This window comes from Arachis hypogaea, chromosome 2 (genome assembly GCF_003086295.3).
Source record: "Arachis hypogaea cultivar Tifrunner chromosome 2, arahy.Tifrunner.gnm2.J5K5, whole genome shotgun sequence".
NCBI lineage: Eukaryota > Viridiplantae > Streptophyta > Magnoliopsida > Fabales > Fabaceae > Arachis > Arachis hypogaea.
The window spans coordinates 9924292-9996380 of NC_092037.1; the positions used below are offsets into that span (position 1 = coordinate 9924292).

At 34.5% G+C, this 72089-nt stretch overlaps 3 protein-coding genes, 5 non-coding genes and 1 pseudogene across 11 annotated transcripts; 3 read left to right on the forward strand and 6 right to left on the reverse strand.

The window, feature by feature from the left end:
• Positions 1 to 455: 455 nt before the first annotated feature.
• On the reverse strand, positions 456 to 614 carry LOC112763154 (U1 spliceosomal RNA). Its single transcript, XR_003182830.2, has one exon. It is a non-coding gene; the product is annotated as a U1 spliceosomal RNA (small nuclear RNA).
• A 1157-nt stretch (positions 615 to 1771) lies between these two features.
• Positions 1772 to 1931, reverse strand: LOC112763423 (U1 spliceosomal RNA). The gene has a single exon (XR_003182874.1). It is a non-coding gene; the product is annotated as a U1 spliceosomal RNA (small nuclear RNA).
• A 9922-nt stretch (positions 1932 to 11853) lies between these two features.
• LOC112721517 (inactive RHOMBOID-like protein 8) lies at positions 11854 to 13583 on the reverse strand (annotated as a pseudogene).
• A 115-nt stretch (positions 13584 to 13698) lies between these two features.
• On the forward strand, positions 13699 to 13770 carry TRNAW-CCA (transfer RNA tryptophan (anticodon CCA)). Its single transcript has one exon. It is a non-coding gene; the product is annotated as a tRNA-Trp (tRNA).
• Positions 13771 to 27144: 13374 nt separating this feature from the next.
• LOC112736967 (phosphopantothenate--cysteine ligase 2) lies at positions 27145 to 30751 on the forward strand. Of its 3 annotated transcripts, none has more exons than XM_072214787.1 (10): positions 27145 to 27337; positions 27975 to 28122; positions 28290 to 28413; positions 28534 to 28578; positions 28656 to 28741; positions 29216 to 29268; positions 29381 to 29440; positions 29691 to 29792; positions 30182 to 30301; positions 30384 to 30751. In XM_072214787.1, the coding sequence occupies exons 2-10, from the start codon at positions 27975 to 27977 to the stop codon at positions 30627 to 30629; spliced, it is 984 nt and encodes a 327-aa protein (XP_072070888.1). In that variant the 5' UTR covers positions 27145 to 27337; the 3' UTR covers positions 30630 to 30751. The 3 variants fall into 3 exon arrangements, with proteins under 3 accessions (XP_072070888.1, XP_025642463.1, XP_025642471.1); XM_025786678.3 differs by lacking the exon at positions 27145 to 27337 and adding an exon at positions 27636 to 27841; XM_025786686.3 differs by lacking the exon at positions 27145 to 27337 and adding an exon at positions 27653 to 27784.
• Positions 30752 to 35115: 4364 nt separating this feature from the next.
• LOC140176551 (uncharacterized) lies at positions 35116 to 35466 on the forward strand. The gene has a single exon (XM_072208075.1). It carries the CDS (start codon positions 35116 to 35118, stop codon positions 35464 to 35466), a length of 351 nt encoding a protein of 116 aa, XP_072064176.1.
• Positions 35467 to 35931: 465 nt separating this feature from the next.
• LOC112763216 (U1 spliceosomal RNA) lies at positions 35932 to 36092 on the reverse strand. The gene has a single exon (XR_003182841.1). It is a non-coding gene; the product is annotated as a U1 spliceosomal RNA (small nuclear RNA).
• A 2455-nt stretch (positions 36093 to 38547) lies between these two features.
• LOC112763362 (U1 spliceosomal RNA) lies at positions 38548 to 38705 on the reverse strand. Its single transcript, XR_003182863.1, has one exon. It is a non-coding gene; the product is annotated as a U1 spliceosomal RNA (small nuclear RNA).
• A 26217-nt stretch (positions 38706 to 64922) lies between these two features.
• On the reverse strand, positions 64923 to 69419 carry LOC112737003 (uncharacterized). 2 transcript variants are annotated; one of them, XM_025786707.2, is made up of 9 exons: positions 69119 to 69407; positions 68267 to 68437; positions 67976 to 68069; positions 67710 to 67836; positions 67281 to 67394; positions 66144 to 66342; positions 66009 to 66054; positions 65721 to 65796; positions 64923 to 65437 (listed from the first exon to the last, which is right to left on the reverse strand). In XM_025786707.2, exons 3-9 carry the CDS (start codon positions 68030 to 68032, stop codon positions 65232 to 65234), a joined length of 825 nt encoding a protein of 274 aa, XP_025642492.1. In that variant the 5' UTR covers positions 68033 to 68069; positions 68267 to 68437; positions 69119 to 69407; the 3' UTR covers positions 64923 to 65231. The 2 variants fall into 2 exon arrangements, with proteins under 2 accessions (XP_025642492.1, XP_025642483.1); XM_025786698.2 differs by lacking the exon at positions 68267 to 68437 and having other exon boundaries at positions 69119 to 69419.
• Between the last annotated feature and the right edge of the window lie 2670 nt (positions 69420 to 72089).

Consider the following 72089-nt stretch of genomic DNA (forward strand, 5'->3'; position numbering starts at 1 on the left):
CAACTCTCTAATTTCAGGTATTAAAAAATTAGAGGTTCAATAATTTTTTAAATTAGAATGCATAACCTCTAAAGAAATAAACAAATATTAAGTTTATTATCATTAAGTTTGTACTTGCCAATTGCCATTGTTGATAGTGATAATTTCTTGAGAGAGATAAAATAAATAGTGTTATGAATCTATAAAGTTGTTTTATTATCCAATAAACAGTTTCATTGTATGCGAAATGTTAGATGAGTCAATTGAAAAAATAAATTAAAATCACTTCGGGTAATAATAAACATATGAATCTATTTTACATAAACCTATTAACTCCTACATGAAAAGAAAAGAAAAAATGTTATATTCTGTTTCATTGAATGCAGAACATTGAAATAAACCGAATGCACCCTTAAAGTTGGAAACAGTTTTATCATTCACCATACTAAATATTAAATAATTAGACTCCGTTTAGATAGGGACTGCGCGAACGCAGGTCCCACTACCACAAATTATGACGTAGGCTCTACCACTTGGGTAGACCTTAGGCAAGCACCCTTCCAAAGTGCAATGGAAGTCACCAGCCTAGGCCATGGGTTTTCTTGATCGCCCATTGACCCCGTCCAGGTAAGTATCGTTAAATTGTTGTAGTGCCTCGTCTTTTATAGCATATTGAAGACTTCTCACACTCCTCTTCCATCTATGTGAGACTTCAAATGTCAGACATATTGCTTCTTGCCTCATATTTTCGATGTAGGATTTGAATATTTCGTTCAATGAACTCAATGAATAGCTAGTTATTAGTCTCTAGTTAAAATGATTTTCAGTAATAGAATATGAAAAAAGAAACTTCACATTTCAAAAATGAAAACATATTTAGAAGACTAAAGATAAGAGAAACAAATTTACAAGAAGAAACTAACTGAAGAATGAAGAAAATTATTTTTAGCAAAAGTTATCAATAATACCATATTTAGTATTTTAGATGTTCATATTTGTACTAGGAGAAAAGGAGAAAAAAAGAATTAGAATATGTTGAGTCTTGCATTGATCAAATCAAATGCTTAAAAAGCATATGTTAGGTTACAAACTTTTTTTTTTCATTAGGATACATTAATTTATATATTTAGCTATTCTTATCTTAGGTCGTATCTTCATAGTTCCACAAAATTCATTAACAGACATATTTATATACTTTAGCGACAACCCAATTCAAGCACATATCGTTCTTTCTGATTAACAAATACCTTCAAAATTATATTAGGTTAATTTTATAATGATGATTAAATTGTATCATTATTGACCTATAAATTGATCATTTTTATTGTACAATCACATAATTACATCTGATTATCAAATTTATTTTTAGATTATTATCATAAACTCTAAACTCGCAATTGATATACAATAATTATTATTGACATAAACACCTATATCAAATATTATTTAAACTATGTATAACCAAAAGTGTCTTATAAAAGATTGGTTAAAATAAAATATAAATTATAATGGAGAGTTTTTTTTTAAGATAATAATCATAAGGACAAAATAGTTATTTAGTAATTAAAGAATATATAATTAAATAGACTTGTTGCAAACAAAGATATTATCATCCTTGATCTAACACAAATAACTCATAAAGTCTTTTGGGGTTATACTTATGCTAATACTAAAAAATCAAAATCAACTAGTAGAGGATGATATTATACTATGGTTATAATATTATATTTAGGGTTATACTTATACTTATCTAATACTTATACTTATGCTAATATTTAAATTAACTAGTTTAGTAAAGACTGCGCGAATGCAGATTTCCGCGATCATAAATTATGATGTAGGCTCCACTACTTAAGTAGACCTTAAGACAGCAACCCTCCTAAGTGTAATGAAAGTTGATAGCCTAGACCATGGGGTTTTTTTTATCACTCATCAATCCCGTAGGTAAGTATGTTGCAATTGTCATTGTGCCTTTCATTTTATATTGCATCGCAACATTCTCAGAGACATATTTTTTCGATGTGGTACATTAGTATAGCGCGTCTTCTTTCCATCCATAAATAACAGAGGAGGAGAAATTTTAAAGAAAAAGGATTAGCCATACATGTAAGAAAGAGGAAAAAAAAGTAACGAAAGAAAAAAAACCAACAAAAAAAGAATGAGAGAAAATCTAATAAGACTGAAGAGCAAAATGAGTTATGGGTATGAGAATAAAAGTAACAATGAATGAGGAGATATAGAAGGAGAAACAATCAAGATTTGGAGAATTGGATCTCAACTAATAATGTATTGCAGTAATAAGAAAGCAACTTTGGAACAACTTTAGAGGACAACCATAAATGAAAGAAAAGCTCCAGAGGAAGATAGCATAAAAATAAGGTCTAGAGAAAGGAAGATATTGTTTCTAATCAAGTTAGTGATGCTAAACCCGTCACAGTGATATTTTTTTTTGTATTTTTGAAAGTAGAGGAGAATGGGTTGTATAAGTGAATGAGTGTGAGAATTCATAACCATTGGTGGCTAAGAAAATGAGTCTTGTCTTCTAGTGCAGAAAATTCGAGTCATAGTGATAGAAGAGCATGGTGTATTTTTTGGATGTTATTTGATATGGTATCAATATTGTGCATTTTGATCTATGGTTATCTTCTTAGCTAAAGCTATTTAAATAGCATTGTTTTAAAGAACTTTTATCTAAATCTTAGTTTTAGTATAGGGAGTATTTTGTTTTGCTTGTGATTCTGGTTGGAGAATTGGTATTTATGATTGTAAGCACTTTTTGCTTGTTTTCTCCCCAATAGATTCGGAAGTTTTGAACCAATTAAGAAAAAATGTCAGTCGACAATTAATTCAGAATTTCCCAAGCAATCAAATCTCCAGAATTAGCATAATTTACTGTAATTCCAAAAATGTAAAATCATAAACTCTATATGCAAATTTCAAACCTTTTTATGATTAAAATATCAACATTTGTATTGTTCTGTATACAAAAATAGTTCATGTACTCTTTAAAAAATCTAACACGAAAGAAATTCGATTTTATCATAGTTTTTTGACTCTCTAGTTTTAGATATTAATAAATTAGAAGTCCAGTCATTTTTTAAATTAGAATATATAATTCCCAAAATTTTGAGTATAAAGAAATAAACAAATATTAATAAGTTAATTATCGTTGAGATTGCACTTGCCAAATGTCATTGCTAATGGTAACAATTTTTTGAGATAAAATAAATCACTACGGGTAATAATAAACATATAAATTTATTTTACATAAACCTATTAACTCCTACAAAAAAATGACAAACTTAATGTTGGAAACAGTTTTATCACCGTACTAAATAATTAAACTCCATTTAGATAGGAACTGCACGAACGCAAGTCCCATTACCACAAATTATGACGTAGGCTCCACCACTTAGGTCTATTGGGCTAACGTGGAGAGCTCTCGACCACCGGGAAGATTTTCAGGGAGGAATCAAGTGAGATAACATAAGATGAGAAGACACCATATCCAACTTAAAATCTTAAGGTGTTAAGTTAATGGGTCTCTTATCTTATAAACTCCTCACTCTTCCTTGCTTTCTTTGATGTGAGACTAACTTCAACACTCCTCACACTTGCAACATTAACACGAGCATCCTTCAAAAGTGCAATGGAAGTCACTAGCCTAGGCCATGGATTTTTTTGATCGTCCATTAACCCCGTCCAGTTAAGTATCCTTAAATATTGTAGTATCTCGCCTTTTATAATGTATTAAAGACTTCTCACACTCCTTTTCAATCGATGCGAGATTTCAAATGCCAAACTTATTGCCTTTTACTCTCGATGTGGGACTTGAATATTTCGTTTAATAATTCCAATGAATAGCTGGTTATTAATCTCCAGTTGAAGTAATTTTTAGTAATAGAACATGGAAAAGAAAATTTCACATTCTAAGAATGAAAATATATTTAGAAGTTGGAAGACAAGAGAAACTAAATTACAAAAAGGAAGTAGTTGAAGAATGAAGAGAACTATTTTTATCAAAACGTATCAAATGATACTATACTTATTATTTTAGATGTTCATATTTATACCAGAAGTAAAAAAGAACTAGAAAATGTTGAGTTTTACATCGATCAAATTAAATGCTTAAAAAGCATATGTTAGGTTACGAGAATGAACCTTCTCAATTTTTTTGATAATTAAGAGAATAAAGTATGATCTCTTATCATTAATTTTATAAGTGAGACAAAAAAATATAAAAAAATATTAAAAGGTTAAAAATTACACTTTACTCTCTCAATTGTTAAAAAAATAGAAAAGATTCATTTCCTTAGGTTACAAACTGTTTTTTTTTTTTTCATTAAGATACATTAGTTTATGTATTTATCTATTCCTATGTTAGGTCATATCTTTATAGTTCAACAAGGTTCGTTATCATACATATTTATATACTCTAATGGCAATCCAATTCAAGCACATCCTGCTCTTCCTAATTAACAAATACCTTCAAAGTTATATTAAGTTAATTTCATAATGATGATTAAATTGCATCCTTATCCTATAAATGGATACTTTTCATTGTATATTCACATAATAACATTTGACTATCAAATTTATTTTTAGTTTATTATCATAAATTTTAAACTCGTAATTGATATACACTAAATAATCACTTCTCAATAAAAATGATTAGAGAGAGAGCGGGGGTGGGAAACACAGGGAGGGGTAGACCTAAGGAACATGATAAGGATCTTAGGATTTGGAATCGAGAAGAGTGTCGACGGTTGGAGAACGAGTTCTTTTTCATTTTGGTGAGCAATCATCCTGATGACATTTTGAAGAGAGAAGTATTCCAACTGTTCAACTAGACGGGGTGCATCAATGATATATATCTATCCCAGAAACAAAGAAATGAAAAAATATACATATTTGCATTTGTTCGGTACACAACGAAAGGAGGGGCATTGAAGGCTATAGCAGAAATGAACTGACTAAGGCTAAGAGGCAAGGTAGTCGGTGTGGAGGAGGTTAAGTACAGAAGAATACCAGGAACAACGAACATAACCAGTAGATATACATAGGATGACAGGCGACACCTCTACACGAGGCAGTCGCGTGGAGAAGTAGCACAGCATGATTCTGAGTCACCTGGACATGAATTACGACAGAAGGAAGTTGACAAAGACTCGCATGAAAATGGGTGAACAAAGATGGTGGAAGTAGCAGTGGCAAAAGAAAATTTGGAATGGTTGCAGAGGAGTCTCGTAGGGGGCACGACTAAGGCAATTAACTTTAGTTCTTTAAAGGAAAGGATCGCGAAGAACTTGCCTAACGTTGTCCAGGTTCGGGAAATGGGAGCCTACAAAGCTCTTCTGACTTTTGATAGTGTTTCGCATGCTGAAGAAGCATACACATTCCACATGAATAGCCTACTCCAGATGTTCCATAGTGTGTGGAGGTGGGAAGAGTCGAAACATAGTGAAACTTGAAGGGTATGACTGGAGTGTTTTGGGGTGTCACTACATGCTTGGTCAGTTAACACGTTCAAAATGCTAGGAGGTCAATGGGGTGAAGTGGTTGGATGTGATAGAGAAACAGAATTGTGTAGCTCGTTTACTCTAAGTCGTGTGCAAATCGATACCTGTGTGATAGACGTAATCTAAGAGTGGATACATATCACAATTGATACGGGAGGCTTTGATATTCTGGTGAAGGAGGTTGGACATGAGATTGCAGTGCATCGAGAAATTTGAGGGTGAAGAAACAGGTGTACAATGGAACCCCGGTAACATAAGCAAGACTTCAGGTACATATATAAGGCAGCGACAGAAAACAGATTCATTGCACGAAGGAACCCAGGAGAAAGACTTGCTGATGATGGTAACATGGGGAGAGGAAGATGACGAAGGCAGATTAGTAATTCCAGACATAATTTTGAATGAATGGAGTAATAATAGTGCATATCTTCAGCGCGAGGATTTAGTAACGTATCAAGCAATCATTGGAGAAAATATCGGAGTACTTGATTTGGGGGGAGGGTACATTATGAGTATGGAGGAAGGGTCTGAGAGAACGGTAACATGTGAAATCATTAGGCTGGGAAGGGGGTCGATTAATGAAAAGAAAAAAAAGGCCTGCTTGTGCAAGACTTGGGCCAGCGACTATAAGAAGTATGAGGAAGGAGGACCGGACATGTTGGGCCCAACTAAGTCAGATCTTGCGGATGGGGTACTTGGGCCTGAGGTGGAGGATTTGGGTCGGGTCTTTGGTAGGGGAGTTGGGCGCTGGTATCTCAAGCGTGTGGAAGTGGGCGAAAGGGAAAGACGCAGCGCTTATACAGGGGTATCCCTCGCGGGGGATGGCGGCGCATTTGATGGGGTTGGCCACAGAGGGGATGGGTTCATCTCGGGTCTGGGGAACCGGTCGATCCTCGATGGAGGTTTCCACCTCCAAACCGGTGAGGGTGATGCTGTCGACAACCAGAAAAGTGATGTGAATGGAGGGACAGTGCTCCCATCAGCCATGGTCAATGTTGAGGATTGTGGCGATGCGGAATAGCAGGAGGGGGCAGTTGGTCGAAGTGGCAAGCCTTGTGAGTGTGTCAAGGATAGAGGAGTGAAACCGACCAGTGGGTGCACCAAAGGGGACTTGGACATACAAGGTCCAGTGAGAAAAATGATGTCCTGCTAGAACGAGGGTCTGCTGGGGGTCAATGTAATCTGCAAAGTGGTACGAGGATGGTCCACAGACTCGATGAGGATGGCATTGAGGGGGATGATCCTGGGCATGAGGAAATTAGAAATGACGCAGAAGACAGTGACAGTCAGTACTCAAAAGTGGAGGAGTAATTGATAGAAAACAGAAGAGCCTGGGAGTTGGCAAAAGAGTTAGGAGCACTGTTATACAATGAAGAAGATGACATCATGGCAATCCTCCAAGCGTAGAATGAAGAGATAGCTCGCAAAAGGAAAGTGGGTACGCAGAAGGCAAAAATGAGACGATGCAGGCCCAAACATACAAAACAGGTGTGTAAAAAAATTTTAAATGATTTTTAGTTCTTGGAATGTTAGGGGGTTACGTGGTGATGGGAAGTTAAGAATGGTGAAACACCTAAAGAATAAACATAGGTTAAATATGATAGGCTTGATTGAGACTAAAAGACAGGCAGTAACGAGATTTGATGTTGCAAGAATATGGGGGCAAGATGGTCCAGGCTTGGAATATGTAGGCTCTGATGGCGCATCGGGTGGACTGTTGGTTATATGAGATGAATTGGTGTTTAAAATGAATAACTGCTATAAGGGAGAGAAGTGGTTGTGTGTTGAAGGAGTAAGTTTAAAGAGTAATTTCAATTGTGCGTTTATATTGGTCTATGGTGCTCATCATAGAGATGAGAAGGCCCGTGTTTGGGAGGAATTGAGCTATATAGTTGGGTTATGCCAGGTCCCTTGCTGCTTTATGGGAGACTTTAATAAAATATTACATGAGGAGGAACGCAAAGGATCTGTTGGGTTATCTAGGTTTGCGGAAGAATTTAAGAGTTGGTTACATGACATGAACTTAGTGGATTTGCCGCTCACTAACCGTAAGTTTACATGGTTTCAAGGACAATCTTGTAGTCACATAGATAGAGTTCTGGTTAGCTTGGAATGGCTAGAAGAGTTTCCAGATGCGCGCCTACGAGGTGGACCAAGGGGTTTGTCAGTTCATTGCCTTATAATAGTGCAGGACAGAAAGCTGAGGGGAGGCCCGAGGCCGTTCCGAAGCCTTGATTCTTGGTTTACACACGATGGATTCCTCAGAATGGTCAAGGAGGAATGGAGAGGCTGGGGGGAGTTATAGTTCACAGATAAATTGAAGGCTCTGACAGGTCCGTTAGGGAGATAGCATAAGGCCAATTTTAGTGAGATGGACAAGAAGATTACAAAGTTTGAGGAAGAAATAAAAAGGATTGATGATATGGTAAGCAATGGTGTGTATGATAAAACGATGGAGGCTAGAAGAAAGGCGTTGGTTACTTGTTGTGAGAGATGGTATGTGAGGAAAGAAGTACACTGGAAACAAATGTCTCGGTCTGGGCACGCGAAGGATATGGACAAAAATACAAGGTGCTTCCACAATATTGCTTCAGTTAGAAGGCGGAACAATAGGATTGATACACTGGTAATCAATGGCAGACTGGTCAGGAATCAAGCTAGAATAAAGATTGCTATCAGAGAGTTCTACAAAGATTTATATCATCAGGAAGTCTCGCCTGTGGTGGATTTCAGGGATGGTCTGGTGGTTAAGATAGGTGAAGAGGATGCTGTGGCTCTTGAAGTGTTGCCATCAGCTGAGGAGATCAGAGAGGTTGTGTGGGACTATGAGTCGTCTAAGGCGCCAGGTTGCGATGGGTACAATATGAATTTCATCAAGAAATGCTGGGATGAGATTGGATCTGAATTCACGACAGCAGTGATGGGTTTTTTTCAAACAACCAGGTTACCGACGGACTCCAATATCACATGGGTGGCGCTAACCCTAAGTTTACAGGTGCGAAGGAGATCAAAGACTTACGTCCTATTAGTATGGTGGGCTGTGTATATAAGGTTATCTCGAATGTGCTAGTTAGGAGGATGAGATCAGTGATGCCAATGCTGGTAGGTGAGACGTAAAGTGCATTTGTGAAGGGAAGAAAAATACATGATGGAACACTTATCGCGTGTGAAACAGTTAACTGGCTTAAACTGGGGAAAAAGGAGGCCGCAATAATCAAGCTAGATTTCCAAAAAGCATACGATGGAGTCAAGTGGAGTTTTGTGGACATAGTGCTGCAAAAGATGGGGTTTGGACATAAATGGATAGCGTAGGTTATGGAGTGTGTTGCAACTGCATCTATGTCGGTGTTGATAAACGGTTCGTTATCTAAGCCGTTCAAAATGGAAAGAGGCCTTCGACAAGGTGATCCGCTCTCTCCGTTCTGCGATGCTTTGAGTTGATGTCAGGGTTGAGTATCAATTTTGATAAGTCCAACTTGATTCCAATTAACTGTGATGAACAGTGGGTCCGGAATATGTGTAACTTGTTGGGTTGTAAGGGGGACAAGCTTCCAGTTAAATACCTGGGGATCTCCTTGGGAGCAAATTTGAGGTTGGCGAAGACCTGGAAGCCTATAATAGAAAAGGTGGAGGAGAAACTCAGTATGTGGAAAGCTAAGGTGCTAAATAAAGCGGAAAAGCTGGTACTTATCAAATCAGTGTTAAATAGTTTGCCAATGTATTATTTGAGCTTGTTCAAGATGCCGAAAGCTATTGTTGAGAAATTGATCTCTTTGTTGAGAAGATTCCTATGGAGTAAGGAAGATGTTAGAAATGCTATGGCATTAGTAAGGTGGGAAGTGGTGCAGGTTTCAAAGAAACTAGGCGGGTTTGGAGTTGGTGATGCGATGATTCGGAACACAACCCTGTTGTTTAAGTGGTGGTGGCTGTATGCAAAGGAAGAGTGTCTGTTGTGGAAGAAGGTGGTATGTTCTTGCAATAATCTAAGTCCCAATGAGCTATTGTCAACTCAAGTATTACCTACTAGAGGGGGCCTATGGAAGGATATATGCCAGTTACAAACCCCAAATCAGCATATAAGGAATAAGATGATTACAGGCTTGTCCATGGAGGTTGGTGATGGGCGTCGGACTCGGTTTTAGGAGGATGTATGGATACACTGTGACTCTCTGAAGGATCGGTTCCCAAGACTTTTCTGTGTTTCAAACCAGTGTGGATCTATTATAGGGGATTCGGGTTTTGAGATGGGTTAGAGTGGATTTGGAACTTCCAATGGAGGCGGGAGCTTTTTCAATGGGAATTGGAACTTCTGAGTCAACTACATGAGACTTTGAGACCTGTGAGATTAGTAAATAGCAGAGAGGATCGAGTGGTGTGAAAATATGATAGGCGAGGAATTTTTTCAACTAACTATTTTGTGCAGGTGTTGTAGGAGGAAATGATTCAAGAGGAAGTAACCAGTTACAGCTTCACTCGGTCTGTTTGGAAAGGTTTAGTTTCACCAAGGGTGGAGTTGTTTGTTTGGTTTGTCCTGATAGGCAGGGTGAATACAAAGGAAAGACTGAGTCGGTTTGGAATTATCAGTCAGAGAGATATTATATGTGTTTTTTGTAATAAAGAGGTGGAACATGTACACCACTTGTTTCTAGACTGTGCATTTGCTTGGCATGTGTGGAGTGCTTGGATTTCAAGTTTTGACTGACAATGGGCATGTCGGGGTACGGTGAAGGAGCACTTTATAAGTTGGACAGAGGAACCAAGGAACAAGGAAGATCGTAAGCAACAGTTGAGATGCTTCTGTGTGATCGTTTGGAATATTTGGATGGAAAGGAATAGGAGGATTTTTCAAAACACAGGTAAAGGTGTTGAAGAGATTGTCAACTTGACTTCGACCAGTGTGTGCGAGTGGAAAGAGGTGGATCCCTTTTGTTGTTGATAGTTATGCCAGAGATGACATGGGTAAGTGTTCGTGTTGTTTAGGTTCTTCTTATTTTTGGTTTTACTTGTGTCTGATTACCCCACTTTTATTGTGTTGAGCTTTTTACTTTTAAAAAAAATTGATATACACTAATGACTAATTATAATTTACATGAAAACCTATATAAAATATTATTGATATACACTACTTATTATTGACAAAAAAAAACATGTATCAAATTTTCAGTAATTACTTAAATTAGTTTCCGAAGATTTTAAAAGCGGATATTTTAGTTTCCAAAAAAAATAAATATACAAAAACATCTCCAAAATTTTATTTCGACAGACAAATCAGTTTCCAGTTTATGTTTTGGCAGAATAATTACCGAAATCAGTTCCAAGGTTTTTAAAAACAGATATTTTAGTCCTAAAAAAAATTAATACACAGATCAATCATTGGGAACTAAAATGTCTGACAGAAAAAAATCGTTGAAAATTGATAGGACTAAAATGTCCGCTTTAAAATCTTTGGGACTGATTTCGGTAATTATTCTGTCGAAAAATAGACTATGAATTGATTTGTCTGTCGGAGTAAAACCTTGGAAACTAATCTGTATATTAATTTTTTTTAAAGACTAAAATGTCCGTTTTTAAAATTCTTAGAACTGATATGGATAATTACTCTTTTTTTACCTTTCTTTTTATTTGAATGGCAACTATTATTTATATGTTTACTTCATATAATATTGTTGCACTTTAATTGATTCTTATATATTTTAAAAACAAAAATGTTTAACAACTGAAAACAAATATTCAAAAATTAAATGATCCCATAAAATGAAAACATTAAAAATGATTTCTTAAACGCTTTTATCAAATAAGTTTAGGTAGAGATTAAAAATAACTTATATGATTAAAGACAACTTTTTTTAATTATTAATTTGAATGTCTCCATAAACTCTTTATAGAACCTACCAAAATTTGGTACTCTCTTCAATTTAAAGGATCCAATTTTTCATTTTAGATTAAATTATCCAATTCAAAGAGAACTGGTCAATTTTTCGTTTTCAAGAGGAAGGAAACTTGTCTATAACCAAGAATGGTGTATTAATAAATATAAGGTTAAATTACTGTAATTTTTTTAAATTTATAAATTGTAATTGAGTCTTTATATTTTAAAAACTATAGGAACTAATATAGTAATTTAACCAAGATATAAAATTGCCCAATAAAACAACATTTTAGTGTACAAAAGTAAGTGAAATATTTCAACTAGCCATTGGGTTGCTATTTTACTTTGGGATAGCATAGTTTGGTATTTTTAATTGTGATTTTTGTTGTCTACATCGTACGATATGATGAACTCATAGCTCGACAATCACATCCTTCCACTATTGGATGAGATGTGGAATTCGCATAAGATAAGTCTCAAACTTAATGGTAGATGAATATGTATCGACTCAATGCATAAATAGAGTGACTATAAATAATAAGTTTTGTTCACTTCAGGTAAGGTTAACAAGGATGCTTGATTCCTTACAAGAGGTTTCTCTATTTTGGCAGTGCCAGCTTATATAAGGGATACAACCAACATATGGGCACCATGTGCAATAACTATTGATGTTGATCCCATGAAGAACTGCCACAAGACAACCGGCCAAATCTGCAAACACAAGAAACTTCTAGTCTTAATATTTTGACTCATGCCAGAAAGCAGTAATAATACAAGACAGCTAGGCATGCAAATTGAATTCAAGGATAAAGAAACAAGTAACATACATCGGGCTAAAGAGGATAAGAGAAACAATCCTGAGAACCGGTCTGTCCATGGTTTGCTTCAACTTTAACTTGATGTAACTCTTGACAGTTGACACCATAATCAAAGAGAGTTCCTTTAATTTGATTGGAACCTTTGGCAGTTCAAGCTTTCTGCTGAGTAGAAGTACAGATCCAAGAAGGAACCCTGATACGAAACCTCCAACGCTCGCAAAGTTGAGGACATAAGGCAGAAAGCAAGGATGAAATTGCAAACAAATACAAAGACAAAAGGCTGAAACCTGCATTCAAACATAGAAAATTAATCAATATGCTGGCACCAAGAAACAAGAAAAAAAAATGCCAACGAAGAAATCCAAATCCTACCCTTTTGATTTGTAATTCCCAGTTCCAAATGAGCTCAGAGAGTAAAGTTCCGAGTAATCCATACAAAGCCCCAGAAGAGGCAACAGCTGGGGTGTGCTGAAGAAAAAGAGAAGCCATCAAGGCTCCCAAAAATGCAGACATTGCATAGATTACACCAATCCTTACTGCAAGTAATAAAGTATTCATCATTCATCAGCAATTTTATCTCCAATCAACAGAATAAACAATTGACAGTAGAATCCGAACCCTAAAAGGCTAAAAGAAAAGTATTGTAAAAGGAAAAATATAATTACACGGTTCATGCTCGCGCTCTAGGTGAATTCAATGATACTGCAGAGATTGAGGAGGAGGTGGAAGAGCCCAGCATGAAGAAATGGAGAGGTGAAAAGACGCCAAGTTTGGTGATACTCTGTCACGAAATTCCTCCGAAGCGCTCCCATTTCCTCTAATCTGCACCAACCAAAAATTGAAACGAGAAGTTCCGATTAGTTGATATTAGAATTACCTCGATCCACAATAACCTAATAAGTAATATTTAATACAATTCACAATGAGAACCAGGAAAAGATTTCAGATTCAGAGAATCTTTGGAAGAAATAAAAGAACTCACTTGGACTGAGAAGGGCCTAAGAGAGGATTCTCAGAGAGAGGTTGGAAGGAGAACCTTCCGAGGGTTTTTAGGGCGCAGTAGCCGTTGCGATGAAGACACCCACGTGGATGATCACGAACACTGACACCACCCACGTGTCACCGCCAGAGCGGCGGCGTTTCAAGGAGGGAGCCACCTTGAGGTCCTGGGGGAATGCCGCCGGGAACTTTGTCGGAGGAGAGAGCTTAACGATGTCGATGAATTGATCGGAACCTCCTTCCGCTGCCATTTCCGAATCTTCTTCTCACTGTAACCTTTCACCGCCGCGAGAAATGGAGAATGAGCTACGAGTTGGTTTGTTGGTGGGAATTTTTAGAGAGAGAGAAAACGGTTGATAAGTTTCTTGAGCTTGGCGGGATTTTATTTTTATTTTTATTTTTTTGCGTTTCGGTTTCTGTTTCTGATTTCGTTTGGGGACTGATCAGCAAACGAAAGGGGTGGTAGTCAAATGATGCATAATTTAAAAATTAATTTGCGAATGAAGCAGCAAGCGGATCCGTGGCGCAATGGTAGCGCGTCTGACTCCAGATCAGAAGGTTGCGTGTTCGATTCACGTCGGGTTCAATATCCCGATCCGTAAAGCTATCGCCGGATCACAATTTTTGGTGTATTTCAGTGGGCCTAGGCCCGTAATAACATGTTTTTATTACAATGTTTTGGCTCAAGAGCCAAAAATAAAAAGGCAGTATAATTTCATAATTTGGACTGGATTCTCCTTCCTCTCCTCACTATATTCTTGACAAAAAAAAAAAAACAGTCACTATATAATATTTTCAATCAAACTTTTAAATATTTTAAACAAATTAATTGTTTATATCATATTTGCTGCAAAATTCTGTCCGCACAATTATATATATATTGGTACGAATTGTGTATATTAGTATACAAAACTTGAATGAACAAGTGAATTGTGATACCCCACCAAAAAGAAAAGAAGGAGACAAATTGTAAGTTTGCAACATCTAATAGACATGAAATTCAAACTTTTAACATATATAAAACAAAAATTGAAAGGCATTATAATTTGACCCAAAGAAAGGCAGTATAATTTGGACTAGATTCTCTTTCCTTTCCTCATTATATTCTTGACAAAAAAAAAGTTACTATATATTATTTTCTATCAATAAAAAAATACATAATAACTAACTTAGATTGATTTAGTGGTTAACTCATATCTCATCTTGTGCATACAAACTTCTAAATATTTTAAACAAATTAATTATTTATATCATATTTACTGCAAAATTCTATGCACACAATTGTATATATATATATATATATATATATATATATATATATATATATATATATATTTTGGTATAAATTATGTATATTAGTATTCAAAACTTGAATGAATAAGTGAATTTTGACATATCCCACCAAAAAAAAAGAAGACAAATTGTAAGTTTGCAACATCTAATAGACATGAAATTCAAACTTTTCAACGTATATAAAACAAAAATTGAAAGGCAGTGTAATTTGAGCCAAAGAAAGGCAGTATAATTTGGACTGGATTCTCCTTCCTCTCCTCACTATATTCTTGACAAAAAAAAAAGTCACTATATAATATTTTTAATCAATAAAAAAATACTCAATAATCAAATTAGGTTGATTTAGTAATTATCTCATATCTCACCTCATGCAAACCTTTAAATATTTTAAACAAATTAATTGTTTATATCATATTTGCTGCAAAATTCTGTATGCACAATTATATATATATTATTTTTATTGGGTATAAATTGTGTATATTAATATACAAAATTTGAATGAATAAGTGAATTGTGACATATCCCACCAAAAAAAAGAGGCAAATTGTAAGTTTGCAACAACTAATATACAAAAAATTCAAACTTTCAACATATATAAAACAAAAATTGAAAACAACAAAAAATTAGTTATGTGACCTTTTCCAACTAAATAACTGCATTTTTGTAATTGTTCATACCATGGCCCAATATTAAAGGCCCAGGTCCAAAAGAAAGACTTAGTCCAGAGGATTGAGCCTTACTACGCACCGACCTAGTATCAAGAAGTCGGTGTTGACTACGATTTGTCCTAAAAAAGTCGGGCACGATATTAGCTGGCAGATAAACACTCATTCAAATGAGTAACCGCCCCTAAAATCTCTCTAACCGCTTCATCAAGCCATATCTTAACCTCCCTAAGATAATGGGACGGTTAACACCCTAAAGATATGGCACTACTCCAACGGTGGTTATTGGCTCACCACTATAAATACACTGACACCCCTCAGGTATCTCTAAGTCCAATACTCTCTAGACCTGCTCACACTCTTGCTAACTTAAGCATCGGAGTGTCTTTGCAGGTACCACCCCCCTCTCCTCATACAAACAAGTCGGACGGAGCCTCCCGAGTTGCAGACCATTCGGAGCCCTCCTCCTTCATACATTTGGACCAGCCAACGCCATCCATTCTATTAATCTCCGGTTACCCACCGTAACATTGGCGCCGTTGCCGGGGACCCGAGAGATCATTCACCAATGGCGGACAGATCCCACGAAGAAGGCCATGTGGAGACAGACTCTGAGCAAGAGAATCTGGACACAGGCAATAACGATGTGGACATCACCCTCCACCAGGAAATTGACAATCAGCACAGAGAAGGCACCTCCGGAGTAAAAAAACCCGAAGGTAAACTCCTCAGAAGGGCGCGAGTCAGAAAAAGAAGGACCATCCCATATAACTGAACTCATGGGATTAGTCCACAGCCGCCTGGAACAGTTAGAACAAGAGCGGGAGCGGCAAAAGGAAACTGAAAAGAGCCTAAAAGAGGAGATGGAACGACGAAAAGAGTTAGAAAGAAAACTCTTAAAGTTGGAATCCTCCCTCAAAAGTCACAATTCCCGTGACGAACAAGAAGAGCCGCCCTTGGGTGGGGAAGATCCTTTCAGTCAGGACATAATGAGGGCAAAAGTTCCAAGGAACTTCAAAAGCCCTGATATGGACCTCTACGATGGAACCACGGATCCAAAGCATCATCTGAGCAACTTTAAAAGTCGGATGTACCTAGCCGATGCTTCCGACGCTACGCGATGCAAAGCCTTCCCGACCACTCTATCAAAAGCAGCGATGAAGTGGTTCGATAGCCTCCCCCCGAGGTCGGTTACTAGTTTTGAAGACCTCTCGAGGAAGTTTTTAATGAGGTTCTCAATCCAGAAAGACAAAGTGAAACATGCACCGAGCCTCCTGGGAATAAAACAGGAGGTCGGAGAATCTTTACGAGCCTATATGGAAAGGTTCAACAAGGCATGTTTGGAGATTCAAGACCTGCCCACAGAGGCAGTCATAATGGGATTAGTCAATGGACTCAGAGAAGGTCCCTTCTCGCAGTCCATATCTAAAAGACATCCCGTTTCTCTAAGTGATGTACAGGAAAGAGCTGAAAAATAGATCAATATGGAGGAAAACGCCAAATTAAGAGACCTGAGTTGGCGACCTGGGCCCCCTCCCTCAAAAGAGAGGGAAAGGGAAACCAAGAAAAAAGAAGAACTCGGTCTCGAAAGGCCAAGAAAATATCACTCTTATACTCCTCTGTAAGTTTCTATAGTGGACGTATACAGAGAGATTTGTAACACTGAGAGATTGCCACCCCTAGACCCATTAAAAATAAAAAAGGAGGGAGCCGCAGCGATTACTGCGAGTACCATAAAATATATGGTCACTCCACAAACGACTGTTACGATCTTAAAAATGTGATAGAAAAGCTGGCCAGAGAAGGTCGGCTTGATAGATATCTCATGGAAAGGTCGGACGGTCATGGAAAGAGAAAGCGAGACGATATGGATAGAAGAGACCCACCACCGCAAACACCAGAGAGACATATCCATATGATCTCAGGAGGGTTCGCGGGAGGGGGACTCACCAAATCCTCTCGCAAAAGACATCTCAAAAGAGTCTACCAGGTCGGGGAAGAGTCACCCGACCTCCATACCATTTCATTCACAAAAGAAGATGGGCAAGGAATAATCCCTGGACACGATGATCCAGTAGTAATAACTATGATTCTAGCAAATGCCCATCTCCACATAACCCTAGTGGACCAAGGAAGCTCGGCGGACATTCTTTTTAAGCCCGCTTTTGACAAGCTAGGGTTAGATGAGAAAGAATTAAGAGCCTACCCCGACACCTTATATGGATTAGGGGACACGCCAATAAAACCACTAGGATTTTTGCCCCTTCACACCACTTTTGGAAAAGGGGAAAAATCAAAGACTCTGAGTATAGACTTCATAGTCATTGATGTGGGGTCAGCATATACTGCTTTAATCGGTAGAGCTACCCTTAATCGACTCGGAACAGTGGTATCCACTCCCCACCTCTGCATGAAATTCCCGACCTCAGCAGGAATAGCAACGGTAAGGGGAGACCAAAAATTGGCGAGGAAATGCTACAATGAAAGCCTAAATCTGAGAGGAAGGGGCAGAGAAGTTCATACAATAGAGCTCGGTGGCGCAAGAGCCAGAGAAGAGCTGCGACCACAACCAGGCGGAAACACCGAGGAGATACAGGTCGGTAAAGAGGAAGGGAAAAATACTCATATAGGAGCCAACCTGGGGGAAACCCTAAAGCAAAAATTGACCAAGCTCCTAAGAGATAATTCCGACATCTTCGCCTGGAAGGCCTTTGACATGCTAGGGATTGACCCAGAACTCATGTCCCACAAGCTCTCGGTTTATCCAGGATCCCGACCTGTACAACAAAGAAGACGCAAGCTCGGTCCAGAACGAGCCCTAATAGTAGAAGAGCAAGTACAGGCGCTCCTGGAAGCCGGCTTCATCAGAGAAGTCAAGTACCCAACATGGCTAGCCAATGTAGTGCTAGTCAAAAAACAGAATGGCAAATGGAGAATGTGTGTCGACTATACCGACTTAAATAAGGCATGTCCCAAGGACCCTTATCCCCTACCAAGTATTGATACCCTAGTGGATTCCAGCTAGGGGTACCAATACTTATCATTCATGGACGCCTACTCGGGATATAATCAAATCCCGATGTATGAGTCAGACCAGGAGAAAACATCATTCATCACACCCAGAGCTAATTTCTGCTACGTGGTCATGCCATTCGGATTGAAGAATGCAGGAGCCACATATCAAAGGTTGATGAATAAAGTGTTTTCCCTTCACCTAGGGACCCTAATGGAAGTATACGTCGACGACATGCTGGTAAAGACCAAGAAGGAAGTCGACCTCTTGTCAGACCTCTCGCAAGTCTTTGACACCATAAGGCTGCACGGGATGAGACTAAATCCCGCAAAGTGTGCCTTCGCAGTAGAGGCAGGAAAGTTTCTAGGGTTTATGCTAACACAAAGAGGGATTGAAGCTAATCCCGATAAGTGTAGAGCCATCCTAGAAATGAAAAGTCCGACTTGTGTGAGAGAAGTCCAGCAGCTCAATGGCCGACTTGCAGCCCTCTCCAGATTTTTGGCAGGATCGGCACTAAAGTCCCTTCCTCTGTTCTCCTTATTGAGAAAGGGATGCCAGTTTAAATGGACTCCGGAATGCGAGGAGGCGTTCCAAGAGTTCATTAAGTTTTTAAGCCAACCTCCTATTCTGACCCGACCAGTATCTGGAAAAGACCTCGTCCTATACTTATCCGTAGCGGACAAAGCTGTTTCATCAGCACTAATAAAAGAAGACGAGGTCGGACAACATCCAGTTTATTTCATCAGTAAAGTCCTACAGGGCCCTGAGCTAAGGTACCACAAACTAGAGAAGTTTGCATACTCTTTAGTAATAGCCTCATGAAGGCTACGACCTTACTTTCAGGCTCACACAATAAGAGTCCGTACGAACCAACCCATGAAGCAAATCCTCCAAAAGACGGATGTTGCAGGGAGAATGGTTCAATGGGCAATAGAGCTCTCCGAGTTCGACTTAAGATATGAAACTCGGACAGCAATTAAAGCCCAGTGCCTCGCCGACTTCGTTGCAGAATATGCAGGGGATCAGGAGGAAAAACCGACTACATGGGAACTCTATGTAGACGGATCCTCCAATAAAATAGGAAGCGGCACAGGCATAATATTGGTAGATGAAAGAGGAACCCAGATAGAGGTTTCCCTAAAATTTGAATTCCCAGCTTCAAATAATCAGGCAGAATATGAAGCCTTAATTGCCGGATTGAAATTGGCAGAAGAAGTCGGTGCTACAAAGGTGATGATATACAGCGACTCACAGGTGGTGACCTCCCAAATAAGTCGAGAGTATCAGGCAAAGGACCCAAACATGAAGAGGTACTTGGACAAAACTCTGGAACACCTTGGGCATTTTGAAGAAACCGAGGTTAAACACATAACTCGGGATTTAAACAGTAGAGCAGACGCCCTGTCCAAGTTAGCAAGTACCAAACCAGGAGGGAACAACAGAAGCCTGATTCAAGAAACCCTCCAAGAACCCTCAGTAGCAAAAATAGAAGACAAACAAGAAGTACTTGAGGTAGCCGGTCTAAACCTCGGATGGATGAACCCCTTAGTCGAATACATGAAATTCGACATCCTCCCTAAAGAGGAGAAAGAAGCTAAAAAGATCCGAAGGGAAGCACAACACTACACCTTGGTGAGAAATGTCCTCTACAGAAGGGGGATATCGACACCATTGTTAAAGTGTGTACCAACCTCAAGAACCCCCGAGGTATTGGAGGAAGTACACAGTGGGATCTGCGGAAACCATCTCGGAGCAAGGTCACTAGCCAGAAAAATAATCCGAGCTGGATTCTACTGGCCGACCTTGCAGAAAGATGCCACAGAATTTGTGAAAAAGTGTCAACCATGCCAGATGCATGCAAATTTCCACGTGGCTCCACCAGAAGAGCTCATCAGTATCACTTCTCCATGGCCTTTTGCAAAATGGGGAATGGATTTGTTAGGCCCTTTTCCCCAAGCGCCAGGACAAGTCAAATACCTGATCGTGGGAATAGATTACTTCACAAAGTGGATAGAAGCAGAACCATTGGCCACCATCACCACTCAAAGAAGTCGAAGGTTCCTCTACAAAAATATCATCACAAGATATGGGATACCTTACTCCATTACTACAGATAATGGAACCCAATTCACCGACGCTACCTTCAGAAGCTTAGTAGCCAGTATGAAAATCAAACATCAGTTCACCTCGGTGGAGCACCCACAAGCCAATGGGCAAGCCGAGGCAGCCAACAAAGTCATACTGGCAGGGCTAAAGAAGAGATTGCAGGAAGCAAAAGGAGCTTGGGCTGAAGAGCTCCCTCAAGTGCTATGGGCTTACAGGACAACCCCCCAATCCGCCACGGGAGAAACACCTTTCCGACTAGTTTATGGCGTAGAAGCCATGATACCAATAGAAATCAATGAGCAAAGCCCAAGGGTAATTCTCCATGACGAGGTCGGAAATATACGGGGACACAAAGAGGAGCTCGACTTGCTCCCCGAAGTCCGAGAAGATGCCCAGATAAGAGAAGCAGCATTGAAACAAAGGATGACTACAAGGTACAACAAAAAAGTCATTCGAAGAACATTTGCCAGAAACGACATTGGAGTCAACAAATCAGGAGAAGGAAAGCTCGCCGCAAATTGGAAGGGACCATACAAAGTCAATGAAGTTTTAGGAAAAGGTTATTATAAAGTAACCGACCTGAACGACACTGAGTTACCAAGGTCGTGGCATGCTTGTAATATGAAAAGGTACTACAGTTAAAAGCGAACTCTACTCCCTGATGTACTCTTTTCCCAACTTCATGATTTTTTCCCAAAATTAAAGGGTTTTTTCTGGAGAAGGGTTTTTAACGAGGCATCATAGTAGAGGCTAAGGGAAAATAGGCTATTAAAACCCTTAGTAGCAAGAAGGTACCTCCCCAATTAATAAAGATCTTTTTTATCTATAATATCTCTTACAAACTCCTTTCTATTTTTCTAAGTCTTTCTACGAAACGCGCCGACTTAAGCTCGACAAAACGTGAAAATCCCATGAACCGACCTAGATGGTCGTCAGGATAAAACGACGAGGTACAAGTCGGTGTAAAGAGGTTATATAAGTCGATCGTAAACAACTCGAAAACAACTCGACTCGCAAGTCGAAACAAATCTCCGAGTAGAAAAGCTCGAAAACACTTCAACTCAAAAGTCGGAGTGAAGAGCCGAGCAGAAGAAAAACGCATCGCAAAAATAACCTAAGTCATAAAAACTCAATAAAAATGGTTGGGTGTAAGGAATAACAAAAAAGAGATTGAAAAACCTAGGAAAAAGTTTAAAGGCTGTCTAAAAGTCCTTAAACAGAAAGGCTCGGAAAAACAGACGAGCCAATAGGAAAGGTTTTTGGAAAAGATCAAGGGGGCTTTAAAAAGTCAAAATCAGAAAAGCATACACGCATAAGGTAACTTAAACCCTTATCCAAAAAAGGGTATTTATTTTGTTAATTTAAAAACCCTTATTCAAAAAGGGCACTTGCTGAAATATTTTATTTACGGCCTTAAAAGGCCAAACGAAATTGTTCAAACGTCACCAAACAAACATATAAAGAATTTAAAAAAGGGGGGACTCACAGGCCGAGTCCCCATATAGCCATAAAAAATTATTTCTGCAGAGGAGTAGACGGATCACCACTACCAGAATCAGGAGGAGCGCCACCAGGACAGGGAAGAGAGGCATCCACAGGAGATGAAGAGGAAGTCGGAGGAACAACTGAAGAACTCGGAGCGTCCTTAGAGCAAGGAGGGGACTCAATGATCCTCTGCCCCCGAGTCTTCAATTCTGACTCGGAAACGATTACGGGGACAGGAGGATCCACGATAGCACCATCAATAACAACTTTATCAGGATGTAAAGGAGAAAGATCCAAGTCGGGAGCGATAACTCTGACTTGCTCCAGGAAAATCCTCCAAGACTCCTCGGCCCCATCAGCGATAGAGTCCTCCAACTCGGCGTACGCATTCCGAGAATTCAGCAAATCCTTCTTCATAGACACAAGATCTTGAAATAAACTCTGATAGCTCTCCTGTGCTGTCTTCCTCAAACTTGCCTCCATGTTGCATTGGGCCCGCAACTTGCTCTCCTTCTCCCGAAGGTTATTTCTCTCCGCCCTCAGCTTGGCGACCTCCACCTTCAACTCCCTCTCATGCTCCTGGTAAGAAAGAAGCCTCCCCTCCAGCTCCTCAACCTTCGAGGTTACCCCCAAAGAGCTGAGAGGAGTCTTCTCAAAAATATCCAAAAGCTTGCCACAAACACCCGCCGCCCTAAAACTCTCCTCAGCCAGAATGGTGAGGTGGTTTCGAACAGAAGCATCATCCATACTTATATGAGGTTAGATGTTCTTTCGGACGAATGCAAGAGCATCCGCCTTAACCCCACCATCAAAAGAAGAGCCAGACTCTAAAGTCTTGCGCTTCTTCTTCTCTGGCTCAGGAAGAAGTCGGGCGGAGGGGAGTGGCCGAGATAAGGTTGAAGAAGAAATCACAATGGGCTGAGAGGGAGTCCCCACGTTCTGAGGAGGAGGAGGAGGAGGAGGAGAGATGATCTCCCTGGCACCACCAGCCTTGGCCCGGGACTTCGCTTTAGCCTCCTGAACTCTCTGGTAAGATTCCTGAGCATTCTTCCTTGCCATGTCTGCAAAAGAAACAATTAGCAAAAATTGTAAGTCGGCAAACTTTAAAGTCGGCAGATACAAGTCGGAAATAAGAAATGCATATACTACCTAGTTGCGACCGAACAAAGGTCGGTGATCCCTGGAGGAATTTCCTAGTGTCCAAGTATGGGGCCCTCCCCCACACTTCTCGGAAAAACCCCACAATGGCTGCCTCCACCTCGTCCAGGTCATCCAGACCATACTTCTCACAAGGGGAGGCCTCCAACCAATAGAGGGGGAAGCGAGGGGAAGAACTCTCATCCAGAAAAAATGGGTGGTGACCCTCTACAGCTTGCACTTTGAAAAAATAATTTTTGAAGTCGTGGAATGATTCGTCAAAAAGGGTGAAAATTCTCCGACCTTGAATGGCTCGGAAAGACACCCATTGCTGCTTGTTATTTAGCCCACTAAAGGGCTTAGTCATATGAAAAAGAAAGAAGAAAATCCTCAAAGAGGTCGGAAAGTCCAAAGCGTGACTAATAAATTGATAAATTTTCAGAAAACCCCAAGAATTGGGGTGAAGTTGGGTAGGGGCAACTCGACAGTGGTGCAGAACAGATATCTCAAAGTCCGAAAAAGGAAGAAAAACACCCAAACGGGTGATCATACATTCATACATAAAGAAAAAATGAGGGGCCGCCTCATTGGCCTTCCCAAAACAAACCCGGTCTTCCGGACCCGGGATTACCAACTCATATTTTGGCTCGTCCTCCTCCGAAGTACAAATCCTGTGGTGAGTACGAAGATGAGTAATAAACTCAGCATCGACCAAGGGTTCCTCCCCTAGGACTGTGACATCAACCAACTGAGAAAGAACATCTACGGAAGCCATTTCTTTTTTCTTATAAAAGGTGACAAAAACCTATAAAAAGAAAAAAGAAAAGAAAATAAAAAACACGGTCTCTAAAGGGAGGAGATACGAAGCCAAAATCTACAAACCAACCTATCTACCCACAAAATAAAAGCATGCAAACACAAAGCATGTCATGAAAGAAGAAAAGCTAACCTTTATCTGAAAGTGAAGGTTGGAAGAAGCAGAAGTCTCCAAACGCAAGAATGCAGCACGAACGAAGAAAGAAGAAATTTGAAAGATTGCAGAAACGGAAAAATGAAAGAGAGGGAAAGTATTTATAAACATGCTAAGGGGCATAATGGTAAAAACGGAGCAGTCATTAATGAGAGTGCACCGTTACCAAAGTCATCAATCCCTAAGTGCATCCCTAACGGACATGACGCTTGAATAGACGTAACTGTCAGAAACAAAAGGTCGCGAAAACCACGTCGGTTTAAAAACCCGTGTTTCCTCCAAGAAAGTCGGCTACGAACCCGAGTTAAATACTTGAACCCTAGCCCTAAAGAGATCTTGGGCTCAAGTAGGGGCACTGTTCATACCCTGGCCCAATATTAAAGGCCCAGGTCCAAAAGAAAGGCTTAGTCCAGAGGATTGAGCCTTACTACGCACCGACCTAGTATCAAGAAGTCGGTGTTGACTACGATTTGTCCTAAAGAAGTCGGGCACGAGATTAGCTGGCAGATAAACACTCATTCAAATGAGTAACCGCCCCTAAAATCTCTCTAACCGCTTCATCAAGCCATATCTTAACCTCCCTAAGATAATGGGACGGTTAACACCCTAAAGATATGGCACTACTCCAACGGTGGTTATTGGCTCACCACTATAAATACACTGACACCCCTCAGGTATCTCTAAGTCCAATACTCTCTAGACCTGCTCACACTCTTGCTAACTTAAGCATCGGAGTGTCTTTGCAGGTACCACCCCCCTCTCCTCATACAAACAAGTCGGACGGAGCCTCCTGAGTTGCAGACCCATTCGGAGCCCTCCTCCTTCATACATTTGGACCAGCCAACGCCATCCATTCTATTAATCTCCGGTTACCTACCGTAACAGTAACTATCCTAATATCCTTACAGTAATAATATTTATATAATATTTGATAAAATATTAAAGGTATATTCCATAGTTATACACATTTTTTCCTATGTGAATAAATTCTGTGTATGTTATATTATTGTTGATATAAGATAAAATGACAAATTGAAAGCGGCAAGAAACCAAAAGAGAAATAAGAAATTGAAAAATTCACAACTAAGATGAAAATACCTAAGGTGACATCATCGCTAATTGCTAACAAAGTTGGTTCATCTTTAATATGAGGAAGTAACCACCGCCATCCCAACAAATATGAGCTATATATTCATCACCATCCTATTAATGTCATTTTTGTAATTTTGCTTTGGCAATCTTCATTTTTCTTTCTCTCCCTCTTGCAGGTGAGAGGCCTCAATTCTAGGTGACTTCTTCAAAGAAATATCTTTTTACATAAAAAGGAATTATAAAAGAATAAAATAAAAATTAATTACTATTAAATTTATAATTTTTATTATTATACATGTTATTATTCTAATTCCAAGGTGATTACACTTTCAATTTCTTATTTTATCAACTTAAAAATTATCCAAGTTATTAATTTTTTTGTTACATGCATGTATAAAAGTATAAAAATATACTATTTATACATAAAATATTTTTTATATCTGCAGAAGTTATTATTATTAATTAATTATACATTTAAATTATTCTTAATTAAAGAAGGAAAATATACATTAATTATTAAAAAAATACTCATGTTAAGATGGTATGTATAATAAAAGAATATTTGTGTAGAAGACTTATATATATATGTTATATGAAAAAATATATTTTTTAATGTTTAAAATAAATTTAAATTTATTCTTAATATTTTGATTGTTCTATTTATATTTATAATATTGTATTTTAGCTATATTTATATATTTTGGTCTCAATTCGAATTTTCTTTCGATATATCCAAGTTTTATGTGGTTTTTTTTAGGTGTTATGTTGTTGGTGAAAAAATAGAGACAAAAGAGGAAAGAAAATTAGAATTTTAAGTTTTTAACCAAAAGTTATAAATTAACTATGATGGAAAGTAAGATGTTACAAATGTATGTTAGATATAAGTTTTCCACTTATTCTAATATTATGAACAAACATAATATTTTTTCATGTTATATATAATAATTATGTTAGGCTATATAAAAAATCAATTATCAAATCAATTATTTATATAAAGTATATATCTAAATATAAAATACACATTAAAATAAATTAAATAATATACATTTACACATAAATATAGAAAAAAAAAACTATCAATTTATTACTTGAAAAATTTAGCTACTGACACAACAACTCATAAATAATTTTAGAATGTAATAAAAATAATTAATAAATATAATTTTTTAAGTGACAAAATTTTTTTTGTATTTAACAAATAATTTATTTATTTAATCTAAATTTTTGTAATAATATTTAAATAAATATTTAAAAAATTAGCAAAAAATTCAGACAAAATTTAATTTTTAATTTTTTTATTTTTCAAAAATATGTGATCATTCACAATAATTAAAAAAATACTTGACACAAATGACCAAAGTTCAAAAATAAAAATATTTTATTTTTTAGTAATAATTACAAAAATTTACTTCAAAATCTGATATTTAAAGTCTTTTTAAGATTTTTATATTTAATATTTATTTTTTTATTGCGTTTTTAAATTTTTTAAAAATTTATTTATCATTAGTATATTTTAAAGTTTTCTTTTGTTAAAGATATAAATTTTAAAATATATTTTAATAATTTACTTCACAAATATATAATGATTGATTTTTTATATATACATAACATTTCAAACACTATTTCTGTTTTGATCCATACATAAAACCAAAGCTATTGATAAATAATTAATGGTGGAAGCGTGTTTGGAGATCAGGAACTTGAATGGGTGTATGTATCTAACATCCGACATCTAAATCTAACAATCCGGCTAATTAATTAGTAGTTTAGTTAGTCAAAATCAAGGCTAGATTTCAACAACTAAAGTGCAACAAAGCAAGAAATTAAAAGCGAAAACTTCAACCATGACTAATATTTTATAATTTTTTTATTATACTAATACAATAAATTGAATTAATTATTTATTTTAAATTTAATTATTTATTATAATAGATTTAATTATTTTAACAATTAGTTATTTAATTTAAAAATATATATTAATATACATAAATATATAATAATTAATTTAGTAACTAATTTTTAATAATAAAACATTTTTTAACTAATTAGGACTGCACAAAATCCAGCCTGCTTGAAGAACTGGTTCGGACCCGATCACATTGGGTCAAAGTTTGACCCGGGTTTATTGAGATCGGATCAGACCCGAAACCTAAAGAGCTTATCCAGTTTATTATTTCGATCAGACCAACGTAAATGTTTGGGTCACCCGACGCGGACCGAAGAGAGCAAATAAGGACTTCCCCACCAGCCGGATCCCAGAGCAAGCCACCTGCACTTGGTACTTATCTTCATCATCATCACGTGTCTCAGAGCAACAGACGGTAATAAAGCATACCGGCTCCTCCAACAGCAGAACAGAGCGCGTGAAGTTTGTTACGAGAGTTAAAATGTGGTAACTGTCTCCAATCTGCATACCCTTGAGCAAGATTTTGCTGATAGTTGATATCACTGAATCATTTCCAATTTTCCATTAAATGGAGGGATTTTTATTTTTAATTTTTTTTGCAGCGTTGTTTAATGTTTTATCCATGTGCTGACTGCTGCGTTCATCATCTATTCATCTTTCAATTTCTGGTTCAATGACCCGGTTTAAAATTGGTCCGAACTGATTGGATATTATCGGGTGAGAGGTCGGGTATGGGTCTAGGAAATGAACCCAGTCATAATTTAGGGTCGGGTTCGGATTTCTTGAGAGAATCTAATTCCTTTGCTTTCCAAACACCGCGTTAATTAATCTTAATCTTCATGGGCCAATTGTCGGCTATTAATCAAAACTATTTCTTCCTGAAATTTTGGATTATATAAAACTTGAACCCAATCGCTTCATAAACATACAACAGTAAGTTCTGATTCTTCTCCCTAACTAACTAATTAATCTGAAAGTCTTTCCTTCAAGGTGAGATATGCTATCCTGAGCACCCGAAAAAATTGATTTTTTTTTTTGGTTATATATTTTACTTTTCCAATTCCTTCTGCTTTATCTCAAAGGGTTTGAATGATAAATGACATTGTGGGTGTAATTGTTTCAGATGGATGCACCAAATGGATCCCAAGATACTGAGCAAACCCTTGATTCACAAGTCAAAGCGTTCTTTGATTCTGCTCCACCTCTCCAGAATAGGAATGACATCATTCAGAAATTGAATCACTTCATTCAGCTGAATTCTTTATCTTCAGGCAAGTGATTGTGACAGTGACACTCTTTTGTATAGTATTGTATTGTGTTCTAGACCATTAAAAATTATGCTTTCTTTTATTGGCGTTTCTCCTTTTGTGTTTTTTTTTTATGCTTGCCCTGCATAATGTGTGGTGGATTTTTGTTGTTGTTGTTGTTGCCTTCACAGAAAATGGGATAGGTAAGAGAATTGTTTGTGTGACTTCTGGTGGCACCACTGCTCCATTGGAGCAGCGGTGCGTTCGCTATGTTGACAACTTTAGTTCAGGTCATAGGGGAGCCACATCCACTGAGTATTTGTTCTTGCACTTGCTCTTGTTCTTGTTCTTGTCAATGAAATTTTTTCTTGGATATTTGTTTGGTGATCTCTTGGAGGGGAATGAATACTATGTTGCTGGTTATGTTGAGTGTAGGTATTTTCTGAAGGCGGGATATGCTGTGATCTTCTTGTACCGGAGGTGAATTTTTCTGTGTATCCTTCTTTTATGTTTGTTTTTTGTGTGTTGTTGCTTACTTACCTGTAACTCTTGTTCAGAGGAAGTTTTCAGCCATTCTGTAGATCCCTTCCTGATGATCCCTTACTTGAATGCTTTGAGGCGACCGAAGGATTAAACATTCAAGGTCTTTGGTTTCTGCTTCATCCTCTTCTTGTACAATTAAAAAAGGGAAGGAAAAGAATATAAATAAAATGATACCAATAACTCTACTAGCAATGCTTCACATTAGAATTTGCACCTAAAATTGGGATAAACTGAAATGAAAGACTTGATCATGTAGGTCGTTAGTTGTATGAAACAATGATGTTAGGTGGCTTGTAAGATTTTTTTTTCCCTCTTCTTCCTCTAGAAGATTCTTAATTTTTATCTTGATTCACTAAAAGCTGACAAAATTCCATCACATATATAATTTCATCATATAATGCAATTTTCTTTGCTTTTTAATCTTGTCCTTAGATGAAGACCACTCAAAATGATACTTAATTGGATATCTTGTAATGATGTTATTTTGCATGCCCACTTCATTTCTTCTTATTTTGTTGTTTTATTCAAACATATGGGCTTTCTGCATTTTGCTGAATGCTGTTATATACTTCAGTCCGTGAGGCTTATTCTAAAGCAGTGAAGACCGCTATCGTGGATCATCATGCTGTATGATCTGTAGCTAAGATTTTGTCATTTCATCGTCTTTTTTTTTTCCCATCTAATTCCATTTTGTCTTTGTTAATAAGTATAGCCTTACTGCGATATCATACTATTGCAGGCAGTGGATAGTGGTCTCCTGTTAAAGCTTCCTTTCAGCACTATATTTGAGTATCTTCAGGTTAGCTTCACTCCATCACTGTATTTTCTTTGTATTAATTTCATGTAAAAATGCAGCGCAATCTGTTACATGGTGTATATAGTTTCTTCCTGTTTTGGTGTTTGGCCGCAATAATTTGTTTATTTCTCATTTCCATGGGTTCATCAGATTGCTAAAGACACTTGTTATTTTGTAGCTTAACTTTAAGTGCTTAATAATTATATATCTTGGCACAAATTGATCATTGATAAATATGTTTTTTATTTTGTAGATGCTGCAAATAATTTCAAAGCCAATGAAGGATATTGGCCCACGTGCAATGTTCTATCTTGCTGCTGCAGTATCTGACTTTTATGTTCCTTGGAAGGACATGGTATAAAATTGATATCTTGGTTCTTCTTTCCATGAAAGTTTCATGCCTTATTAACTTCAATTCTGGCTTGAATGATTTTGTAATATGTTAAGATACAAGAATATTAACCATGTCAATTCAACATCTGCGCTAGAGTTAGTTATTATTTAGAGAATTAGCATACAGATAACACTGCATAACTTAATTAGTCCTGCTTAGATTGTGAAAACTGAAAAGTATAAGCAGAAAAACATTTATTGAATCATCGGAACTATTTAAGGGTTATTTTGAGATTGATGATCATCGTGAAAATTGCTCTGCAAAGCTAGGATCTTGAAATTAAAACACCTCAATTCATAAAATATATTTGACTTGGTAATATCTACTTGCTATATATTTATCCTATGCAGGTAGAACATAAAATTCAATCTGGATCTCACATCTTGGATGTGAAACTTGTTCCTGTGCCAAAGATGCTATCAGTGCTTAGGAAAGATTGGGCACCCCTTGCTTTTTGCATATCTTTCAAGGTATTGATGGGTTGGATATTTAGTCTTTATAATTTTTTGGAGTAATATTGTAATAGACTTACCTTTCCTCCCTGGTTAACAGTTAGAGACAGATTCGAACATTCTTCTAAATAAGGCGCGGGGTGCTCTCGAGAAGTACAGTATGCATGCTGTTGTTGCGAACGAGCTCTCCACGCGAAAGGAGCAAGTGGTGGTTGTCACCATTGACAACAAGATTACGGTTCAACGAGATAAGAGTAAGGCTGATGATGATGTAGAGAATCCCCTCATTAAGCTTCTTTCTCAGAGACATTCAGCTTACATTGAGGATTCGAACAGAATGAGGTGAATCACTTTTTGAGTCTGATCTTTTCGACTTCTTCTCCTTGTTGCAATTCCATGGCAAGACAACTCTCGTTGTATGTAATAAAACCATGAATAAATGAAAAGAAGGATTACACAATATAGATATATTGAGATTGTGGTTTTAGTAAATAAAGGAAGAGAAAATAGAAATAAAGGGTGTTAAAAAGGAGATAGTTTCAATAGGAGAAATAAGAAGTTTAAATTTTAATGTACTGTATCAAGGTTACAAATTTTCTACTTTTTTTGAATATTTAACCATTAACGTGTTTTGGATATGCAATTATGCATACTGGGACCAAATAACGCATTAACCATATTGGATTTAGCTTGTTTAAAGTATAGTACATGATACATCTCAATCATTGATTGATGGAGGAAAGAAAGAAAAGTCAATAATTCATAATTTTTTAAGATAACAATTACCATAACTACATATACATACAGGATGTCTAGGATTGCCTATCAAAGTAATTAAGTGCTACAATTGGGAAAGTAAAATCTCATTCATCTATACTGTACACCTATATTTCGTATAATAATATCATTAAAAATGAATTAGATTTGGGGAGGAAACATTATGGTATTGAATAAAATATTAGCTATTGATAAGTGGGAATTATGTCCCATTTTCATTCATCACTGTCTGATTTAAGACCTTCTGCTTCCAAGAGCTGGCTGATAAGGTTTATCTTGATCTTGCTCAGCCTTTCTTCTCATCAAATCTCTTTTCTTGAGAACAAGTGTGTGCCTTTTAAGGGTATTGGAGAAATTCTTAGCAGTAGCTGCCTTCTCTCTAGCTAGAATCTTCTTTGCCTCATCAGGATCCATCTAAGATTTTACAAACTATTTCAGTCACATAAAAAAAAAAGGCATGCTATACTGTTGCCATTTCAAAACACACATTCTATTTTAGGGTGAAAAACTACTTCCTTCTATTCAAAATAACTCTCGTTTTGACTTAATTTATGCCCTGTATTCTTTAAAATTCACTCAAACCTGGAAGTGATTAAGTAACTCAATCTGGCACGCTTATACAAAGGGAAGAAATTGATAGCATGTCCTACTTTGCTATAGGATTGTAAGATCGAGGAATAAGGCAATTTAATATATCAATATGCGAACACTTTGTATGTCAAACACTCAAACTGTATCAATTGTAGACATAGTTTTACCCACCAACCTTTGAAGTATAGAAATTAAAAGACAATGCACACAACATGTTCCAAAAATGTAAAAAGTTAGAAAAACAAGAGTTAAATATACTGAAGTTCCTCTGTGAAAGATAAAACTTAACAAGTAACTAGAATCAACTGCGAAGATAGTCAGATGCATAAAAGATATTAACTTCATAGGGTTGACTCGGTTATCCATATCATACTGTCTTCGCTCAATTCATATGCAGTTTGGGCGTTTGTTTTTGATAATAGGACAAAGACAAGACGTTGAGAACAAGACACAAATGATAGAGATACAAAATTTTGTGATCTTGTATTCTATTTGGTGATAAACTAGAACAAATTATGAAAATCTAATTTATTCTCATTTTTTTCATCCAAAAAATTTGAGAAAAAAAATATAATAATAAAAAAGTATAATTATAAAAAATTAACAACAATAATAAAATAAGAAATAAAAAATAAATTATATCATTTATTAGTGTCTCTGTGTCTTTCCTGTTAGGATGAGTACAAAATATACTAATTCAGTGTCTCTGAATATAGTATCTTTGTCCATATCTCATCTATCAAATACAATTTTGTGTCCCTATCTCAATGTCCTGTACACAGCAAAGTAATAAACCTAGCTTCTGCTGTTTCGCCTTCCTCAAGGGTTCCTCTACCATCATAGACTGGAATAGTGAAGTAGAGTTACTATATGTATTCAGACATTTTCATCTTAGAAAACAGTACAAGCACAGTGGAACTGTACTTCTAGGATTAACAACTACTTTACACTAAATTTAGTTATCAAATCAATCACTCATATAGAACACATATAAAATACAAAATACATATTAAAACTTAATTAAATAATGCAATAATTATATATAAATGTGTGTAACATTTGTTTAAATATTAATCACGGTTGAATTCATAATTTTTATCATATCAGAGTCCTATTATTTTAATTCAAGATGATTAGGCTCTCAACTTATCATTTTAACCACTACTTCACTTTAGAATATTTTTTTTTTCAAATCCTATATTGTTTTCTGTCTTCTCACCATCATCCACACTCTCGTCCACCATCCTCTGTAAAAAGATGTGACTGTTTGATTCTTTTTAGAACAAATTAATTATCTTATGTATTTACTTGCATACTTTTGTTTTAAAGATTTTACGGTGAACAATTTTACAAAATCAAAGATACAACTAAGCTTTTTTTTTATACTTTTACAAAAGTCATGATCAATGACATTGCCACATGATTCTTAAATTTTAATTTTGTCCATATTTCATAATCGATAATGCTAAGAAGATAATAAAAAATAAGTGCTAACAATTTAAACATACCTTATTTAATATTTATTAGTTTTAGTAATAATTAATAAATACTAAATAAAATAAATTTTGACAGTTTTAGCTAATTTATTTTGTTTTTCAAATATTATTGTTTCATAATAATATATACAGATATTATTCTCGTTCATCTATCAATGTCACTCTATAGATTGATCCAAAGACAGTGATAGATAAAAAGATATGGAAAGGACTTTGCACAACTTGAGTCATTGTATGCAATGAAATATTGAAATGAGAAGCATCTAGAGAGGTTGAGATGGACGAGAAGCCAAAAAAAACCCTGAGAGAATGAAGTCTTTGCAAGTATTGTCCCAAAGCCAGCAATCCTTGAGCAGCTTGATGTGTTGTTAGGATCCTAGGATAATCTGCCTGTATTTATTATCGATCGGATAAATCTTTTAGCGATAAAAGAACCAATATGTCTGACAGAAGTAATTTCAAAGGAAAAAACTTATATAACTAAATTCTTTAGTTGTCGAGGAGAGTTCTTCGCGATAGAAGTGACAGTGATTTTGTCCTCGTCGTCACTGACGAACTTTTTTATGGAAAGTGAGTTCTCGATAATGTTCTCCATGTGTTTGAACCAAGGCCAGTGGTTTGTAGTGATGTATTTGTTATTGATCTGTGCCTCTCAAGTTTGTATCTCTTATCCAGGAAAGGACATTAAGATTTGGTAGAACGGTGATATTAATTATTTAACATTAATTTTATAGTAGGACTACATTGAAGTTAAATGAAACTTTTTTGAATTCAAATAAAACACTTTAAACTTTAGAAACCGAAACAGAATTAAACCCAAACTAAAAGACCAATTTGAGTTTCAACAGTTTTGTCTGCTCTCAATAGTATCCTGGTACGTTTTAAATTCCTGTAATTTTGTCTATACTTTTTTTTTCACAATTTTATTTACACTCCAATTTTATGTAATGATTCCAAAATATTTGAGAATTTTATTTACATACTATTATAATTTTTTTTATTTCGTCATGTTAATTTTTAATAAGTTGCAAACTCAAGTAACTTAAGTTAAGGAAATATCTCTATAAAAATTGTAGATAGTTTTGGAAAAAGGAAAAAAGTAAAATTAAAAGAAAGTGACGTTATCAATTTAGGAGTGATATTATCATCTCCTATTAATTTTATGTTACTTAGTTTGATGTTAGATTAATTACATAATTATGATTAAATTATATGGTTGGCCTATAAATAAATAATTTTTATTGTATATTGACATAATAACATCTGAATATCAAATTTATTTTTAAATTAATGAATTCTAAAATCGCAATTGATATACACTAGTTATTATTATTGACATAAAGACCATATATCAAAGATTGGAAGAGTCACCATTAGGGTTGGAAGTGAGTCAAGTCAGCTCATGAGCTAGCTCGAGCTCGACTCGTTAATAGCTCGATAAGCTAAGCTCGTGAGCTAGTGAGCCAAGTTTGAGCTTGGAATTAATCTCATAAATTAAATGAGTCGAACTTGAGTTTGGATAAGCTCAGCTCATTAGCTGGTGAGTTGACTCGATTATATATATATATATATATATATATATATATATATATATATATATATATATATATATATATTAATGATCTTAATTATTTAAAATTTTATATTTAGTTTTTACATATAATTTTGATGTAGGACTTAAATAAAAATTTATAATTTAATGATAGATAACAATATATAAAATTGATCTTTTTAAATATTTTATAAAATATATAAGTTATAATTTATTGATATAGAATTATAAATTATGTATTTATGTTTCTATTATTTGAGCTAGCTCGTGAGCTTTCAATGAGCCGAGCTTGAGCTTAAGAAATAGACTCGATTATTAATGAGCCAAGTCGTGAGCCGAGCTCAATTTTTGTGAGCCGAGCTTGAGCTTGGTTTAGCTCGGCTCAACTCGACTCACTTCCAACCCTAGTTACCATAATGTTCGCAGAAATTTGGGCCATCTATACTGGGATGAAGCTAGTAGTGGAGCTGAGAATCAACAAATTACAGATAAAGACTGATTCTTCTTGTGCTTTAAAACTAATTGATGGGTCATCTAGTAGCCACTACCATACGCTTTCTCTTATTAGGGCCATTGAGGATCTCCGCAGCAAAATGATTTATGTGTCTTTTAAGCACGTATTTTGTGAAGCTAATTTCTGTACAGATGCACTGACAAAGCAAGCTCAGGCAATCCCAACCGGCCTTCTCTGTTTTGCAGCTCCACCTCCTTTCCTAATACCTAGTCTTGCTGATAGAAGGAAGAGTGTGAGAGTGTTACCAGCGTAATTGAATTTTGTTTTGGACCTTGACCCTGGCGTTCTGTTAATAAAAAAAATATTATTTAAACCATGTATAACCAAGTGTCTTATAAAAGACTTATTCAACGGAGATATAAATTATAAAGCAGTTTTTTTTTATCAAGTTAATAATTATAATAACAAAATAGTTATTGAACAATTGAAGAATATATAATTAAATAGGCCTGTAAAGTTGCAAACCAAGATATTATCATCTTTGATCTATAGGTATGTAGTTACTTGTCCAACATATGATCCATAAACTGTGTTTATGTTGAAATGAATTAAACAAACACAAGTAGTTCATGGACCTTTGGGGTTATATTTTGATAATCCTCAAAATTCAAAATCACAATTTTAAATTCAAACCAAACTAGTTAACAAAAATAAAATGAGTTTGAAGCCACCAGCAACACAAAAATTGAAAAACAAAATATTTTGATTAACTAGTTTAGTAGAGGCTGCGCGAACGCAGGCCTCTGCTGTCACAAATTATGACGTAAACTCTACCACTTGGGTAGACCTTAGGATAGCACCCCTCCCAAGTGCAATGGAGGTCGCTACCCTAGGCCATGGGCCTTTTTGATCACCCATCGACCTCGTCCAGGTAAGTATATTGTAATTGCCGTCATGCCTTTCATTTTATATTGCATTGCAACATTCTCAAAGGCATATTTCTCCGATGTGATACATCAGTACAGTGCGTCTTCTTTCCATCCATAAACAAAAGAGCAAGAGAAATTTCAAACAAAAAAGGATCAGCTACACATGTAAGAAAAAGAAAAAGAAAGTAACAAAAGAAGAAAAAACCAACAAAAAGAATTAAAAAAAACCTGACAAGGCTGAAGAACGAAGTAAATTACTGGTATGAGAATAAAAGTAACAATAAACCAGAAGATATAAAAAGAAACAATCAAGATTTGAAAAATTAAATCTCAACTGATAATGTATTGCAGTGATGAGGAAACAACTTTGAAACAACTTCAGAGGGCAACTATATATAAAAGAAAAGCTCCAAAGAAAGTTAGCATAAAAACAAGGCCTAGAGAAAGGAAGAGAACTGTTTCTAGTCATGTTAGTGATACTAAACCCATAGCAGTGATCTCTCTCTATTTTTTGTTGGTATTTTGGGAAGTAGGAGAGAGTGGGTTATATAAATAAGTATGTGTGAGAATTCATGCTGAGAAAATGAGTCATAGCTTCTAGTGTAGCAAATTCAAGTGATATTGATAGAAGACCATGGTGTGTTTCTTGGATGTTATTTGATGTTGTGTTTTTTGATATATAGATATCTTCTTGACTAAGCCGTTTAGATGGTATCGTTTTGAAGAACTTTTATCTAGGTGTTAGTTTTCGTATGAAGAGTATTTTGTTTTGCTTGTAATTCTAGTTGGAGAATTGATATTTGTGATATTTTGTAAGAATTTATTGCTTTTTTGCTTCTCAATAGAGTCCAGAATTTTGAACCAATTGAAAAAACAAATGCCATTCAACAACTGATTCAGAGTTTTTCTAGCAATTAAATTCCCAGAATTAGCATAATTTACCATAATTCAAAGAATGTGGAACCATAAATTCTATAGGCAAATTTCAAACTTTTTTTATGATTAAAATATCAATATTTGTATTGTTATGTATACAAAAATAGTTTATGTACTCTTTAGAAAATGTAATGCAAGAGAAATTCTATTTTATAATAGTTTTTTCAACCCTCTAGTCTCAGGTATTAATAAATTAGAGGTCCAGTAATTTTACAGTGCAAATTTTGTTTCTATTTATGGTGGATGACTTAAAGTTGGGATAGTGTTAATTGGGTTGGTCCATCTAAATTAAAATTTTAATTTGAAAATTGGTTAAATTAGGAGATAACATGTATGAAGGAAAAAAATAAATTATTATATTTTTTGCTATTTTAATTTGTGGTCTATTTGGAATTGTAGGAATCAGAGGGTGTTTAAGAATAATATTATCACATGAGAGAGTACTTGGGAACAAATACAAATTATTGTAAATAAACCTATGATATGTTGAGAATAAGAAAAGGAGAATTGGTAGTGCACAAATAGAACCTAAAGGATGTGAAAAAGAATGGATTTGGTGGTATTATATAATTATAGTCGAGATTTGAATGGTTTTTTTTTTTTTTTTTTTTTTTTTTTTTTTTTTGCAGACGAATATTTAACAACAAAAAACGGAAAATTGATATGCTTCATGAGGGATGTCATACTAGAAAAGATAAAAGGGGATGCTGTTTTGAAAGGAATAATTATGACAATCCAATTTTTTTGGAAGAAATGAATTTGAAAGAAGAGGAAATAAAAATAGTATTAGAAAATAGATGTGTGGTTGAGTGGATTAAAGGTAAGAATGAGACTGATTGGGAGCAAATATTCTTGAAAAATAAAATGATATCTAATAAAGAGATGTTCAAGAACTTGACCTTGGAATATAGAAGAATTCAAAATGAAAAGACAATGGGAGCTTACGGCTGATAGCAATCCGGCTAAATGGGTGTAATCGATCTTGTAGCAACAACAATTATAGAGTTCGACGATAATTTTGAGCATGAGAAGAAATAATTTCTAAGAAACTTTTGTGATGTTTTAGTTGTACGGTTGGATCTTAGTTCATCTTTGATGATAATGTTAAAGGAGACAGATTGATAGTCCATGTAAATTTTTACTCTCCCTTTCGAGTCGAGTGGCAAACTAACAATCTAAAAAAAGAATATATAACCCTTGGAATCTCGAGTATAAAAAAATATTAATAAGTTAATTATCATTGAATTTGTATTTGTCAATTACCATTGCTAATGGTGACAATCTCTTGAGATAAAATAAAACCCATTAAATTATTTCATTGTATGTGAAATGTTGAAATACTTTAGGAGTTCAATGAAAAAAAATTGGAATCATTACGGGTAACTATAAATCTACATAAATCTATTAACTCCTACATGAAAAGAAAAGAAAAAAAATGTTATTTCATTGAATGAAAAAAAATTGAAATTCAAATAATGGAAATTTAATGTAAAAAATAATTTTATCATTCACATTAAACTCAATTTAGATAGGGACCGCGCGAACGCAGGTCCACACTACCACAAATTATGACGTAGGCTCCACCACTTGGGTAGACCTTAGGCGAGCACCCTTCCAAAGTGCAATGAAAGTCACCAGCCTAGGTCATGGGTCTTCTTGTTCGTTTTTTATAACGTCTTGTAGACTTCTCACACTCTTCTTCACTCGATGTGGGACTTCAATGCCAGACATATTGCCTTTTGCCTCATGCTCTCGATGTGGAACTAGAATATTTCATTCAATGAACCCAATAAATAGTTGGTTATTAGTCTCTAGTTGAAGTGATTCTCGGTAATAGAATGTGAAAAAGAAAATTCACATTCTAAGAATGACAACATATTCAAAAGCCAGAAGATAAGAAAAACAAAATTACAAAAACGAAGTATTTGAATAATAAAGAGAACAATTTTTTTCAAAACTTATCAAATGATATCATATTTATTATTTTAGATGTTCATATTTGTACCAGGAGAAAAAAGAATTAGAATATGCGGAGTCTTGCATTGATCAAATCAAATACTTAAAAAGCATATTTTAGATTACAATTTTTTTTCATTAGGATACATTAATTTATTTATTTATCTATTCTTATCTTAGGTCATATTTTCATAGTTCCACAGTTCACTAACGGACATTTTTATATACTTTAGTGACAATCCAATTCAAGTACATATTGTTTTTCCTAATTAACAAATACCTTCAAAGTTAGTTATATTAGGTTTATTTCATAATGACGATTAAATTGTATCCTTAACCTATAAATTAACACTTTTCATTGTACACTCACATAATTAATAGGGCAAGTTATCAAAATAAATTGTTTGTAAATCAATGTTATCGAAATACAACTTTTATACATTGAAGACGCAAATGCAACTTTCATAAATCTATAGAAACCGCGAGAGAGGAATAGCGGATTAGGTAATATACGTAAACCATGAGAGGAAGTATAGCGGTTTACATTATAACACACCAAAGAAGAAACCACGGCACCCTTCCAGCGGATTCTTCACGAATTCCTAAACTGCATAAACCGCGGTAGGAACTTATTATCTTAAAAGTTTTTATAGACACAAACGTTTGATTGGACGACAATAAAACTCATTCAAATTAATTATTTGAGTTGCATCTAACATGCTAATTTCACAGTTTGCAACTGGATGGTTTACATAAAACATGCTCAATTATATTAGACAACGTATCATGATGAGGTTCCTATTAGTATTCCCAAAGCCTGGTGTAGAGAATTCATTCAAATCTGCCACTGCAAAGTTTGAAAAAATGAAAATAGACTACAGTAAATTGCCACAAACTCTTCAGTTTGATTGAGAAATTATTGATATTTTTTAAGAGAAGTTATTATAAATTTTTGTGTGGAACATATAGGTTTGGAAAAGAAAGGTGAGGCTGACAATGTTGATGATGAAGAAATGGCAGCAGCTGAGACTAATAATAATGATGAAGAATGGGATGCTTATGCAAAATTTGATCTGGTAATTGTTATTTATACTCTGTGATTTTTAAGTGTTTCTCAATAGGTTATATTATCAATGGCTTTTGACTTTTAATTTGTGTTGTTGACTCTTGTTGTAGGTTGGAGATTGTGAAATACCTCTGCCGCCTCATTCTAGTATCCTTTTATATGTAAACTCTAATTTTTCATGTTTAATACTCAACTCTCATTATTGGTTATTGCCTGGCACTGATTTAATACGAAAGATAAATCATAGTGCACTACCATTTTCTTCTAATGTCATGTTTAATATATATGTGTGGAGATGTTGTGGGCACTTTTGAGTTCCTTTATAATGATTAGATCTCAGCATATAGAATCTTTCAAGAACTCATTTACAGGAGCTTTTTGTTATCTTTCCCTCTAATGAAAATGATAATAACAAAGCACATGAGATAGGAATTGATGAAGAGTATTAGATATACCAGGAAGACAGTGACAAAAATAACTCCGATGAATGATTGTTGCTTCTATATAAAATTGGCAGATGCACGTATCTCCTAGAATATTTTTCCATATAAAACAGTAGAGTGGTAGAAAGAGAATAATGACAATTGCATATACCGCTATACCCCTACCGTGGTTTATGCAATTTAGGAATTCATGAAGAAACTGCTGGAGGGGTGCCGCGGTTTCTTCTTTGGTGTGTTATAACGTAAACCGCTATACCCTCTCACGGTTTCTATAGATCTATGAAAGTTGCATTTGCATATGTAATGTTTAAAAGTTGTATTTCGGTAATATTGGTTTTCAAACAATTTATTTTGGTAACTTGCCCTAATTAATAACATCAAATTTATTTTTAGATTATTATCATAAATTCTAAACTCAGCAATTGATGTACACTAATTATTATTGACATAAAGACCTAATATCAAATATTACTTAAATCATGGGGATAAGTAATTTTTTCGTCCCTAAGGTTTGAGGTGAAAATCAAAATCGTCTCCGATCTTTTTTTCTTATTAAAATCATCCTCAATATTACAAAACGTTATAAAATTGTCCTTTTTCTACTTCAATTTATTATCTTGACCAAATTACCCTTAATAATTAATAAAAATAATAATAAAAATAAAAACAAAACAACAACCCCCCCAAACTCCCACCCCGTCTCCGTATCTCTTAAGTTTCTGGACTCCCATCCCCTTCTTCCTACCCCTCTCTTTGGAACCCCCTTCCCAACCACAACCCCAATTCTTCTTCTCTCTCTTTCCACCACCGTACCATCTCCGTCTCTGCCTCCTTTTCCACCTTCTTCTTGTGATTTTAAAGCAAAGTTGGTTGTGGGTGTGAGTGGATGCAATATTCAAGTATGAAGCTCCAAATGCGACGAACCCTTTCCAACACAGCGTGTACCTGTTTTTGAATTTGTGGAGCTTCATGAATTGCGACATTAAGAAGGCGAAGAGGGTGGCTAAAGTAACGCAAGGAGGAGGAGAAGGATTCAAGTCCGTGTTGAACAAGTGGCAGCCTTACTGCTTTGCTTGCGATGAGAAAAATGGCTTCCATTGCAACAATGGTCTCATGAAGTTTGCTATTTTCCCAATGATTCGCTCATTCTGGTCTTCTCCGTGATTATCAAATTCTTACCTTATTATATCTTCAACATGAATTAACTTAAATAAAGCGAGTTCAATTTATTCTTGCATTGTGGTCTATTTTATATTTTATATATTTGTTATGTGATTCTCATTACCAAGATATATGTACTAGTGGTATTGATGAAAAGCTTGCTTGTAATAATAAAAACAAGAGATTTGCAATTTTTATTTTAGTGCATAGTTTGTGAGTGGAGAATTTTTGGTTATTACTGTTGTTAATGGTAAGGGTGTGGAGGATTTTTGGTTTAAGGAGGGAAGAAGATTTGGGGTTTTGGGGAAGAAGAATGGAATGGGAAGAGAACAGGGAAGAGATATCCGGGTGGGGTGGGCGTGGGCGTGGGGGTGGGTTTTTGTTTTTGTTTTTATTATTTAGTATTATTTTTATTATTTGTTAAGGGTAATTTGGCTAAAAAAATTAAAATTGAGGTAAAAAAAGGACGATTTTAATATTTTATAAATTTTGTAATGTTGAGATGATTTTAATAAGAAAGAAAGGTTGGGGATGATTTTAATTTTCACCTTAAACCTTAGGGACGAAAAAAGTACTTAACCCTAAATGATATATAACCAAAAGTGTCTTATAAAAGTTTATTGTAATCAAATAATAAAGATAATAATTATAAGGACAAAATAGTTATTGTGTAATTGAAGAATATATAATTAAATAGAGCTTTGAAGTTGCAAACAGAGATATTATCATCATTGATCTAACACAAATAGCTCATGAAGCCTTTTGGGGTTATACTTATGCTAATACTCAATCAAAATCATATTTAACACCTTCTAAATTCGATAATATTTAATTAACTAGTTTAGTAGAGAGACACAAAAAAAATTAGTTTAGTAGAGGCTACAAGTACACAGACCTCTGCTGTTGGCACAAATTATGACATAAACTTCACCACTTAGGTAGACCCAAATGCAATGGAGGTCGTTATGGCCTTGTTGATCACCCATTAACCCATCCAAGTATATTGGAAATATTGTCATGCCTTTGAGGTTATACTTATGATAATACTCAATCAAAATCATATTTAACACATTTCAAATTCAATTAATTAACTAATTTAGTAGAAAGCCACAAAAAAAAAACTAGTATAGTAGAAGCTGCGTGAACATAAACCTCTGTTGTTGTCACAAATTGTGACATAAGCTCCACCACTTAGGTAGACGTTAAGACAACACTCTACCAAATGCAATAGAGGTCGCTATGGCCTTGTTGATCACCATTGATCCCATTTAAGTATATTGGAAATAATGTCATGCTTTTCTTTTTACAGTAAAGTATCGTTTTTGTTCCTAATGTTTGGTGTAAGTTCTAAAGTTGTCTCTAACGTTTCAATCGTCCTATTTAAGTTCCTAACGTTTCAAAATTGACTCAATGTTGTCCTGCCGTTATGGATCCGTTAACAGAATTGACGGCGGGACAAAATTGAGACGATTTTGAAACGTTTGGGACTTAAATAGGACGAAAACGTTGGGGACAAAAATGATACATAGAAATAAATTTTAATTTTATCTTTCAATAATATTAATTTTTTTACTGCACATAGTATTCAATTATTTTTTAATCACATTTAAGTAAATTACACTTAGTCACATTACTTTCATTCTAAATAAATTTATTTTTTATAATTTTATACTTAAATAATGTAATTTTTTTATAAATAAATAAACTTTACACTCTCATTCTAAATAAATAATGTAATGTGATTAGAATGAAAGTGTAAAATTATAAAAAAATTATAAGTAATATGATTAACTAATGAAAGTAAAATTACATTATTTAGAATGAAAGTATAAAATTTGTTTATTTATAAAAAAATTACATTACTTTAAGTGTAAAATAATAAAAAAAATTAATTTATTTAGAATGAAAGTGTAAAATTATAAAAAAAAATAAGTAATGTGATTAAGTAATGAAAATAAAATTACATTATTTAGAATGAAAGTGTAAAATTTATTTATTTATAAAAAAATTACATTACTTTAAGAGTAAAATTATAAAAAAATAATTTATTTAGAATGAAAGTAATGTGATTAACTGTAATTTATTTAGATGTGATTAAAAAATTATGTACAGTAAAAAATTGATATTATTGAAGGATAAAAATAAAATATATTTCGATACAATCGTCTCAATTTTATCCGCCGCCAATTCTGTTAACGGATCCCTAACAGCAAGACAATATTGAGTCAATTTTAAAACGTTAGAGACTTAAATAGGACCATTGAAATATTATGGATAACTTTGTAACTTATCCCAAACATTAAAAATAAAAAAAATTACTTTACTCTTCTTTTTATATTACATCACAACATTCTTAAAGGTATATTTTCCGATGTGGCACATCAGTATAACGTGTCTTTTTTCCATCATAAGTTTTTCAATAATAATACCATTTAACAATTGATTTAGAGTCTCTCAAGAAATCAAATCCCAAGAACTAGCATACTGTAGTCTCAAGAAAATGGAGCCATAAACACTGTATACTGATTTCAAACATTTTTTTTTATTAAAATACCAACACTTGTGTTATTTCCGTATACAAAAATAGTTTTTGTATTCTTTAAAAAAATTTAACTTGAAAAAGAGTCGATTTTGTGATAGTTTTTTCAAATTTTTAGTTTCAGGTATTATTAGATTTGAAGTTCGATAACTTTTTAATTAGAATGCATAACTTTTGAGTCCTATGGGATATAAAGAAATATTAAATAAATATTAATAAGTTAATTATTATTGAGTTTGTTGATGGTGACAATTTCTTTAGACAAAATAAATAGCGTTCTGGATCTAGTTGAAGCTGTTTTACTTACCCACCCATATTAAACAGTTTCATTGTATGAAAAATATTAAAATACTTTGGTGAGTCCAATAGAAAAATAAATTGTAATCACTATGGATAATAATAATTATACTAAGGAACAGTTTCATGGTATGCAAAATGTTAAAATATTGAGCAAGTTAAGTTTTAAAATAATTTTTGAGATTTATGTTATGTATTAAAATTATTTTTGAAATTTTAATTACACTAATTATATTATTGAAATTGTTAAAAATACATCACATTAGTCTCTAATCTATTTTTTGTTAATGGTGTGCTGATGTAGCTTGATGACCTAGATCATTAGTAATACGTGTAACTTCATAGTTTAACCACGTGTAATGATATGATAACAGGTTGATTAGTGACACGTGACATACTGACATAGATGATTGTGTCATGTGTCACAATACTATTTGGCCATGTGTCAGCTTGTGTTGTAATATTATGCATTCACATGTCATTCACTATGTCATTATTGTCCACATATCATTCACTATGTCATTATTGTAAATGCACTAAATTGGTCTCTGAATTTGCATTAAGTAACTCATTTTAGTCCTTAAAATTGAATGTCATGCACAAAATTAATTCCTTCACTAGTTTTTTTTTTTGTTATAAATTCAAAATTCTCATTATTTTTTAATGCGCTACTTTTAATTATATTTTTTTTACATATTTTTTAAATACAAATACTTTTGGTAAATATTTTTAAGATTTTAGTTTTAATTATACAATTTTTTCATAATAATTTAATACTGATAACTACGCAACGTGAAATAACTTCCCATGCAATAAGGAAAGAAATCACTTCAGATAAGATCATTAATTCAGATGACTAAGTTATCATTTTTCTTATAAATATTCCAGCAAACTCAAATATTTTTCAACCCAATTCTTACATAAATCAATTTAAACTCTCACTGATTTAGGCATCAGAATCCCTTAGAGGTACATCCAACCGCCATCTTAGAGCTGACGTAAAGGCACTTCAAGCACTCTTACTGCTATATTTGATCTCTTTCATTTAGTCCATTTACACACAACTAGTTTAAAGTATGCCTTGTAACAATGATTATGTTATTTAATAAAAGAATTATATGATTAATTTAAAAAACATATTTTATACTCTCAAAGACCTGTATTTCATAGAAACCTATAAAAATGTGTATTTTAATTCTAGATTTTTAGTTAAAAATACGTGTATTTTTTTACGAAAATAAAAAATGTGGTTAATCAATTATGTAATTTTTTTTAAATAACATACTTATATATTACAAAATTTATCAATATTAAATTATTGTAGAAAAAATTATATAATTAAAACTAAAATTTTAAAAATATTTTATAAAAATACTTGTATTTAAACGACATGTGAAAAAATAGAATTTAAATTAGTGCATCCAAAGACATTAAGAATTTTGAATTAAAAAAATAAAAAAAAACTTATAAAGAGACTAATTTGGTGCAGGACATTCAATTTTAGGAACTAAAATGAGTCACTTAATACAAAGTCAGGGATCAATATGGTGCATTTATAATGATGACATAATGCATGACAGTGGACATTTTCCGACATGTGGCACAAGATGACACATAGCCAAATAGTATTGTGATATGTAGCACGCTCGTCCACGTAAGCATGCCACGTGTCACTGATCGACCCATATCATATCATTATACATGGCTAAACTATGAAATGACACGTGTTACTAATGATTCACATCATCAAGCCACGACAGCATGCTATTAACGGAAAATGGGTTCAAGACTAAGTTGGACACTTTTGCCAATCTTAAGAACATAATTGATGCAAGACGTTGGGGTTTAACTCTGAGTCCAATAGAAAAATTGTAATCGCTATATGTAAGGGGTGAAAATGGGCTGAGTTTAGCCGAGCTTTTGTTTTGACGAGCCTCTCCCATATTATAAATAGATATCCCAAGTCTAGACCTGTTATTTCTCATAGTTTTTTTTATTTGTTTAATGTTTGATTATCCCATGAGTTTATTTGAAAAACCTATTTTATGAATTAAAGCTTAAAACAATACACTTCAAAAATTTAAATTGACATTAAATACATTCTAAAATTTATAATTCATAATTTACAAAATATAATTTTTTTATATAAGGCAAGTTACTTAAATAAATAAATTGTTTAGAAACCAAATTTACCAGAGTGCAACTTTTTAATATAGTAGGCAAAATTACAACTTTTGTATAGATATAGAAACTGCTAGTGGTTTCTGAAAAAATTTTGCTGACCAAAAATCACGAGTGACTATATCGGTTTCTGAAGGAATACTACTTTGCACGGATTGAAGGTTTGAAATCATTACTATAATATAGGAAAATTATCCCGTGTTCCTTTGTACGGGTTTGGAACTCTGATGTTCTGTGTACTTTCAAGTTTCCCAGTTGAAATTTGTTGTTTTCAGAGATTGGAATAGACAAAAATAACCCCATGATGAGAATGTCTTTGTCGAAAATAACCAACTTAGATAGTTAATGTATGAAGCTTGCCATAAGATTTGTGGATGCAGTCAGCCGGCTTCCATATCGGCTGGTGGTATTTAAAATTGGAACTCAGGAATAGATGTGAAAGTAGCGAGACAGAGCGAAAGAAGAGCGTTGTTGATTGGGTGGTGTCAGAGAATGTGAAGATGACGGAGGAGAAGCAATGAGTGATAGTGGCCCATTCGGAGTAACGAGGGCATGTGTGAAGCTCGCGGTTGTGGGAATCGGTGGTCGTTAGAAAAGGATCATAGTGGATTTTGAGATTGTTTGTGCGATTGATGCCGGCGGTGAGGAAAGATGATGAAGACCTAAGTCTGTCCCGTTCATTTCGGTAAGTTTTGTTCTTTTTCATTAAGCAGAGTAGGTTGGGGCTTTCATTTGGTGTTGGTAGAATGAAAGATTATGGAATGGGTGTTGTGGTTTTTGCAGTTCTTACTTTAAGTGTATGTCTTCGGTGTGTGTGAGTGGTGCTTGCTTTCATTGTAGGTACAGTGTTAAGGTTGTGCAGCTTTGTTTAACCAATGGTGATGTATCTAAAAAAAAAGGTTTCCTGTATTTAGGTGTAGGAATGAAGGTGATGAAGTAGGTGTAGGATGAATGGTGATGTCCTTTATGGTAGCTGCCATTGTAAAGTTAGGGAAGTGCAAGGTAGTTTTCAAGAAGAGCAAAAACCAGGGTGTTGGATACTATTATAGTGAATAAGGATACATAAACATTGATAGCCTAATTACGGTGAATGCTAATAGTGAAGTGAGTTAAGTTTGAGTATTAACAATTGAGATAATTTGAAGCTTGAACCGTGAACACTGCAGTCTTTGTTTCTTGATATTGAGTTTTGGCATATAGTAATAATAAAGGTTCATAGGGTGTGTGTTTGATCAGGTTAGGGTGTTGGAGCTGATGTCATATACTTGTAACCAATGACTAAAAGATAGCTGATGTGTAGCAATAATTGAATTTCTTTTGTAAAGACAAGAGATTTTTTGGAGAAGATGGGATTCCATATTCATTGAATTGTTTTTTATCTTTCATGCATTCCTGCATTGTGTAGTGTGTAATGTGTAATTCTTTATGCATTGGTGTTGCAGAAATTGTGGACATAGGTGACCTGTATAGTAAAATCTAATTTATGGTCCATACAGATGGTTGATACTCATGCTTATAAGGCAAGACTAAGAGAGTATGGTTTGAAGGTAATAAACCTTTGTATTTCATGACCATGAATGGAAGTGAGGTATGAGTGACACCTATGCCTGCTTACTACATTGTATAGTAGTTTTCGTGATAGTAGATGTTCTACTCTGCTAATCACCGATGGTTAATTTGCCAGGCAATAGATGCAAGTGCAAAATGAAACTTGGGCAATTGATTAATCCTAGTTGTGATCGTAATTGTTAAACAGAAAAGGTGAATATACATGTATTGTTATTGGTGTTTTCTTTTATTTTAAATATTATTGCATCTTTCAGCTGCTTATTTTATTGGTGGTTTTGACTTGGAGCTAATTTATATATGTTAGCGTATGTATGCGCTGGAAATATGCATGTTTCATGCATATGAGTATGTAGATGTATGTTAATTAGTACAGTTATCATTTGAGATTGAATGTTGATGTATGGTTTTTGATTTGTATTTGCACGACAAACTAATGTGGTTTGTTATGTTCTTGCTTAGTTCAAGTTGATAGTAGAACGGGCGCATATCCCACGTGAGGGAAGAAGTAGCGTTTGGGAGATGGCATCGTGTAGTAGAGTGGTTCATGAAAAGGGATGCGGGAATGGTGATGATTCGGATCCGGATGGTGAAATGGCTACAAGGGCGGGCGATGACGAGGTACGAATTATGTAAAATTGAAGAGCAAAGTATTGGGTATGGGTGTGTGGTGATAAATTTATTTAAGGGTTTCTTTTGAGTTATCGAGAATTTATGAGCTGACGTGAAAGGTATTTAACATGTCAACTTGTGAATTCGTGCAGGAAAAAATGCTTGACATAGGAGTGGAAGAGGATGAGTGTGAGGGTTTAATTTATAAGCAGAGTGAAGGCACTACCAACACGATATCTAATGCAGGAGGGGTTACTGCGGCAGATGTACTTAAGATGGAGTTCAATAGTCCAGCGGAAGCAACTATTTTCTATGAAGAGTATAGTAGGGCAAAGGGATTTGCGATGCGACAAGGGAAGAAGTTGAAAAATAAGAATGGTGATTTTGTTCGTTACACGTATCTGTGTAATAGACAAGGGTTCAGAGACAAGAAGTGGCTAGAGAAGGTGGATCGGAAGAGGGAGCACAAGGTAGTGACTCGTTGCGGGTGTCCTGTGGAGATGCGTATTAAGCCTAAAGGGGATAGTGGGAGATGGATTGTGTCTCTTTTTGTGGAGGAACATAACCATGAGCTGCTGCCTATGAAGTATGTGGACTATCTACCTGCACACCGTAAGATATCTGATGTTGATATTGCACACATGGAGAGCATGAGGCAAGTTGGGATATCAATTCCAAAGATCTATGAGTCCATTGCTGCACAGGCGGGAGGTTTTAATTTGGTTCCGTTTACAAAGCGAGATATGTACAACGAGATTAGGCGACAAAGGGCGATGCATAATGGTGACGTGAATGCTGCGTTGAGGGTTTTGGAGGGTGCGGCCCGGACGGACGAGAAATTGTATTGGAGGTACGAGGTTGGTGAGGGGCAGCACATGTGCGATCTATTTTGGAGTGATGGGCGAAGCCAGGATGATTATAAAGTATTTGGAGATGTACTAGCATTCGATGCAACATACGGGCGGAACAAGTACAATCTGCCAGTAATTGTTTTTTCTGGGGTTAATCATCACAACCAGACCTGCGTGTTTGCAACTGCGATGGTTTCATGCGAATCAATTGCATCATATGTATGGGTTTTAAGAAATTTACTGGAATGCATGGGGGGTAAAGCACCAACAGCGGTGATAACTGATGGCGATCGATCAATGCGCGTAGCTATTCAGGAAGTGTTTCCAAATGCTCACCATCGCTTATGCGCTTGGCACCTTTTGAAGAATGCAACGGTTAACGTGTGTAAACCCCGATTCACATCGTTGTTTAGACATTGCATGCTTGCTGATGTTGAGGTTGCGGAGTTTGAGATGCTTTGGGATGCCATGGTAGAGGAGTGTGGGGTTAGGGAGTTAGAGTGGGTCAAGGACGTATACGAGAAGAAGTCTTCATGGGCAACTGCTTACATACGGGGCAGGTTTTATGCTGGGCTGCGCACAACATCTCGGTGTGAGTCGTTGCACGCCAAGTTAGGGAGATTTGTGGAAAGCCGATATGGCATACTTGAGTTTGTAACCAATTTTCAACGATGTGTGGACTTCCTGAGGGACAATGAGGAAGAGCTTGACTTTCGATCATCGTACGGGACACCGGTCCTTCAAACGCAGTTTCCGGAGTTAGAAAAGTCAGGGGCAATAAACTTCACACGGGAAATATTCTCAAGATATCGTGAGTCACTTAAAAGGTGTGTTCGGGTGACCATATTGGAGTGCATCGAACGTGAGGATAGGTGTGTGTATGTAACACAGAAGTATAGAAGACCGAATTCACGGTGGGATGTGGTTCATATGAAAAGGAAAGAGGAGTTTCTTTGCAGTTGCCTGAGGATGGAGTCATTTGGTTTGCCATGTGTTCACATTCTGGCAGTTTTGGTTAGGTTAGATATTGATTCCCTTCCTAAGAGTCTTGTGTTGGCGCGGTTGTCCAAAGCAGCGAAGGAAGATCTTTGCTACGAACCGTTAAGCAGCCGATATAGTGATGCGGGTGTTTTGTATCGGAGTAGAGTGGGTGCATTCCTCCAGCACTGCAAGCGGTTAGCAAAAGTAGCATGTATTAGGGAGGAGGACTTTAGGCAATATTTAGCTAAGGTTGTAGAGGATACATGTTGGCTTGAAAAAAAAAATGGACTAGGAGGTGCAGTTGCTGGGAATGGAGCTGGCAACAGTGGGGGAGGGGTTAGGGATCCTATTAGTGTCAGGACGAAAGGCACAGGACGTGGTAATGAACCTCTTGGGTCTAGGGGTATCAAGCGGCGTAAGTGCAGCACATGCGGTTGTGTTGGTCATCGAAGGACCCGCTGTCCCAATGCTCCACCGACATCAGCACCCTCAACCCAGGGCGAGGGTGCAAACATGTTATCACAAACTGTTAACGTGGTAAGCACGAAAACCATGATTCACTTCAGACATACCTTCCCCCAGATTCGATGTATCATGTTATCTATGTTATTTTAAAATTTTTGAAACACGTGTACAATAATTGGTGGTACTGAACAGTGTGTGAAATTAACAATATGATGACAATGATGTGTGTTCATGATGCTGTGCAGGGTCCGTAAAGGTAGGAAGAAGGGAGAATTGTTGGTGATGATCCTTGAAGCGGTTTCGATGGATTAATTGGTGGGTATTCGGAAGTGCTCATTCAGCATGGGTTGCTAATGGTGCAAGTATGTGTTATTGGTCATGCTGATGTGTTGGGATGTATGTGGATTGAAGTGTGTTGAGTATGTAATGATCTTGAATTGTTAACTAGATTTGTTAGCCTTTTAATGACAGCGGATTCTGTGGTTGGGTTGATCGTATGATATGGTCATTTTAATACCACTATGACAAGTATTGTATGTTAATTTTAAAGATAATTTTTATAGCAAGTATATTTTATGCTTCGGAGGTTTTGTGCTCCCTAACAATGTGTTTTAGATAATCTTGATTTTTTTTCAAATGAAAGAGAAATTGAGTTCACTTCTGAGATTTTCATTACACTTGAAAGGCATATCAAATGTGCTAGACATTTTGGAGTCATCTTTTAAGGGTACTGTTTCAGCACAAGTTCATGATTTGCATAATCTCCAAGAGAGCGTGTTAAAGACAAAGCAGGTTTAGTCTTGGAAGATTTTGTTTTTGATAGACTGATTGTATAACTGTTTTTACTTTTTTTTTTGTTGATATTTTTGTTTGTCCTTGTTGCTTGCTTGGCTCATGCTGATTGGCTGAGAATCTTCATTATATATATGCAGATATTATCTTCTTTTTTTGTTATTTTGAGACAGAGATATTATATATGCTATTTTTTTCCATTTAATAAGAGGGTCTTGGTGTAGTATTTATCAAAGTAAATATACAGGTGTTTGTTAAGCCGTAAGTGTACTAAGAATCCCTCCTTCCGAAGATAACAATGAGGAGCTATGGTCTTATAGTCCTTATGCAATGACCATGTTACATTTTGTAATATTTGCTGTTAAGGTTGATCTGTTGGTTTTCATTTGAGATTAACATATTTTATTATTCTGTTAGGAAGCTTGTAGCGTTCTTCCTGAAATTTCTGGTGCAGCATCACACCCTAAAATTACTGAAGTACTGTTAGAGAGGAATAGCACTGATACAGCTCTGATGATTTTAAGGTGGGCTGGTGGTGTTGGTGTGCCTCATAATATTTCACTTAGAGATGCTGTGACTGCAGTGCGGGCAAGGATCGAGTGTGGACTTCTGACTGAAGCATTTATGCATCACAGGAATCTCTGCACAAGAGTGAAAGAAAAGAGCTTCAATAAAGGATCACCTCTAGAGACTGCTGATGTACCAAAAGGGCAACTTAGTTATTGGGTGGAGGTCTTGGTAACCGAGATTTGTTGCTTGTGTATAAGGAGGAACTTAGCGAATGGAATGCTAGAATTGCCATAGAATTCTGAAGAAGAGAAATATATAGACAAGAGTCATTTGGATTGTGCTACTAAAGAACCCATGATTTTATGTCGTTATCATGATGAATATATGTTATGGATCTTGTTTCTAATTTCCTTTTTTTTCCAAGTAGTAAAATATCATAATTTTAAGGAACACGTACATTCATTAATTTTGGTGATAGGAAATGTAAGATGTGGTGCCAAAAGTCGTGTAAATGTTGTCTAATTCTCTTATGAAGAAAGGTATGGAAACCTGTGGCACACTGTACGGTAAGCAGGTGTGGTTGAATAGTGCACGATAAACTGGAAACACTTTACTAGATAAAGAGTAGTACGTTACATTAAGCCACATTCAAATACGATTCACCGCAGCACATGCGACAACTGCGGCTTTGTGGCCAAGGTGAATATGCGCTTACATAGACCGCAGGGTTGTTACAATCCTAAAACCAAAATACCGGAAATCTAGTTACTCACATCAAAGCGACTGAGTACTGAAGCCTAACATCCCTAACAACCCCACGGTAACCCTGAGTGATAGAAGGTATTTGACATTTCTATTCACAATACATCCAAAAGCAAAAAATACAAGTCACATGGTTATCAAAATATATCAAAGTAGAGAGCGATAAAAGTAGACAGCACTATTCAAGGCGATCCATGAGATCACGCCAAAGCAGCTCGGCTTTAACATCTATGAAGCATCCATGTTCATTTGCATCACAGCTAGCAATGCTAGTAGCAGTCCGCATTCTTACAGCTTCCGGGTGGATCTGCATAATGATAGTTACAGTGTCATGAGCACTTCAAGTAAAATAAGCACAAACAGCGTTATCAGGGGAAAAAATTAGCAATTGTTGTGTCTTGAAGCTATTGTTTAATCTAGGACATTGCATAAAATTCACCATGGGAGCAAAAATTCGAGTTGAAAATCCCCCATCCTGCTGCAGCCAGTACAATAGCCACGTAGATGTCTCGTTGCTGCATCATAAAATCGAACATCATTGGGTTAGCGCATTAGTGTCACGAACCGTGTGAAAAATTATTGGTGGAGAGCAAAAAAATCAGGCAAGGAAAACAGAGATCTATCCCACACATAGTCGTGCATAACTTATTGGTTCACACTAGTTTTTGTTGATTATTTATGCTGTAAATAACAAATATGGGGTTTCCCTTTCTTCTGTTTCATAAAGTCGAAGGAGCTTTGTCTACATCTTTCTTTAGAAATAAGTGTATGGATAATACTAAACAGAAATACCTAACATGTGAAGAAAATTGTAGAATTTAAAGGTGCATAAGAATTAAGACAATGAAACAAGAAAACATAGTTTGAAGAGGAATTAAAAAAGGCATCATTTAATCGTATATCATATTCTAACACAACTAAATACTCGTCAGCCAGTGTAACAAGTGTAGAAAAAACAAAAGCACAACAAACTAATGTATCGTGACTATTACGTGTACGTTCGGTTCGGTGATAAATGATAATTTCTCCTTCAAACTTTGATCACACCACTTTTTTATAATTATATTTCTTTTATCTTCTACCCTCAACAACAACTGAAGAATATTTATGCTATAGAATAACATCATTGCAAATTAAATATAATAATAAACGAGAAAGAAGAAACACCTCACAGAATGGAACAAGAGAAAAAAATTTTATGGTATTCATCATTCTACATATTCTACAAATAGCTTAAAGTAACTTGACTTACCTATCCACTGCATTTGGAATGGCTCCAGGATACTGCAAGGATCCCCAATTAGAAGGGTCTGGATTTGTGTGTCTGAAGTTGACAATGTTCCTGTCCGCCGAGAAGATTTTCCCCAGGACACGGCACTGCGAGGAAAGAAACAGTAGTTACAAATGTATAAGGTAGGAAAACGTGTGCGTGATCAAGGTACAGTTACATAGTTGCAAGGTACACGTGAAGAGATTACTTACTATGCGCCGCATGTTAGCCTCTCGACGGACAATACTCTCCGGACTTCTGCTTACATCTAGTACGTACAAGCTTGCACCCTTCACATCCAACAACAGCATATAGCACGTATCGATGGCCTCCCAAACAGGCACATAGACCTACATTATCGAGGGTGAAAATGCTTTTCTAATTAACGGTAACAGTTCATTGGAGGAAACAATAATCCTATTCGATTAGATATGCTAGGCATGAAAGGTTCAGTAAAACATTAGAACAAGGAAAGAATAAAAACGGATTTACTAGTAATGCAATTGGGAATAGGTTGCATGTCTCAGCTCGACAATTCAATATGTAATGAAATGTTAAAGCTACAGAGTATCCTACAGAAGTGATGGATGGAAGTGGAATGAATAACATTGGTCGCTGGTATTGCGCACCACCATGACATTATTGCAAATTATATCAGGCAAACAAACGTAACAGAGAACACAGCTTAAACCCAAATTCACCTTCCCCTCAAACTGACGAAGAAATAAAGACGGCAAAAGGACTTTGGCGGCAACAGAGTTTCAAGTAGAGGGATGACATGGAGGATTAGGACTTTGTGGGTCTGTGATTGATTCTCTCAGCAGCCAAGGATGTCAAGGTGGAGATGACGGAATCATCGTTCGCAGATGAAAGCCAAAGAAGGAGGGTTTAAAGGTTCCCGTTTGGTTAAAAAATTGTTTAATTAAAATTGTTTTAGGCCTTCTGGTTGAATGAAACAATAACGTTTTCACTCGTATGGACTGGCCCGAACATAGGCCCGTTTTAAATATCCCTTTACAGTCATTATTAACCATTTACATGGAATAGTAAGACCCATTTTAAGAGGCCATTTTCAGTGCAGTCACATTGGCCAACTTCTTATGTCTCTCAAACAAAAAACAGTTATAGAGTAGCGTTATTATTGTCTTTACTTTCGCGAGTTAAAAAAATATTGAATAAGTGCCAAGTAATGCTGTGTAACGTCCAAATAAATTCTTCAAAATATTATAAACATGTATCTTGTTCTTCATGTTTAAAAGTTTTTTTCTGTATAAGTTATAAACTACGATTAAGTTATAGATTAATTGACAACTAATACTTAATTCTGTATATTTTAAAAGAAACGTACTTGCTGGTTAAAAATTCATTTTTTAAATACAAAACTAATTCTTTTTTGTAATTAAATTTATAATCGGTGATAACATAACTTAAATTTTTAAAATTAGTTTACTTTATTAAGGTAAAGTAAATTTATTGGTACTCTAAATGCACTATACGTTTTAAGTTATATTTAATTATATGCAACGTTACATGTTAATAACAAATATTGAATAAAATTATACTAACAGTTTTTATTTTAATTTAATTATAACTGCATAATTTTTTCAATGAAATTCCCCCCCCCCCAAGACAAGTTTCTGTATCATTTTAAAAGAAACGTACTTTCTGGTGGAAAATTGATTTTCTAATACAAATATAAGTTCTTCTTTCTAATTAAATTTATAATCGGTTATGCCAATTTAAATTTTTAAAATTAGTTTAGTTTATTAACGTAAAGTAAATTTATTGATAATGTAAATCGACTATACTTTTTTGATTTAAATTTAAATGTATGCAATGTCACATGTTAATAACAAATTTTGAATAAAATCATACCTACAGGTTTTTTTTTTATTTAATCATTACGGGATAATATTTTCAATGATTCACCCCCCTCCCCCAAGACAAGTTTCATTGAAGCTCCGCGAATGTTTGAATGTGCTGAAAATTGGTGCAAATAAAGTGCAAACACGCCAAAGTCAAACATTCCACGGTTATACACGACTGAAGTTTTACTAACTGTAACACCTGCAACAATGTCAGATACGACACACACTCACACACGGTAAGGCAACGAAATGGGTCACGAGATACCTTCTCATGAAGAAAAATGCGCGCCAGCATGTCTTTTTCCACCGCATCATGTTCAGCCGTTGCATTAGGCTGTGAAAGCTGCTCTCAAAGGGGCTGTCAAACAAAACAGATACCAGTTCAGAAGAAGCACAAAACTTCACTACTAACAACGACATCAGAGACACATGGTATAGCAAAAAAGGGTTGTCGAATTTTATAAATGTATATAGTCGTCCTCTATCACAAGCCATGGAAAATGTAGGTCAACAGCAATATTTTGCTCACCCCTTCTATGGTTAGGTCAAGGTTCATGACAGTGTCCACGTGGTTTGTGGATCGATCACGCTCTTGTACAATGTTTTCGCCGGGGTCCAACCTACACAGTCAATACACCAGCACAGTCAACGCCAGCAAATGTGAAGGAGAACATTTTTGTTACAACGCTAATATTGATACATGCTGCATGTATAGCGAACTTACTCTTCTAAAGGAATGTCCTGAGAATCTTGTAGAAAGGACTCCGAGGCTTCCATGTTGATCGTCCGTAGGGCTTCCAGTTCGAAACTAGTGAAGATGTTGTTCCAGTTCTAACTTCTAAAAGAGGAGCAGTAATCCACTCACAGCATCTACGCTTACATATCACCCAAGCCTAGGTCGTGGTAGGTGGTACATACTTTCCCTTGAGAGGACTATGTAATCATTACAAGTATGCACACATAGATACACTTAATCAGTTGACATTAACTTAAGCACATTTCCAGCTATGACCCTCTGAAAATTCCAATAAAATGGAATTTAGCACAATTCACGCGCTAAGCACCACAAGGGTATAACCGTCATTCCGCCTATGGATTGCTAGATGGACAAAGATGTCACCATGAGGCATGGACACATAAAGAAGCAAGTAGAACGGGCTAATCCTTCTCACCAAATGCATGCATGTTCCGCATGGATGCTTCTCATGGTGATCTCCTTCATGCACATATACTCAAGAAAGTCTCTCCTGTTTATTTTCTCTCTCTCATTAAATGATCGCTGTATTCGAGGTTACTTTTCTGTTCCTTGCTTCTAGCTCCTTCTCCATTAAGGATTTTTTTTTATAGTCTTTGGGTATATGGCCAAATGCCAAAGTTTCCCTGATGTTTTTGGGGTGAACTAGTTTTTTAAATTGGGGGTAATGTTGGTTTGGGTGCTCATGATGCGATGATGTGCAATTTGTGGTATTGCTATTTTCATTTCTTTCTATTTGATGGTTAAATTTTTTCGTTCATAATTTTGTTTAAACGTGGGATGTGAGAAGTTTAATAATTTTAGCAGTAAATTATTTTCGAAAAAACATAATTCAGTAAAAGGAAATGTTTTTTTTAACAATAACTGATCTAAATGTGATTAAAAAATAATTGAATAATTGGATACGACAAATTAATATTATTAAAAAATTTGCTTGAATTTCCATTTTAAACCTAAAATTAAAGTTTATTTAAAAATATAATTAAAAAAGATGTTTCCTTCCTAAAATTTAATTTCGAATAATTCCATAAATTTTTTATGATGAATATAAATAATAAAGTCGTACCATAATTTATTTTTTGAACAATTATCTTAATTCTGTTAAATGTTAAGTACATTATATTTTCTCCATCATAGCAAAATGATAAACTTTTGTATTTGTATTATATATGGAAAAAATTTGGCCCTTATATTTTTCAAGTCATGATTACACGTCATAGTTTTTTCACTTTATCTATGACTATTTGATTGTGCAAAGTAGTAATAATAATAATAATAATAATAATAATAATAATAATAATAATAATAATAATAATATTATGTCCCAGTAAAAAAAAATCACATCATCGAATAATTAATAATTTAAAAATTAAAAACATTATTTCATTTCATGCAAAGGAATGTAAAACAAATGGCTTCAAAAAGATATTAGGAGTACTGTAAAAATTTGTAATGTCCTAGTTATTTACGTAAGTAAATTTTTTTTTTAATTTTCAAATTTTTATAGACTATGCAGAATATTTTATATAAAATTTGGGTACATGCATGTATTTACCTAAATCAGTATGACATTACAAATTTTTATAGTCCTACTAACAAATTTTAATCTATCTATTAAAATTGTTTTTCATGAAATAAAATACTTTTTTTATCTAATTTAAATTACTTTATTAAAAGATTAACAATTTATAAATTAAACAAATATATATATTTTTTTCCATGCCTTAAAAAAAACTGACAAAATGTTCACTTGCGAGACTTTTTTAAAATATTCATAATCTAGCTATCAATTTGAATTCTATACAGTACTCTTCAGCTCATTCTTGATAGGTGATAAATATTTTTAAAGAATCTCGTAATTAAGTAATTTGTTAGCTCATTTCTTCTTCTTAAATAATTTTATATGGAATAAAATATTTCTTTTAAAATATTTCTTTAAATATTTCTTTTAAATGTCTTAGAGGCATGTGGCGTGTTACGTGTCGCTAATCTGACACATCAACCAATCATCTGGTGACACGTGGCCCTTAGCGTGACATGTCATCATCTAACTGACGGCAGAATCAATTTGACTAACGTTTTATCATTCAATGACTAACACAACAAGAAAATATTTTTCAGGACCAATTTGAAAAATGCCTTAAATTTCAGGGACAAATTTGGCTATTAACTCTTCTTCATTGTCGTAATTGAAACATTTACTTATAATTGCAGTCAATTAAAAAATAAAACGTATAATACTTGTCGGATCTCTTTTTTAATTCTTTCACGGATTTATTATCGTATCAGAGTCACATATTCGTGACCACGTCGTTGTCTGCAGTTTCATCTGCGGATCCTTCCCGCAACTCGGTCAGGACTCTGTCTTTCGTTATCTATTGTTGCATCACACGCGCCTCCACACGCTCACTGAAGATCATTGCTTTCCCTCTCACTGAAGCGTCATATCCCATTTAGAGGAAGCGGTGTGCATGGCCCGGCCCGGCCCGGCCCTGCCCCGAACAATGTAGAGTCTAATTTCGTGTGATTTCACTGGGTCTAGGACCGGGTAAGGGTCTCAGAAATAGACCCCGTCATTAATTCGGGTCGGATCAGTGCATCACTCCGGTCACCCAAAATCGGGCCGGTGGCCCGGTCATTGTACACAACTAATATTTTCTGTTATTACTGATGGATGATGGTTATTCTTATGTGGAATTTAAGTATCGTAAACCTTAATATTTCGTGTTATTAGTTATTATAAGACTATAAGTTAATGTTTTATGTTTAAAATGCATAAGATTTTAGACTAATGCATAATATTGTATTATTTGTATTGTTTAAATATTTGGTGTAATTAGACAATATTAGTATTGATTACGGTTATGTTTTAATGGTTGGAGTCTTAAAAATTTGGATATTTTCACATGCTAGCTTATAAGATGGTATCAATGTAATTTAATGTTAACGCCCCGCTTTTTACCCGGTATAATTGTGACCCGAAAGTGTATAGGCTTCATTGGATCTAGGGTCGGGTTCTGGTCTCATCAATAGGCCAGGTGTATATTTTCGGGCCGGGTGTGGGTCACGTCAAACCCGGTTTCACTCGACACATTCACACCCCTAAAAGTAGAGATAGTTGACGAATAAAATAAAACATTTTATTAAAAATGACGATATTAAAACGAAAAAAATGTAACGGATGATTTTATATTAAAAATTACGTTTATGATGTCTTCGACTCTGACCTTCAATGCTAGGGATCAAAACAATACTTATCTCTTAAAAATATTTTGAATGGGATTAGATTTTCAAAATCAAATTATGTAATTCAAATTGCACCGCAAATAAATTCGCTTTTTAATTTGCATATGGATGCATGAGTGGTGTTGGATTCTGAGTGAAACCACAACTCAGACCCTGCGAGTTCCTATTCCGGTTACAATCACTTTCAGATTTCACTTTCGACTTCACTTCCACCTTCTTCTTCTTCCTTTCTCCGTTTAAATTTTTTTATATTTCGTAATTATAATTATTATTGTTAGGTAGCCAATTATTATTGTTGTGGTTAGAAAGGAATTATTATCATTTTTATCAGATATAGTTTTTTTATTTTTTAATATTTTATAATTAAAATTATTATTGTTAGGAAGTTTTTTATTCTTGTTGTTATTGTTAGAAGTTGAATAGAAATGTGTATTATTTTTTTACTTCATCATTCAAAATAATACATTTTCAAAACTACTCTATTATCCATTTTTCTTACTCTACTAAATAATAACAGAAATCATACTAACAAATTTTTGGGTAACATACCATGAAGGAGAAAAACACAAATGCAGAGAACCAGAGGAAGAAGACGAGTAAGGTTGAAGAAGAACACGGAATCTGATATTTTCAATAAACCTAAATCGGACCTACCGTTTACTATTGGCAGATTCAAATTAATTTTTAAAAAAGGGAACTCGGACCCTACGATTTCATTTTCAGCTTGATAAAATATATATATATATATATATATATATATATATATATATATATATATATATACAAAACGCACGGTCCGTTTTGCATTGTTAAAATTCAAATTGCAGCCATCAACAAGTCGTACCCTCCGACTTGTTTGTTTATTTTTGCTTAACAAATAACTCGAACCCTCCGAGTTCTTTCACCTAAAAATCACATAAAACTGTCCTACCTTCTCGTCTATTTCTCCCCATTTCCATATCCGGGAAAAGCACACTAACGGATTCCATAACTAAAAAATTGAGCCAAATAAATTTTGTATTCCAAATAGATTAATTTTTGACACAAAATCGATCGGAATGCCTTTGCGGATACCTTTATCATCACAGACATCCCGAAGCACCAACGTAGATCCAATCCAAGCCATGTAAGTTTAATCATGTTGTATACATCTCATCCCACAGTAATTTGCTACAAAAAGAACATCACACCATGTCAAGTCTCACCATTGCGCACACAATCACGTGCATTATAATATTCGAGGTACAAGATCGTCCATAACTACAGAACAATCACAGCTTAATGGAGGGAAACTTAGATCGCTCTCCCGCCAAATAATAAAATGACACAACGGTGCATTCAGGGCACTTTATTATGGGCAATATAAAAAGATTGTTGAGTATTAATCAAATGGTTGATTACTGTGTTTCTTAAATACACGAATTTTATTTTCTGAAATTTATATTTCTAAAGACCTTCCAATTTCTAATAATTATAAAATACAAATGTAAAGGTTTAACTTTTATAGTTAAATAAATTTTTAAATAAACAAAATGCTTACCTTCCAATGGGCATGTTTTAAGAAAAGAAATAGAAACTAACAAATTTAATTTTAAATTTACAATCGTCCCATATAAAATAATATATTTAATCTTGATATTATTTAAAGAATACCACTAAAGGGATAACACCAACATAAAAAAAATGGTCTTCCAGTGCTAAATTATGTGGCAGAAATTTATCTGCAGTCAATTTCACATAAAATTATTATTAGATGAATGATACGTGTTATTATTTGGTTTTAAAAAAATTGATTTTTTTAATACAAATTATTTAATTAAAAAATCAATTAATATAGTTATGATGTTAGAATTTTTACCGTATTTTATTTTAAAAATAAATTGACTAATTTACATTGATAAATTATAATTAATTATTTATTATATATTTTTTAACCTTTTTTTAATATTTATAAATTATTCAAAAATAATTATTGAATATGTTGGACCAGCTCAATGTTAATCACACTTTTCTTGTTATCAAATATAAAAAAAATTAATTCCAAACAAAATTATGCTATTTTATAGAATTTAATTTTTTTATTGTCTCTTCATAAAGTTTTTACAAAACCCACCTATCACATTAACTAAACGTATTTATTTACGTAAAGTTTGTTTATGGACTAACCAAACTTGTTTACTTTTTAATATGATTTAAACTGTATTACTATTTTCTCATTTTTTTATCAATTTCATTTCAGTTATATAATTAGAATTTTAAATTATAAAATTTGAATTACTTTGTAATTTAAAATTTAAATAGACATAATTTAAATTAATGATTTATAAAAAAATATATGAAAATACAATAAAAAAATTTAGACTCTAAAAAATATCATGATTTTTATTATGAGAATTAAATCTTTTTTATATTTTATAATAGAAATAAAAAATGTTATTAATATCGAGCTGCTCTATTATACAGATAATTTTCTTCTTTTAATAATTTTTAATTATAATTTTGGTTAAAATAATTATACAGTAAACAATTAACTACAATTTTTCAATTTAAATTAATCAACTTATATTTTAAATAAAATACGGTAAAAAATCTAACATTATAACTATATTAATTAGTTTTTTAATTGATTATTTATATAAAAAAAATCGATTTTTTTTTAAATTGATAACACGTATTGTTCATTCAAAAGCAACTTCCTATAAATTCGTTTCGTGGTGACTTCTTACCAAATCAGTTACTAAGCCTTCGTTAACAGTTTTTCCCAGCCAAGACATTAGAATTCATGACTACCTTCTACCACTACATCCATAATCATTGGTCTACTTAATCCACTTATAAAGCCCAATACATTATCTGTTATTCAATACATCACTCATGCCAATTGAAATGGGCCACAAACTACAAAACTCGTCGGCTCGGCTCACCGTCCACTATGGCTTCGGAGGATACTCCCACTCCCCCAGCAGTCTTCAATAATATAGGACAAATCCGACACTCTCTGCCCATATGTTTAGCAGACCTTCTACACCGGTTCCTATCCCACCCTGCACTTTCTTTTCATGTTTTCCACAAAAAGAAGCACCCCTTCAATCAACGCCAGTCGAGTATTTTAAATTAAATCTGTACCGCTATAACACTTGCAACACTGCTGTTCCGTAAAAGTACATTGCCACACCTGAACACCTTCCTATAATATAACATAATATTATTATATGTATAACTTGGTATGTCCAAGCATGCAACTTTTTAACCTCAAGTTATGATATAGGCTCCACCACTTAGGTATACCTTAAGCGAGTACTCTTAAAGTACAATGAAAGTCACGAACCTAAGCCATGGGTCTTCTTGATCATCCATTGGGACATCAATACCATATATCTTGCCTTTTGTCTCATGCTGTTGCTCTGGAACTTGAATATTTCATTTAATGAAAACAATGAATAGCTGGTTATTAGTCTCCAATTGAAGTGATTCTCAGTAATAGAAAATGAAAAAAAAAACTTCACATTCTAAGAATGAAAACATATTCAAAAGCCGAAGGACAATGTTATTTTTTCGCCAAAACCTTTCATCGATAGCAAAAAGGGTACAGATGAAAGAGACTGTAGTACATTATAGGAACCGAAAGTAGTTGAAGCGTGAAGTAGTAGAAACGAAAAATGAATCCAAAGGACCAAAAATGAAGTAGTTTAAGAACGAAGAGAATCATTTTTATCAAAATTTATTAAATGATACCATACTTATCATTTTAGAGGTTTATGTTTGTACCAGTTAAAACAAACAGAATCTATTGTGTCTTGCATTGGTCAAATCAAATGCTTAATTAGAAAGCACATATTAGGTCATAAACATTTTTTTATCAGAATAAATCAATCTATTTATTTTGTCTGTTCTTATCTTAGGACATATTTTTCATAGTTCCACAAAGCATTGATTAACAAACATGTTTATCTACTTTAGTGATAATCCAGTTTCTTGCTAATTTAGAAGTTAACCTTGCAAATCCTGGACGGTCACCTTTGCCTATATATGGAAAAAGAAAGTGCTTTACATCAATACATGTTTCATTGATAATCTGGAACGGTGAACATTTCAATAACTTACGGTTTATAATTAAATTCCATCAAAGAAGTGACATTCACAACAATAGCACATTAGAATTGACATTAAAAAAGACTGATTTTTCAATATATTTCTTATAATTCATATATATATAAAAAGAAAATATTCTTGATACATAAACATAGCGACATTATTTTAAAATTTATTAGTCATTATTATATAATCATTATTTGTTAAATTCTGCCAAATGTTAAAAAACAAAAAGGTACATTCTAATACGTAATTTCTAATTTGGCTTTGACAACAAACTCGGTTAAAACCCCTTGTCATTTTATAAGTTTCTACAATTTTAATTTTTTAAAAATAATTTTACCTGCAACACCAAGCACTATGGTGATGATCAAGTTTAAGCGACAAAAGTACAATGTTTTATTAAATATTAACCATTAGATCCAGTCGGTAAAAAGAACTTGTGATCTGAATTTACTGAAATATTTATGTCTTTTTTTTTTAACTGAAATATTTAAAGGTAAACACACTTCATATTTTCCTTTTTGGCTATCAAAGTTGAGAAATTTTGACATATCCTCATGCTAATATTTACACATATATGTACATTATGGTGAACTTTTCCTGTGCCTTTGCAGCTTAGCTTCTGCCTCCAATAAGTAGCTAACAAGGCAACAAGGGAAGAACAGAACATATCGTTATACCAAAGTGGATTAGATGGGAAGAAAAAACAAAAGGGCCTATAAGGCCATAATTCCCCTGTAAACCATGAATTCCACATATTATTCAGGAACTCCAGCTCAAATGTTTGCCTTCAATAGTTCAATCTTCATTATCCTCGTTGTCGTCCAGAAGTAGTTGTTGCAGCTCCTGGTCATCCATTTCATCCTCTCCGCATCCAGTTTGTTTATAAAAATTTTCTTTCTGTTCGTTCCAGTCGTCAGTGATCTTTTTCACAACATCTCCTATCAGTTCCTTATCTTCTGATAGGTGCTTTATGTTTGTAACATCTAAAACATTACTTGCTTCTTCATCAGGGGAAGAAACCAGAAGGAAAAAAGAAAAATTCAAAATCACATAAATATAACACAAGTTACAAAAATCACCATGCCAAAGAGAATGTAGAAACAGAAGGAAAAAATGGTTAAGAATGAAATAGCCATGTTTTCTTCTTAATACAAGTTATATTATACACTGGCCTGGGTTGGGTTGTAGGCCTTTTCCTCTGATAGGATGTCAAGAAAAAAATGAACACTGGACTTTCAAAACCTTCAACCTATACAATGATGCAGAAAGAAAAGGGAGAAATACCTGCAATGGCTACATTCTTGGCCTGGGCATATTCGGATGACATTTTCTGCAGCTTTCCAAGGTCAACTTCCATGCCCTGGCAAGTCAAAAGTCAAAAGGAAGTTAACTTTTAAATACTTTCGAATGCTTTTACTTGCGCTCAAAGCCTCAACTCAAGCTGGAGGAATTAGTTAGTACAAAAAGCATGTTATACAATTTGCGGATAACTATTTGATCTATTTGATCTAATCGTAAAACAGGAAGGACATTGGATAATTTTTGCGAGTCACAAAGCACCTAGATACTTACAAGGTCCATGTGAACATAGTTGTCAATTGGTGTGCTATGAAATAATCTGTCAGGAATGGGAAAACATCAACACAGTGAGTTGCTATATCGCCACACTATCATGAATTTAGTATCAGTGTAATATGGTTTGTTTACTTTTCATATGCAAGTTTGATACGAGCATTCTGCAATTGTTGTAGTTCGTTAACTGTCTCTCTGACGGAATCCTCCGTTAAGTCAACAGCACCAAAAAGGAACATGTTTCTACCCAACATTCTTTTTACCAAAGTTGGTACCACTTTAATATCGTTTGCTTTTGCATCCACCACAAGGGTTCTGAGTTTCTTTACCTCTCCTGTGTACATGGACACACTTAAGCATGTTTTTTTTTTTTAAATGTCAACAATTATTAATAGAAAAAATGAGGGGTTAAGAAAGGTGTGAAGCACCAAGTTGCACAATACACAACAAATAAAAATTAAAAGGGGCTGTTTTCAGTAATAGATCAATTTGATGACGCTCGTGCTTTATTAGATAAACACTGATAAAAAACATATAAGAAAAGACATATGCATGAGCCTATTCTGTTAACAACATAAAACAACAGTAGAGCCTGTTCCCACAAGAGGGGCTCACTTACATGGATTATATGATGCAAGTATGGTGCAAAAGAATAAAAAGACAGTGAAGAGGTTGACAACTTCATATAACACCTCACTAAAATTCATCAGCACAAATCAAACATGTTATTGGCCATGATATAGGTGATGATGATAAAAAATGAAAAAAAGTTTTGATCTATCTTTAAACCATAACTCCACAAAAGCATGAATGCCCTATATTGAATAGCTAAGTTCTGCATTATGCAAAAATTTTCCCTTTTGAGGAAGTACACAAGATGCCAGAACAAAAGCATGTGTAATATTCTGTATTATATGACATTATGATTATGAGTACTAAATGACAAATTGTAATCCTACGAAATCACACACACGCAAAATTGCAAAAACGAGTTTAGCTCATTAAACTCAATTGCATAAATACAAAATCACAATCAAGCAGTTCTGGATAAATCAACTTTTCTCAATCACTAATTCACTACATTAATAAAAAAATAGAATTTGATAAGTATAGAAGAAGCTACAAGGCAGGAATTTGAATTGTACAATTCACAAATAGATCATTGAAAATATTAAACGTGTTCTACAAATACCAAGTCTTTGACGATTCAAAATGCATCAAATAACATTAGATCCATTAATCATAATCATTTAAGCTTAGAAATTAACATACCAAGGGATAGATAGACTTTGAAAGGAGGTTTAAATGGTTGAGTCTCATAAAGACAGTAGAGGCAATAAAGGCCGCCCAATCTTTGTGATAAAGAAGCAGTACCACACATGTAACCTGCATAGGAACATAAAGAGAGTTTGTATACTAAAATAAAGACATAAAGCTAATAAAGTGAAATTTTCTACACTTGAAAATGTGATAATCATCACACAGTATTGGGATTTTCATAGATATATAAACTTTAGTTTAAGTTTGCATCTCTTCCATTTTACATTTGTGACTTCTACTTGTGGAATTTCTATCAGGTCTTGGCACAAAATAAAACCATTAAAAACACAAATCACCAACAACATTGATTGAAAATTCCAAATTTAACAAACAAGCTTGTATTTCTGTTTAAAACAGTTACCATGGAATCTAAACACTTACCTATACATTGAGCATACAGAGATTGCATGAAGAAGGCAAGGTTGCTAGCAGGACTAGATTCATAAATGTAGGAGAACTTCTTAGAAAGCCATACTCTCTTCATATCAGCCAAAGTAGTTGACTCATTCTGCGAATTCCAGAGTAAAAATTATGGCTAACAATATATAATTAAAAAAAAACCCTAAAGATTGCAATTTGCAAGCACCTTGAACTTACAAACAAAACCAACACAGGAAGTAAACACAGGTCAAATATTTTAACAATACCTGAGTGAATTCACCAATTAGTTCATCAATGTCACGCTTGAAAAAATCAATATTCATAGTGATAGGAATTCAAATTGGGCCTGAAAACTTGCACCTGAAGCCATTAACAGAAGATAAGATATAATATAACATCACAAAGGTGATGAACATTGTAACAAAGACACCAAAAGTAACTAGAATATGAAATCAGAAATTTCAGAACCAGTAATCACAAGAATGAACAGCGCAAAACTCATGCTAGAATACACAAATAAATAAATACTATAAAATGGAGAAAAGGAGAAGATCTACCTGCCATGAAGTAACAACGAAAGGCAATGACCGACTAAGAGAGAAGGTTCCATCAGAACCGAACCGGTAATCAACCCGGTCATATGACCGGGTCACCGGATCACTGGTTCAACCAGTGGATCACTGGTTCAACCAGTGGATCACTGATTCACCCGGTTAACCCGGTCATAACTAAAAAATTAAAATAATGTCTTAAAATTTAGATAAAATAATAATCACAAAATTAACTAGATATCATAGCTTAACTTTAACCTTAAGAGACATTATTGGTTTAATGGTTTATAATTCTTAAACCAAACATAAAAATTAAAATATATAAAATGTACAATTCTCAATTGAAATACCAAAAAAAAGGTAAATGAATATACACCTACAATATTACAAAAGAAGAAAAGAAAATGAAACTACAACCTAGATAAGAAATTAAGAATTAATGAACTACACCATCAACCAGCTTCACTCTACGGTAATAATCCTTGCATTCAAACATGTGGGAAAGAAGTAGCAAAATGTTCTTTGGGGTTCCCATTACACTGATGCTGAGGTGGAACATGGTAACAAGGCTCAGGTGACTAGTCCCTAAGACAAGGCGGAAAATGTGTTTCATTACTTACTATCCTATAAAGTAGACAATGAAGTAGTCACCAACACATCACATAAACTTGCTCAGGTTAACAGCAACAACTCTAAAATTTGCTCAGGTTCACCGAAATTAACATTGAACCAGAGAAAGAACAGCAATAACAACTCTAAAAACTAAATAAAACAGCAACAATCACATTCAACAACCACCAGATTCACTGAAATCAACATTGAACTAGAGAAAGAAGAGGGTCGAAAACTGGAGCTCACCTGGTTGAGAAGACGACCACCACCACCACCCGAGGGAGAAGATGCTGCTTCACTGGTTCCGACGAAGCGAACGCAGGGGCACGGTGAGACACCGAGAGAGCGACGAGGTGAGGGGAGAGACGAGAGAGTGACGAGGTGAGGTTGAGGGGCTGCCGACGCCAAGCTCGAGAGAGCAGAGAGACGAGGCTGGCTGGGGTTACCGGGAGGGGCGTGGTTGCACTCAGAGTCTCGATTAGTGGCTTAGGGTTCATTCAAAGGGGAAGGGGCCGTTTCAGAAAAAAAAAAAAAGTAAAATAAAATAAAAATAAATAATAAACCTGACCCGCACCGGGTTGGATTAACCGGCCGGGTCATGTGTTCACATAAAATCCGTCGGGCCAAACCAGATTTTGCCGGGTTTGTTATATGGACGGTTTAATAAGTGGTTCGGTCCGGCTAAATAATAAAATTTTTGGTCGAACTGACTAGGTCGAGCCGGACCTGATAATTATGTTTTTAGCTAGGGGTGCACATGGGTCGGGTGAAGCTGGGTTTGATGTGATTCAGATCCGATCCGAAATATACACCGGGTCTATTTATTAAACCCGAATCCGGCCTTAAATTCGATGAAACCAATACACTTTCGGGTCACAATTATACCGGGATAAAAATCGGGCTGTTAACATTACATTACGTTGATACCTTCTTGTAAGCTAGCATATAAAAATATCCAAATTTTCAAAACTCCAACTATTATTTAACATGGTAAAATTTACTTAGAAAAATATAAAAAGAACCAACCCTTCTTCAAAATTAAAGCATAACCACACTCAATACTAAAGCATAACCACAATCAATACTAATATTGTCTAATAATACCAAATATTTAAATCAATATAAATAACACAATATTATGCATTAGTCTAAAGTCTTATGCATTTTAAACATAAAACATTAACTTATAGTCTTATAATGACTAGTAACACAAAATATTAAGGTTTACAATACTTAAATTCCACAAAAGAATAGTCATGATCCATCACTAATAACACAAAATATTAATTGTGTATGATGACCGGACCACTGGACCGACTTCGGGTAACCCGAACTATGCTTTGGACCCAATTCGAAATAATAATCGAGTCTATTTTTGAGACCCTTACCTAGCTCTAAACCCGATGAAATCACACTAAATTAACTCCTAAAATGTTTGGGACCGTATCAGACCGAATTATGTGCATCCCTATTTTCAACTAACAGACAAGATAAAACAAACAGAGATGTCAAGCGACAAGAAAAGTACGAAGAAGTGCCTAATGGTGACGCCGTGATGGTGACGGTAACAGACGCACGGTGAAATTTTTTGGACAGTGTAGTTTACATGTTGAGATGCCCATTTACTTTGTTTAGCCTATTAGGCTTACTTTTGTTTTGTTAGGCAAGTGTAATCTATTTGTGTCCTTATGTTTTTATTAGGATTTTAGTCTTCGGCCAGTGAAAAACAAACAAAAAAACACATTTGAGTAATCTTAAGTAAAAATTTGAATACTAAATTACCAAACAAAAAAATTGAATACTTTATTTATTTTTTATTCTAGAGTTTTGAAAGTTTTGTTCAACACTTTTTTTGTTTAATAACAATGTCATAGTAATATAAAATTCTAGTGGAGGTTTACCAAAAAATATTTTTAACAGAGATTAAAAGTTTCTTTTAGACTTTTTTAAATACATTTTCATAAATAAATATCTACATAATTAGTTAACAGTACCATAAATTTCTAAAAATAACTAACAATAATTACAATTCTAAATTAAGCTCTAAATAATAATTTTAGGACTAGCAACGTATTAGGTAGGAAAGGACTTAGATTCTATTTTAAATTTTAGTTCTATTCATGTGTTTAAATTATTTCTACAATTCAACTTTATTCTATCTATAAATTCTAATCGTACTTACACTCTAAAATTTTCTATCCAACTTTATCTACAATAAATTTTTTTAATCAAATAAAAAATACAAAATAAAGTTCATATTAAAATTAAAGCAATAAAATTATAATGAAATCTATGTTAAAATTACAAAAGGGAAAGGAGGTAAGTTTCATCTTCATCAACTTTATTATTTGATTTTTCATGGTATTCTTTAACCCAGCAGGCCAATGACTATTTAGTCGCATATTGGATTTAAGAGTTTGTTGTTGGCGAATAAGTTGCTGCATGCATAAAGTACAACTAAAACTGGAATATTAGGACTCAGTATTGTATTTAATGGCCAGATACTAAAACTAAAATTTCAATCTTGAAATACAATTTCAATCCTTCTCCAGTATCTCTAAAAAGTAGAAACACAAAGGACTAAAATTTATGAGAATGGATACTAAAATTTTAACAATATTTTTTTTAATAATTAATAGTTTTTTTAGTAAATATTCTTATTTTATCTCCATATTTATCTTAAACCAAATAAGATATTAAAACATAACTCAATCATTTACACTTTACACCAAACATAATACAAAAATTTAATTTAATTTTAATTTTTTAGTTTCTATTTATTAGGCTCAATTTTCCTTCTAAATACGGCCTAAAAGACATCTAAATAAATTTTGCTTCTTTTCTTTTCCTTTTTGCTAATAATATTTACTTCTATTTGTTTATGATGAAAATTTATTTATTTTTTATAATTCTTTAAATGATACTAAATGTTAAATTTTGATTCTCCACAATAACAATGGATAAGAAATAAATTCTCAATTAAATAAATTAATTTCATAAAATTTATACAAAAATTAAATTTAAATAATTTTTTTCTTTCACTTAATTACAAAAAAAAAATAAGAAGAAAATTTTCAACTTAATTTCAATCCAAGAGTCATTCACACTACATAAGTTTTACATAAATAGACTCTCCTTATAGTCATAGAATTATTCTTTGTTCGTCTTTTTTAGTTATTTTAATGTATCTACCAGTATGAAAACTAAAATATCAAAA

Bases quoted from the DNA above. Each gene is read 5' to 3' on its own strand.
- LOC112737003 (XM_025786698.2), bottom strand. From the start codon at position 68,032: ATGAATATTGATTTTTTCAAGCGTGACATTGATGAACTAATTGGTGAA. The intron at 67,395-67,709 runs GTAAGTGTTTAG...GTTCCTATGCAG, and splicing joins TCTGTATGCTCAATGTATAG to GTTACATGTGTGGTACTGCT. The intron at 66,055-66,143 runs GTAAACAAACCA...CATTCCTGACAG, and splicing joins ATCAAACTTGCATATGAAAA to ATTATTTCATAGCACACCAA.
- LOC112736967 (XM_072214787.1), top strand. From the start codon at position 27,975: ATGGATGCACCAAATGGATCCCAAGATACTGAGCAAACCCTTGATTCA. The intron at 29,269-29,380 runs GTATGATCTGTA...ATACTATTGCAG, and splicing joins CTATCGTGGATCATCATGCT to GCAGTGGATAGTGGTCTCCT. The intron at 29,441-29,690 runs GTTAGCTTCACT...TTTATTTTGTAG, and splicing joins CTATATTTGAGTATCTTCAG to ATGCTGCAAATAATTTCAAA.
- LOC140176551 (XM_072208075.1), top strand. From the start codon at position 35,116: ATGTTCGCAGAAATTTGGGCCATCTATACTGGGATGAAGCTAGTAGTG.